The sequence below is a fragment of the Larus michahellis genome, chromosome 1, assembly GCF_964199755.1.
Source record: "Larus michahellis chromosome 1, bLarMic1.1, whole genome shotgun sequence".
NCBI lineage: Eukaryota > Metazoa > Chordata > Aves > Charadriiformes > Laridae > Larus > Larus michahellis.
This window is the reverse complement of record NC_133896.1, coordinates 123,507,104-123,577,443: the sequence shown is the minus strand read 5'-3', so window position 1 is coordinate 123,577,443 and position 70,340 is coordinate 123,507,104. Positions and strand designations below refer to the sequence as shown.

General features: G+C 42.3%; 1 protein-coding gene across 3 annotated transcripts; it reads right to left on the bottom strand.

Moving 5' to 3' along the window:
* Positions 1–14,409: 14,409 nt before the first annotated feature.
* KCNJ15 (potassium inwardly rectifying channel subfamily J member 15) lies at positions 14,410–39,557 on the bottom strand. 3 transcript variants are annotated; one of them, XM_074602150.1, is made up of 3 exons: positions 18,536–18,589; positions 17,941–18,123; positions 14,410–16,524 (listed from the first exon to the last, which is right to left on the bottom strand). In XM_074602150.1, exon 3 carries the CDS (start codon positions 16,506–16,508, stop codon positions 15,378–15,380), a length of 1,131 nt encoding a protein of 376 aa, XP_074458251.1. In that variant the 5' UTR covers positions 16,509–16,524; positions 17,941–18,123; positions 18,536–18,589; the 3' UTR covers positions 14,410–15,377. The 3 variants fall into 3 exon arrangements, with proteins under 3 accessions (XP_074458251.1, XP_074458245.1, XP_074458239.1); XM_074602144.1 differs by lacking the exons at positions 17,941–18,123; positions 18,536–18,589 and adding an exon at positions 39,096–39,557; XM_074602138.1 differs by lacking the exon at positions 18,536–18,589 and having other exon boundaries at positions 16,876–18,216.
* Positions 39,558–70,340: the final 30,783 nt, after the last annotated feature.

The following is a 70,340-nucleotide window of genomic DNA, read 5'->3' as shown; positions in this document are numbered from 1 at the left end:
CTCTTTCTTATAGTGTGTACAAGTATCTTGAGTTTGGACAGGGTCTGAAGGTGTTACTCTAATATAGACAATAAATTGTAATAAAAGTAGCCATGAAATTGCTGTTGCCAGATACGAACTAAAAAGAAGTCAAGTAAATGGCATGCAGCTGAGCTTCTATGTCAGGGGAAACTTTTCCAGTCCTCGTGGTTATCTGGAGCTCCTCTGGCAGGTCAGTGTGGCAGGTTCTTGGAATGGCACTAGAAGTCTCCCAGTATTTGAGTTTTTCTGAAAACTTCATGTCCTAGAGTCAGGTAGTTACAGTTGAGTCTCAGCTTCCACTGAGAAACGAGTTTCTCTACTTCTAGTGGTTCAGAGAAAAGCTTTAAAATATTAACGCCGGAAGGAGAGAGAGAGGTGGAGAGTGAAAGAGAAGGAGGGGAGGAGAGAAAGAGAGGGGGGAAGGAAGAAAGAGGAATGAGATAAACAGAAAGAAATAGAGAAAGAATCCATATTTTCTTGTTTTTTAAGGTCTCATGATGTTTATGCCAGTCTTAAGATCTCTAGTGGCCTGATTCGTGGTTTCTGAATGGATGTTTTTGGCAGCACAGGAATCTCATTTAAGACTTTAAACAATTATGTTCTCAGAGTCTCCAAATAAAATGCTCATACTTTAACAAACACTGGAAAAGTGAAAGGTTTGGCTTCTTTTCTTTTTGGATCAGCAATGGAATGAATGGAAAACTGGTGCTGTGTGCTGCACTGATAAAAGAGCAAACAGATTTGTTTCTAGCAGTGCTGGAGCACATCACCTAGGAGGACCTGATGCATATTTCATCTGATGCAGCTGGTCTGTGGGCAGGTCATGGTGTTCTGGCGAAAAAGTGCATTTCTTCTATAAGCTAAGAGAGATGCCACCCTCAATAGCTTTGAAGACCCCATCTTCTTTTTGAGTGTGTTGTTGGTCATAGTACTGTAAGACTGTAAGATTTACAGGCTGAGAGAGCTGGGGTTGTTCAGCCTGGAGAAGAGAAGGCTCCAGGGAGACCTTATTGCAGCTTTGCAGTATCTGAAAGGGACCTACAAGAAAACTGGAGAGGGACTTTTTACAAGGGCATGTAGTGATAGGTCGAGGGGTAATGGCTTCAAACTGGAAGAGGGTAGATTTAGATTAGATATTAGAAAAATTTCACTATGAGGGTGGTGAGGCACTGGAACAGATTGCCCAGGGAAGTCGTGGATGCCCCATCCCTGGAAGTGTTCAAGGCCAGGCTGGATGGAGCTTTGAGCAGCCTGGTCTAGTGGGAGGTGTCCCTGCCCATGGCAGGGGGGTTGGAACTAGGTGATCTTTAAGATCCCTTCCAACCTAAACCATTCTGTGATTCTATGATTTTGTGTCGGGGAAGGAGGTCTCCCAGAATTGAATAAAAAACTATAGTGATGAGCATCCTCTATTAAGCCCTGCTACTGCAGAATCAAGTTCAAAGAGTAAGCAGCAATGCTTATTTATAGTACAAATCTGCCAGCTGGCACAAGTCCCTTAGCCCAATCCCAGGGCCCTGGCCAGTGCAGCAAGCTTGCCCACCTCCATATACCATAGCAGTGGAAAAGAACTACCTCCCAGTTAGATTAAGACAAAGTCCAGTCCTAGGCATTGTTTAGACATCACAGGGAGGTTAGATGTCACAATATCTTGAGAATATCCAGGGCTTTGATCCCCACAAGCAATCATGCTTCAATGGATACTGTTCAGCATAAGAATTAGAAAATCATAAGCCTCACATACTCTGGTTTTAGAGCTTGACTGCAAGGTCTTCTGGTCATGCCATGGAAATCAGTGGATGCTGAGGGGATACTCTGTGTCCTGCTTTGCTTCATGTGTGCCCCAAATGCAAGGATAGCAGCTGTTTTGGTAAGAATCCTCATCAGATGAATCCACGAGTTTTCCACTCCTCAATTATGAATATGAACTCTAGTCCTGGGTCAGCTTTGAGCCACAAACCAAATTAAACTTAATCTGGATGCAGACCCGGCCCCTTCCCTCATTCAAAACACGCAGGAATTCCAAAGGCGAATTTTGGAATTTTCCATGGTTTGTGATAGTCTCTGTGGAGCAGCATGTGGGCAAAGCAAGCACGTAACATGACTGTTGAGGGCCAGATGAGTGGAAGCAGTTGTTTGCTTTGTGGGTAATACCTTGGAAGTCAACGAGGCTGCTCTCTAGGGAAAACATGGGAAATCAATGGCAGAATCTGGCTCTGTGTCTGTAACCTCCTGTAACTACAGGGTTCAGCAAACATGCAAGAGGCAGAGCTAGCAGGGAGCACTAGGGGGGCTGCTGCTAGGCCACTGCAGTCCTGTTTTCTCCAGGTTTGAAACCTTATGGAGGAAAAAAGAAAGAAAGTGTTAGTAATTTCTGTCTGAGATTCCCATCCTTTGGATTGTCCTCCTCTAGGAGAATTTGCCCTGTGAGCATCCACCACAGTGGAGAAAACTATTCAAAGTGGGTAAAAACTCTGTCCTGTTCAGAGAGCTTACACAAAAGGCTTACCACGGCCACCGAAGCTCAGCAAGTCCCCATACCTGAGCCCTACTAGGTGGGCTGAGTGACTGGCTAGGTGGGCATAGGACTGCCTCACAGCCCAGGAATGCCTATTATGCCATGGATTCTCTGCGGTCTTCTGCTGGCTGACATCACATGTGTGACATAAGCCCTACAAGCACATTTTAGCCTGTGTGACCTGGTGTCTAGGTGTGACTGTGGACTTTTGCTACTGATTCGTCCATTTCATAACCCAGTGATGGCATTAAACACCCAGCTTGAGCCTTTGCCTCTTCAAGCAGAATCCATTCTCTACTAGTCTAATTATTTTGCTCCAAGGGCAAGCATTACATCACGCTGACTTTGACAACAGCAGTAATCAAGTTTTGGGCTGAATGCAGTTCTCACAAGCCTTCCTAAGAGCAATTTGATCAGACTAGTGAAGTCTCATCTGCTTAAGAAGAGCCCCCCGAGCACAGAGTGGCGTTAGGAAATATTTTTCATGCCTGTGATGAGTCGGTTGGAATTTCTAATCTGCAGCTTCCCCACAGCTGCAGGCACGCCTCCAAAATGGGTCTGTCTTGGGGTATTTATAACGTGTCTGTCACCAGGGTAGCCAAGCACCACATGGAAACGCGGCACCCAGGTTTGCAGCTGATGCAGCTCGTCACCGTTTTGTCTCTCTCCCAGGTTCCCCACCCTGGCATGCTGCCTGTGGCGTTCGCTCCAGCAGAGCTTGTTACAAACCTTCGCTCCCCCAAAAGCTCCCTCGCAGGAAGGGTGGGCAAGCCTGGCACCTGCTGCCCTGCAGTGCAGCATCCCCGCTACAGAGAAGAGGCTTTTAGACAGGGCTTTCGTTTTTCCCTTCAGGAGTTTGGGCTAGCAAGCAACAGAATTCTGATGCTACAGTGGAAAGACACATGTAGCTGAATAGGGTTTACAATAGCCCTCCAGACTCTTTCCGAATTAACTTTCAGTATCTAAATCTACTGAGCTTGCCAGGCGAATACATTGCAAGGATCACAAGCCAGTGTAGAGCATTGCACTTGGTCCTACAAAACCGTGAACTATTTCACCCCCTAATCTCTTTTCTGACTGATTCTGAAGGTACTTCAACCTGAACTATCTAATAGCCTGATCAGCCATTTCCTTTTCATTTTGTCTGAAGTTTTCATCCCTTCTTTATGTTCTGCCCAATATTTACTTGTAGGAGAGTAATCTTATCTGAAAAATGAAGTTTCTGCTCTTCAAAGTAAATATGCAGCTTGGACTGCTAGTAAATTATCTGTAAAGTAGCTGATAAAGGAAAATCACTCCCAAGCAGTTCTGGTCTGATCCAGATCTGAAGCCAAGGTAAAGACCTGGGACTGCAGAAGGCAGTCAAGGAATTAGAACATTTGTGCTGTCTAACTAGAATAAGTGTCTGAAACAGTTGCTAGGCAAACTCACCCAGTGCTTCCCAAACCAGCTCCACCGCTGGGTTTTGTACACACTTGCACATCTGAAGTTTGACATTTTTGCAAAATATCTTTGGGAAAAAACACTCTAAGTGGCATTTAGGTTACAAACGCTAAGAATCCGTGGGATAATAGAGACTAAGTGTCCACCTTCAATAGCATGCTTTAAATTACATTTAGCATTCAGTACAATGCCCGAACCATCCCTACCTATTTGTTCCCATGCTTTGCCCTGCTGAAGAAGTGACCATCACACACAACCTACTTCAAGAGAGGTCGTCCATGTAGGTGCCCACCTCATGGGTGACAGAAGTGTTGACAGCACAGTTCTCCATATAGGTGAAGTGTGAGACAGATTTTATCCTGAATTATGAACCTCCCAGATCTAAAACCTTTTCAGGATAGACTGATATGACTTATCGAGTGAGCACGGTTCCAGGCAGCACAATACCCAGGACACAATCAAGGCCTCGCTCCTGCACAAACAATGGGAAGCAGAGGAAATGATGCAAAGCTACACTGGAGCATGCACCTTCCCCTTCGTGAAGACATGAATGAGAAATCGCCAGGCTGAATCATTTCTTTCTGATAAATGACTTTGTATTAATTAAACCTAATCACTTTAGCATAGCTCCTTATACCGCTCTTAAATTGCTACCAGCTTACTGATGATCATGTTTACAAAAAGTAATTGGGCCACCGTTTTACTGGCATTATCAGAGATTTCCACTCATCACTAACTTGTTCCTTCCTCCACCACAGACCCCTTAGATGTGCCAAATGCCAGATTAACTAATTATGGGGTTGCTGTCTGCCTGAAGGGGAAGAAATCCTCCAAACTGAAGAAAGGTGCAACAAGCGTTGTTAATAGGGTTTTTTTGGTCACTGGTGGTGATTATATGGACAAATGAACAAAACAGAATGAAATGGTGCAATATTCCTTTGCTTCCCTGCAAGTGCCATTTTTCTGCACTACCACAAAATTCTTCCTGCCCAGGCTGATATTAGCATAACGCTTGTAAGTGCTCTTGGGGCCCTGATTACATTCACTGCCTCCCCTTGCCAACATGTAATATATTTTTTTCATATATGTTTTACGCGTTCATAAAAAGCTATACCCCACTTGACATCTGTTATCTGGATTAAGGCTATTCATTCAGCTGGCCAAAAAGGGATGGAAATCTGTGGAGCATTTCATTTGCCACAATCCACAGATGATGGTCATTTGTCAAGTTGCTAATAGGAACAAATCCAATAAACCAAGCAATCAGTCTATGGACTTAAATGAAACAACTGAAAGGGGAAGAAATACCAAGCCCTCCTCCATAATGCTCTCCTATGTATTATTTTGTTGTAGGTTGTAGAGAGATGGGGGCTGACCTCTTCTCCCTGGTGACAAGTGATAGGACAAGGGGAAACGGGTTCAAGTTACATCAGGGGAGGTTTAGATTAGATATTAGGAAACATTTTTTCACTGAAAGGGTTATTAAACATTGGAATAGGCTGCCCAGGGAGGTGGTGGATTCACCATCCCTGGAGGTGTTTAAAAAAAGGGTAGATGGGGCACTTAGGGACATGGTTTAGAAGTGGCTCTTGTCAGGGTAGGCTAAAGGTTGGACTCGATGATCTTAAAGGTCCCTTCCAACCTCAGCAATTCTATGATTCTATGATTCTATGATTTTTGTCTGTGTGGTCTTGCGATCGTAAATGTTGCCACTTCAGTCTACATGACTTGCTTGCATGAATCACTAAGCAAGGGTTTTATCATCAAGACCCTCTAGTAATGAGAAGACAAAAATGCAATGTTTTGAAGGTCTCCTCTGAATTCAAATGCCTGAACTGAAAATGGCCAGTATTACTAGATTTACTAGAGCTAGTAATGTCCAGAGTTATTTTCGCGCTGCTCTTTTACAAGCCATGTGATTTCATTTTTCCTCTAGCAACACTCTAGAAGATGAAAACCAGACTCATAATCATACAATCAATTTTATTACATTGCCACTGTGTGAAAAAGAAGGCTTCAAAGATTAAGCCGCATTTTAGATAAAGAGAGTGAGCAAACCATGACCGCTTCAGCAACAACAACAAAGCGAGAGGAGCATTTAAATAAATGGTTGTGGAAAAGAACTATTTCATATAGTCAAAATGTAATTGGGCACATAAAATGGCTGGTATCCTGATGGCCATGAAAATTTAATTACCTTCCGAACCACTGAACGAATTATGCAGCCTCTGATCGCTGCAGAGCAAAGTTTATAGGCCAGATTCACTGTTGGCACAAGCAAACAGAGTTACATTGGCTTCCACGGAGTTGTCATCATTTGTTCCATCGGTGAGCTTGGCTCTCCATCCCTGTAGTGAGGATGCAGAGTCCTTTGAAGTCAATGGAAAGGGCCCTTGAATTCAAGGGACTTTGGATCATGTCTGGCTTACCATGTGTTTTGCCAGCGACTGAATTAGTTATACTGCAGATCACCATGTACATACACATTCAGTGTTGTGACACGTACTGACCCGGGAGAGCGACTGGAAATGAATCCCTAGCAGCAAATACTCTATTTCTGTAACTCACGGCCGCATTTGGAGCTGGTCTCTTCACATTTAGAATATTTCCATTTTAGTGCCCAGCCCCCCTCAGTTTGTTTGCAGTTTAATTCCTCCTAGCATGTTATTCCATCACCCCCTCAAATCACTCAGTAAGTGCCTGAAAATTGAAGCTATTTTAGGTGAGGCTTCATTGGAAAAGACGTGGTTATAACCTAACGTATTCTTACCCTGCACCAGCTGTCTGTTCTCTAAACCTAGCTGTGAACATAATTTTCCCAAGAAAGATCTCTAGCAGAAGTTAGGTAGGAGAAGGATGAGGAAGAGCAAGATCATGCATTTTAACCACCAGTTAGTAGCGTTAAGTTGTAGAGCTTGCTCTTGCCAAATACTGTCCAACCTGGGCAGAGAAGCTACATGTGAGCAATGCAGTGACTCCAGTCATCACATAAGTAAAGAAATGCAGAAAATGTCCAACGAAACACGAAGCACTTCATAGGTTCTGCTTCCCAATGACTTGATGAGATGCCTCAGATGGCATCTCTGGACAGGTTCAAGATGCATCACTTGGGTGGCTCTCAGTGAGACCTGTGTCCTGTCCATCCTGGGCCTGGAGATCAAGCCACAGGTCTCAGCAGTGGCAATCAACCTTTCCTATTGACAGGTGGAGGGAGTAAATGGATTTTTACTGGTCCACCTCAGCACAACAAATGTTTGTGAGAGAAGGAGACCAAGGAGAGAGGGAGACTGAGCAGATATATGGAAAAATAGCCAGAGAGGTTGTCCTAACAGGCAGGAATGGCAGCAGGGGCTGACCAAGAGAACTGAGGAGGAGAAAAAAATTGTGCCAGAAACAGCGGTGTTTTCTTGATGGACAAACGTAAGCGTGAGTTTGAACTGTCTCCTGGATGATAGGAGGATGAGATGGAAAATCTGACACATTCCACTTCTCAGGTAGCATCAAATGTATTAAAAATGTTTACATGCCTAATGTGACCTAACTGCAACCTTACTGAACTAAAACTCAGGTCTCCAGGTATCGATACCTCCAGCTTTGCCCTGCTGGGCTGCCTTTGCTGTTTTGCTATTCTGTCCTGCAGCTTCCCAGCTATGAAGAGGAATGACCATAAATCAAGTTGACTGCTTTAATAAAGCACAAAAGAACCTTCTGCTCTAAAGAGGAGCAAAAGCAAAATAGGCAGAGTTACTGTCATTTAGCAGCTGTATTCAGGTATGAGATGGATACTTGGTGATAGGATGCTGATATCAGATCACAGGTTTAAAATAGACACTTTCATAATATGAAAGTCCACAGACAAACTTGTGAAATACCAGTTCAATCACTGACCGTGGATTAGCAATGAAGTCTAAGTTCAAACTCCAGCTAGAAAGCCAAATTCATGGTTGTAAAATATAATGTTTAAACAAACCTGTATCTGACACCAACTGATCATCACAAAACAGAATTAGAGCTGGCTACATTTCTTCTGGGTTAGCATGAAACTACTGGAAGTTTAATGCTTTTTCATGTTTTGTCACAATCTTGATAATGGGCTTATTATGGGGGTTGTAAAATTTCATTACAGCACATTCATTTCTTCAACAAAATGAGGCTCATTTTTCCAGTGGAAATAGCCTGGTCTTGACGATGCTTCTCTCTGTGCCAGAGAAAAGGTTCAGCTGGCTTCTTGGATCAGCTTTACGGCCTCTTTGCAACGCCAGGCTGCTGCAGAAAGGGGAACCGTAGAGCCAAGAATTTGGCCTCTGGATTTCAGTGACATTAACACCCAGAAAGAATTCCTGGGAAGGACCACTTCCATGAGCGAAGCTGGAGCCATTCCTCGCAGTCTGGGGCTTGTCTGCACATGCGAATAAATGCATCTGGAATAAGAGAAGCTGTAAATTTAAAGTGGGAGAGTGGTAAAATGGAGTAAGTCATGTGGCAATGCGATTATTTCTTTTTTATGTCTGATGGAATCGATCATGCAAGTCAGTGAAGTTGATGCAGGGAAAGACACTCGCATTCCAGTCTCACAGCATCCACATGTACTATCGCTCCGGACTGGGGTTGTTACTTGAGGTTGTTAAATGATTGTGCTGGAATAACTCCATCTACAGACAAGCTCTCATTTTTCTGTAGTCTATCAGGGAATAAATTCAGCTTGCTTATTTCCTCTCAGAACTAAAGATTTGCCCAGGTTTGTGAGGTTAGTATAAATAACATTGCCAGGATAAAGAAATCGGTGTTTCGTTAGTAGACATTTCAAGCTGAGTAAACTTTTTTCAACATATCAGCTGGAAGACTCAACCATTTCTGTTTTTCAAACCATAAGTTTTGAGTGTCTATTCTAGCTTTCAAGCACTTCGGTTGAAGGAGAAAAGATCAGCTATCATGTTCACCCAGATATAATTAAAATATGGTTTTAGGGCAATTTTCTAGAAAAAAAAACCAACTTGCCTTATACTTAGGTGCAACTTATTTGAAGAGGAAAGCAAGTCTCAGTTCTGAAGTGCTACACACTTAGAGAAGTTATCGATCTGTTCTTTTTTTCCCTTGCCTGTCTTTCAGTAAATGTTTTCCCTATTTTTTGCCAGCCATAAGCTGTCACAATACGCACCCAGGTCTGCAGCTTTTAGAGGTGCTTCATGTTCATACAGAACTTGCAGGGATGCCCTTTGTTATTCACTGCCATTTCAGGGCACTTGGTGTACAGAACAGATCCTCTCACAACACATTCATGGAAGAGAGCAGAGGAGAGAGGGAGGGAGGAAGAAAGAAACTTGGGGATCTCATTGGGAATTATGCTTAACCTCCATTCTGACCTTCCCCAGATGCCTAATGGTACTGCACCAAGACTGAAATGAGTGATTCTGTCACACAAATATTAGTTAGGCACACTTTGGGAAATGAATAGTGCCTAAATGTTTGTTTGTCACAGGAAAGCATTTCCACATCTGCAGCTTTGCAATGAAAAAGTGTCCTGACTTACAACATCTTCCGCAGGCTACTATGGTATATACTGTTCTTTCCAAACTTTGTCTACCATTAGGGTAGCGTTTAAGATACTTTTTTTCTGAAAATAACAATCTGTTTTTTTCCAATAAATAGCAAGATTGGCCATTTTGTATGAATCACCTAATTCATTCCAGATCTTGGACTTTGATATTTATTTTGAGATATTTCTTATTTTGGAGCACAGCAAAGGGTACATTTCACAGACCATTTTACCAATTTCATTGGGTAAAGAATGAATAACAATCCCTTAACTTGAAAATTGTTGTTTAACCGCAGTTGTTAAGTGAAATCTTACTCTGATTATGATTCAAGTGTGTATCTTTGTTGTAAAGGAAAGATAAATAAATTATGATCCTAAGCAGCATTAGACAATTAGATGCTTAATATAAGCAGTAGAAACGAAGAGACGTTGAAATACGTCTATGGAAGGTGAACAATTGGTACTGCAAAACCCATTAATGAGTACTAGAGTCATCTGACCTCTGTTAAATCTTTTCCTCAGGCACCTCAGCCCTTTTTAATGTATAGCAACTCAGACTCACTGCATTTTAGTTTGAGGCTGGTGTATTCCCAAGAGAAAGCAGATATGCAGTGAAGGTAAATGAAGACAGCTTTATATTTGCTGCCCCCATCGGACATTTTCCCTCTGCATGAAAGTCATCAGGACAGAACACACGTCTTGCCCTCACAGTGCAGGATCTTAGCACCAACTTACCTCCACGACCTGGTTTTGGTTTCATCAGAGCCTGCCACATGTTTGACTCTCAGCTGGAGCCTTGGTAGTGCCAAGCAACGCTCCATTCCACTGTTGGTCCTGAGGATGCTGATCTTGGGCAAAGAAGAGGAGCAGGCAGGCAGGGCAGTAAAGTCTTTGTCCCTTGTGAAAGGTTCATGGCAATGTGTCTGTCAGGGTCATAAATCCTATGTCCTTAAACACTTTCCTCCTCTCAGTACCACTAATGTCAGTCACCATGTCATATTTTGTCTGGATAAACATTTACAGGGGATAGAAAAGAGGGAATGAATTTAACAGCCATGTGATATGGCGAGGTGCACAGTGACCATTGTGGAACTTATTGTTAAGGGGAGATGCAAAAAGCATATGTATGTTGTGCTACTTGTGGAATTACGTTGTTTTGCTGTGTGTACTGTGCGCTAACGCAGGACAGGGCAGCTCTGAACAGTCTCTGCTGAGGGAATATGCGACATCCTGGAAATGCTCCAAAAGCTCTTTCAAGCCATTTAGGTACAGGATGTTCAACCTGTACCTGTTGCATTAAAAGGGCCCTGTTCTGGTAATCTAATATTTGCAGAGAGTATCTGCTGAAGGCTGAGCAGGCGAGTCAGGGTAACATTCCTTTATTCATGTAATCCCAACAACATAAGGGTGACCAGGACATGACTTTTGCGGCCAAACAGCATATTAGCAATGAATAAGCAAGAGCTAGAGCATACACTATGCTTTTTTAAGCTTCTCTCCATCACGGATTTGCTAGAGTTATCACAGAGTCTTACCTGTTCTCTTTCAAGATCAGGCTGTCATCAGACTAACACTGAGCAAACACACCCAAAAGTCATCAGGAACCTTTGTTCAAATACAGAACTTGCATTCACTTTTCCCAGTCCTTTGAGTCATCTCAGCAAAACTGAAAGAGTTTGTTGGTTTTGTTTTTTTTTTTAACCTGGCATCCCATGAAAGTGGCAAATGTTCAGTCATATGGGTGAGTGTGAGGGTGCATGAGTGGGTTTTTCTCTCTCTGTTTTCCCATTCTGCACCGCCTCCCCCATGCCCAGTAGCTTTTAGACCTCTATTCAGAAAATTAGAGAACGACATTTTTCTGGAGACCACTATGCTCCCCTGTCAAATTCTTGGCTTTCCACAAACATTGTCATCAGTTTGGAAGATGAAGTGAAACATTTGTGAAGGATGGCGGATCTGACTCTGGCACAGTGAGCCTGCAGTCTCTGAAGGTTCATTTCTTCCTTTCCTAAGTCATTGCAAGGAAGCAACAGAAGTGAAATTATGCTTCTTCCACCACCTACCTCCACAGAAAAAAATAAAAAAAAGAGGGAAAAAAATGAACATTAAAGTCAAAGCCAAAACAAATAGTTCAGAAACAGTCCATGAGCTCAAATAAGTTCCTATTCAGCTGTGTGTTGTACAAGTCCAAATACTTAAAACGACTCTAAAAATGTTCTGTTCACTGATAACTCCTGAATAAAAGAAAGATAAATATGTCATATCCCTCAGCAAAGTTAAAAAATAGATTTTAATTTACCATGACTATTTTCTTCTGAATGATCTATTGACTGAAATGGAGGATTTACTTGACAGACATATTCATGCACCTAGTGCACATAGGGACATGGGGCTCCACCGCTTTGTTTAGTCCCTGAAATTTTGGATTCAGATTTAATTTAAATTTATTCATAAATTTAGAACATTTTAGAGACTAATATAATTATCCAACTCAGTTGTTCCCAAAGCGGTATCTTCCATTTGTGGGGCGGGGAGGGGACTGAGAAAGTGTTACTGTGGGCTGTGTAAGGATCTGACCTGCTGGTAGATGTTCTGCCCCGACACCCTCGGGACAAGCAGTTGGCGGACAAGGAGGCTCTCACACCCTCAATCACCATGTGGGCAGTACAGTCCTTACTCATGGATAAGGCAGCTTTGGGATGGTCATGGAAGCTTTGATTTCTGGTTCTCTGTCCTGTCCGTCTTCAACCAAGGTAAATCACCATAGCTGTATTTATACAACCCGAAGGTCTGACCACAAGCACTGAGAGGTTGTGGTTTGCTGGTGATTCACATCAGATGCACATGTCATGACATTTTTCCACTGTAGTGCACTACTCCGCAGCTAAGCATGCTGCATCGAGGCCGCTTCTGCTTTTCTTAACTTGCAGAGAAAGCAATGGAAGTTAAGCTTGTACCAAAGCAGGAAGGAAAAGTCCGACTTGTTGCAGTGTATGACAGTGCTCTGAAGCTGGAAAGAATGAATAGCAGTGCATTATATATTATACTAATGTATGTATATAATACTACTGTACAGTCCCTTACTGCCAGATGAAAGTTTGCTATGACTTTGACAAAGATTTCTAGCCCTTTCTCCTCTCCTCTCCTCTCCTCTCCTCTCCTCTCCTCTCCTCTCCTCTCCTCTCCTCTCCTCTCCTCTCCTCTCCTCTCCTCTCCTCTCCTCTCCTCTCCTCTCCTCTCCTCTCCTCTCCTTTCCTGTAGGACTGAAAGTTCACAGAAAATAGTGAAGATCCTAAAAAATTACTGCTAAGCAGCTGTCAAAGCCTGGAGCAGCCTGGTCGCTGGACTCCTAAATGGCTGCCACAAAAGTCCCCACACAAGCACATCGCTGCAGATGCGTACCCACAGGACTTCCTAGATCTGACACTCAAGAAATATGTGGACCCTTTGGGACTTGGCATGTGTGTCCCCTGCAGGGCTCAACACACTACAATTTCTTAAGATATAAGCAAGAAAGTGCAATAACAAACAAGTTTATTGAAATGGATGGAGCGCTCATCTGAACGATACAAATTGACATGTCTCTCTTTATTTCCAGGGATGGGAAGGGAATGGGAGGAAGGGGTTCGGTTCATTGTCAGGTATTTCTGGAGAAGAATTAGCTCACCTGTAGTTGATGAAACTGTTTTACAGTCAATACACAGCTGAGACATTGACTTTAGGAATGATTAGAGCCCTTATCCAGATAAGAAAGAATTGGAGCATATGTTTGATTATCAGCACATGGAGGCTAGGGCTTGACAGAAGAAGGATTAAGACACCTGCGCACTTTCACCTCAGCACCCCAAAGCAGTGTTCTTTGAATTGTAGGACATGGACATCAGGTCTACAAAGTGACTGAAAAAAGTCATGGAGCACACGTGCTTCCTTGCAATGAAACAAGCAAGCAGAGAAAATGGAGGAAAATTGAAAGTTAACGATCAATAATTTAAACATTAACATCCTCTATACGTGGCTGCAAATGAAAACCTCTGTGACAACACAGCATAGTACCACCTGGAAATGCTTTCCTAAATGCTAGGTGAGCCCTGCAATTACAATAGTTTGAGAAACCTCAAACTTGAGAAACCTCAAACTTGAGGTTCTCAAACAAGATTGAGAAAATAGTTTGAGTAGTGGGTAGGGAACCTTCTTGGATTAAGTAAGTTTCTCTCTTCAGGCAGGGACTTGGATCTCTGGCTTCTCTCACAGGAGAGCTAACCATTTGCATAAATGAGCAGTTTTAAGCCTGTCATGCACCCCCTTATCATTCCCATCCCCCACAGTGTGCACTCCCTTCTTGACGTTCATTCTTGGTGCCACAGGCATCTCTGTGCTCAACTTGTTGCATGCCTCTTTAGGCAACAAGCTAGATTGATTTATTGTGTAGAATATTTTATGGCAGACTGCAGGACTGCATTCCACTGGGCCACACAGTGCTGGGAAGCTAAGCACAGTAACAGTAAGTTAATGGTGCCAAAAGTCTTTTCTTCACTGCAGGCCTTGGTGGCTCTCAGTCCAAGACCTGGCCCACAGACCCAAAACTCGTACTTAATACAGCTTTTCCTTGCCAAAGCTTTAGAGGAGCAAAATCTCTAGAACTCAGAAAGCTGCCAAAGATATTGATATGAGTCAGAAATAAGTCCCATTAGAAAGTCGACTTCTGTATAATAGGCATGCTACGTGGACAGCACTGCTACCTGGTTTGCTACTCATAATCTGACCGCTTCAGTGATCTGCTGAGTCCCTGGGTTGTGTGCTGGATGCCACTGCCTGCACCAAGCACTCGGCTCTTTCAACATCTCTGAGGTACCACACCCTCTCCCCGTGCCACAAAGAGATCAGGAGCTGCTCAAATTAAATTCCTTTATTAATGGAATGGTTTTAAAAGACCAAAAATGAAATCCATGAAAGGAATGCTTGTACTTTACTGCTGCCAGAAAAAGTAAATATTGTCTACAGACATTATACAGCTTTCTTTTAACCAAAATTAAATATGGTCCATAGCAAAGCAAGCAATCTGTAGAAATGTTTTGTTATGCTGCTATTACAAACTATTTACATTGGATAGAAAACAGGTGTCTCAAAGCCAGCTGTAACCTTAGTTGATTACAGTTACAATTCTGTGTAGCTTGCCCTCATCTCCCCTTTTTGCTATTATACATAAATCAGTCATTAGCAAGGTTAAAAAAGTGAGTGGTCACAAAAGAAGCTCTGAGTGGCCGACACAGAAAGCAAGCTCCCCTCCTCACCACCCAGAGCGACTGCTCTGTCACCCTCCTTCAAGATTTAAGAAGGAGTTTATCAATTCCCTGCAGGCTGTTCCCACATCCAACCATTTGTCTCTCCAATCAACTTACTTTCAGTGCCAGGAATCCCTGTGAAGGCACCAGCTGGTACAAGAATATCCATTTTAAATATACATATTTTAAAGGAGCGTATTTTCTTCTAGCAGTACGGTGTGCTGTCTCTGTGAATGCAGGTTCACAGTAAAACCATGTCAAATAAATATGTGAAGGAATCAGCACAGTGCATCCAGTTTCACTTTCCAAACGGAAAGTGGTGTGTCTGCTTTTAGTGGTGGTATAAGGCAGAGACTTAATAAAAATCCAACTTTGCTAAGTCAAGATCATGAACAAAGAAATCCTGCCTAATTACAAAATACTTGATTAACAATTCAGCCAAACAAAGGGATAGGTTTACTCTACACCAAAGCTATTTGCTGAAAATAACTTCACTGCTGGTTTCATAGCAGACATACAGCACAGAGAGTATGTTTTTTCAGTTTGCAAAAGGGATTAATCAAAATAGTTTGTGCATTCAAACATTGCTCTGCTGTAACAACATCGTTCTCAGTTCCCTCTCTCTTTGATCCTCCTGCCTGTATTTCTCCTCTAATTTTTGTTTTTCAGAGTCCATACTATAAAAAGTAGAATCTGTGCTTCTCCTAATCTTCTCAAACTGACTGAAATCCGCAACGTACTTTCCATTTGGAGAGAGAGAAACCACAGGCACGAACTCGTAGCCCCAGTGGATCTCCTCGGGGATGTAGGAAGTCCTGCTTTGGCAGACAGCACTGGTGGACTCCACCGTGGCATTCAGAAGCACCACAAGCTCGAAGTCCTTCTCCTTGAGATTCTGAGGTGTGAGATCTCTCAAAGGGCTGCTTTCATCCAAAATATGGTAGAAGGTTAAAGGCAAAATGAGAAATGGACTCTCTGAAGAGGAGTCAACATTGAACTTGACACTGGCTTGATTCAGCAGGATCCGCTCCCCTTCTTTGGTTTCATACGTCTGAAGAAGCTTCCCAGACAGCTGACACTGTATCAGAAGGCTTTTCCTCATATTTGCTACTCTGATCACCAGGCAAAGTTCTCCATTGTGTTTTGTAATGACGGCACAGTGGCTGAATTTAATAGTCTCTGCCCTTTTTTTAGGTCTTGCAATTTTGGCCAGAAAGGTACCCGTGATGAAGATTTCAATCAAGGTGGTGATTACCAGTTGGGCCACAAGTAAGAAAATGGCATGAGGACACTCCTCTGTAATGAAACGAAATCCATAGCCAATGGTTGTCTGTGACTCCAGGGAGAAGAGGAATGCCCCAGTTAGAGAGTCTACGTTCTTGACACACGGCTCGCGCTTTGGGGTGAATTTGTTTATTTCTAAATCACCATGAAGGAATGCAATGGCATAGTAGATAACTCCAAAGAGGAACCAGGTCATAACAAAAGTAGCAGCAAATAAGGTGAGTTTGTACCTCCACTTCATGTCTATGACTGTAGTCCACAAATCTTGCAGGTAGAGTAGGTAAATGCCATCGACTTTGTCTATCCGCACATTGCTGTGACCGCTTTTGGACATCACACGGGGTTTGTGTGCCTTGAGCATGGCAGTGTCGATGCCTCCGTTAACCAGCGGTATGCGAGACATATTAATCTTTGTGGTTTCCATTCTCACTGCTTCAGTCCTAAGGAGAGAATAAAAGAAGGCTGTTACTCAATGAAATCAAAGCACATGGCTGATTCTAAAAAGCATTTGAAAATGTTGATGAAGAGAAGGCACAAACATAATCTAAACACAGCAGCAGTGAATAAAAACAGTTGGAATATAAAGTTACCATCATACAATATCTGACATTACAAATAATTTTATATTCTTTTTTTTTTCAAAAAAAAAAAATCATTCTTTGATTATGGTGACTGCCAAATATGGAGAAGTAAGTTTCTTTTTTATGATAGCCTGCAAAAGAAATTTGACCAAGCTGAAATTTTATATTAGTATTTTATTTCTGTAAAATGCATTAAATTTTTTTTCTTACGTTTCTCTAGAGAAGAGGCTCTTTTTGATTACTGAGCAGGTTTTCTTTAAAGCCCTGAAGAGAGACATCTGATCAAAATTATAGTCGCGTCAATGCTTGGTTTAGAACGGAGATCCAGCACACCACCTCTGTCTCTTCCTGCGACGGAGGCAAAATGAGCCAGACCAGCTTTCACTGTGAACAATTAACTTCCACAAGTGATTTACTCAATCGGATCTGGCTCTGGCTCTTTGTTACAAGCCTACATCTAATCTAGAGGGAAACAAAGCAGACCTGAACACATCAAAGTCGAGTTTTGGAAAGGAATATTTACACCTGAAAATGCTTCGAAGCTGTTTGCACTGTACAGCACTCCGATTTTAAGCCGCCTAAGGAAAAAAAAAAAAAAAAAAAAAAAGGAGGCAATTCATGAAGTCAGCATTCTAGCCGTGGGCCCTGACCTGCGCGAACCCAGCAATCATTGGACCACCCGACTCCTGAAGTTTGTTTACTGTGCATCAGTCCGGATGGAGAGTAAGTGTGCGGTCACTCGGGACTGAACAAAGCCCACAGAGTGGAGAACGGTGCCTGTGCCAGTTTGATGAGGCAAGTAACAAGACCCGGCTTGCAGGACCAGACAGTGATTACGTAGAGCAAGGACAGTGCATGTTATAGTCGTTTCCAACAACAAAACTTCCTGCTGACAAAAACAACAAAGAAAAAAAACATCCCATGCATCCTTTGTGCTTTGGCAGGTCATACAAAAAGCATTGTTTTGTTCCATTGTTTTCCTCAAAAAGAGCCTTAAGTAAGTGATTCGTTTTCTCGAACCACCAAAAAAAAAAAAAAAAAAAAAAAGATCGTCTTCCTTATAGCTACTTAAAAGCATTTTGCAGGAAGTACAAGATATATTTGTGGTACACACATGTGCCAGTCCAGGACATCAGCATAATTGCTCACTGAAGTACCTTTCCTGTTATGTCAATTAAGGAGCATTTTTGTTTACGACTATACCCATCACACTGTTGCAGATATTCTGGGAAAGGGTAATGAAACTTAACTCCCATTAACACCTGTAGCTCATACCAGTTTTGGTTTAATCACCAACATTCTCTTCCGCAGCTTAGGAGCCATTGCCATACACACATGTACATATATAAGAAAGGAAGGCATCAGTGATCCCAGTAGGAGATTCCTTATGTGACAGTCAAATCAACACACAGTACGCAGCATGTCCGGATAATAAACAGGAAAAAACCTTCAAGTGATCTGAAAAAGAACAACGGGAGGAAATGGGGGGGTGGGGGTGGGAAGGAGCATACATGCAACTGCTCTTTAGGCAAACTCAAAATCAAGCCCTACTGTCAGTGCACAGTAAATACATGCAACCTCTAATGGGAAACCTTTTAGGAAAATGCATACCACTTAGTGAAGAGGCTCCATTCCCCACACCAAGCCTCACCCTGGATAAGCTGTGGATATAAATGTGTGCAAAAATCTGTCCCAAAATAAGAACATCTCTTCCTCTGAAGCACAGTTTCCCTTAGCCATTACTTCCAGGCACAAACATTACATTGTCAGAACAAATTTCCCTGCCACAAATTGCTAGGTCAGGAGATAGCTGTCCTTTCCAATCCAGCGCCAGGGACACGTTCCCATCTCATCCCCCTGCTCAGCCTACCTGGACGCCTGCTCCTGGGAGCAGCTCCCCAGGGCTGCCGGCTCCTCCTCCTTCGGAGGCCACGAGGATGGAGACGGCCAAGGCTCCACCTTCCCTCCTCAGTGCTCCAGCTGGTGGGCTTGAGCTGGTGGGGCAGGGACAGGGCTTGTGGGCTCAGCAAACAGCAGACTTACCTGGTCAGGGTCAGGGGTGGCCCAAGGTGAGGGGCGCGTGGACACTCGGCACAACACGCTCACCATGGCTGTACCATGCCCAAGAAACACTGGCTTCTGCACAAGTGGTCAGCATACGTGTAGTAAATCTGGCATGTTTGGGATGCACTGGGCACGCTGTGCAGAGCAGCTCTGCCCAACATGCACTGTGACTCTGACATGTCCTTCATATGCCAGGCTTGGCATGCGTACGCTGCACCGTATGCATCTGCAGCACCTGCCAGGGACACAGTTTCAACCCACACAAGGGGTATGTACGAGTTCTGGCCCCTGCCTCTGCTCTGCCCTGAAATAATTTGTTCCCTGTCTGGGAGCCCTGACCAGACAAAATCCTGATGCTGCAGACTGCCATGTTCCCAGACCTGGTGCAGGACACCTAACATCACCAGCATAGCGAAATGCCGTAGCAGAAGAGTTCCCTGCACAAGACGGAAGGTAGGAAGATAGTTGCAAGGCACAATGTCTTCCCTGGGCTATGCCAACAGCGAGACAGCTGCAAAATTTGCCATTTCAGGCTTAACCTGAGAAATAAAGCTTCGCTGAAGCCCTAGGCAATGTCTGGCACGCTCCAGACTGTGTTTCAACTCACAACCAAAGTCGTTTCTCACTATGTCTCTCTGCTGTCCCCATGTGTAAAGTTGATCTCCACATGTGAGGTCAGCATGGCAGAGCCGTTAGTTTTGGAGTCTGCCATAGAAGAAAGAGGCTGTATCAGAGCTCCCCTGTCATCTTTTCTGTCCTCCCTTGATTTGTATTTCTGTATGTGACAAAATTACTCAGCTTTACAGTGATTTCCTGAAATGGATCCCAGCCAATTTCTGGTGCTTTTTTTGGTGGTAGGGTATTTTTTTATGTTGATTTGCTTCCTATTTTTTTTTCTCTTACATCACTTTTTCCTGTGTGATCCTGAATTCCTCTAGTGCTCTTTTCCTCTCCAGGGAAATTCATCTTGGTTTCCTTTCCCTGCAAAAATACTGATGCGGGAAGAGAGGATCTGTCATGCTGCCTCGGAGCAGTGCTGCTTCTGCTTCCCTCCCTTATCACTGGCAGCAGCCAGCAGCAGTCACTTGGGGGAAGAAACTCTGATGAAACCAACAGTGGAACAAATCTGGGCTTCAGAGGAGGGTTGTCCCCTGCCCTCCACCTCCCCACTGCTTCCTGAGTGCAGTAACCAGTACAATATCCCACAATAAATGATTTGTGGGTGTCCATATGTATAAAAGCTGTGTCATAACACCTGCATTACTACTTCCCGTCTTATACCTTATATAGGCGCCTCAGAAACTCTACCCCCGACAACCATCCTCAGCACCTCAGACAAAATGGTTTGTTTTGTTTGGTTTCTACTCCTTTCCCTTTAAATCAGAAAGCATGTCTACCACAGTAAGTTAATATAAGCAAACAAGACTGTATAATAATAGCAGTATACATTTTTAAATTAAATGAATGCCTGCTGTCCCTTAGCTAACTGATTTTACACTAATAAAGTATTTTCTATTACTGTAAAAAAAACCCTACTCAAGCCGTAGCCACAAATAAAAGGGAACTGAAGGAAACAGATACTTAAAGAGGAAGAAAATGAAATCGTCTCAGACTTGTCTAGCACTCTAATGTCCTATGAATTACCTCTTTTCCTCACCAGCCCTTTGGAACAGCCAAAGGAGACTCCCCATCAGAGCACATGCTGGTAAGGAAGTTTAGTGCAGACAAAGTCAATAAAACGTAGAGCTACATACCAAACCACCAACCATGAATACCTTGATATTAAGGTAATTCCAGCAGCCAGGGATATAACAAGCACATTAACACTGCTTCCAGAGACCACATTATCTAGAAGTCGAAGCCAGCTCGCATGCACGCAAAAATGTTCCTGTTACATGAAGCCAGATTTGCTTGTGCAAGATCTTTTTTGGCAGACACAACTGATTAAAAGTGTACAGGAGCATGACTTGTTCGAATGGCCTCGGCTGTTTGCTTTTTCTCAAATCAGATATGCTTTGCCACTTGAACAAACCCTCACGCACGCTTCACTGCCACTCTGATACAGGGGCAAAACTTGAACTGTATTTTCAACCAGCATAAGCCACTAGCAGGCTTGGCATTAAAAAAAAAAAAAAAAAAAAGCAGGGGTGAGCTAAGAAAACATTGAAAAGAACTACATAATCTTTAGATCTTTCCTAGGTCTGGTGTGGTTCAGTAGGTTATAAAAGTCCCTCCTGAATTCTCAGTGCTCTGTCTAGCATGAACACCCTCCTCCTTTTGGGCTACGCACCAGGTTATGCCGCGCAATTGTCAACCAGCAAAATCCTCTTCTGTAGCTGAGTTATGGAATACAAAAGGAGAGATCTGAGGTAGAGGGAGGGAAGTGGTGGTTGCAAAAGGATGCTTCATCTCTGCCACCAGCTGCTACCCTGGACTTCATAAAAGAGTCCTTCAGCGCTAGGACTGATCAGCGCTGAGAGTGGTGATAGGCAGGCTGGCAGGCACTCATATTGTGAAAGATGCTGCCTTTAAAAACTAAATTAACACCTTTTTATTTTCTTCCACAGAAGTACTGGGCCAAGAGAACTGTAAATACCCAATCAAGTCAAAATCAGTTCCCACAGCTGTGCCTTTAGCTCCCCCATCCTTCCCTAGAGCCACCCATCAGCACAGGGCAGCCCTGGGAATGGTGACTCTCCCCGTGCTGGGGCACCCTGGAGCAGATGACAGCAGAGGCACGGCCGAGCCTGAGGGCAGGGTGGTGCCCGGGGGCTGCGGAACTGACTGTGCCAGAGGTGGGGGCGAGGGGGGCAGTGGGGGAGCCGGCGGTGTGTTTTTCATTACTTCAGGCAGGGCCAGAGCAACCATTTACAGAGCAGAATGAAGAAAGTGAAAACCCAAATCCATCTTTGTCTCTCCCGGGCCACCTGCCTGACGTCTGGCCATGTAAGATGAATTAAAGCTGGAGAAGTCTCACAGTGCATTGTTTCTGAGGGAGATTTGTACAGGAATCTTGTTCCTTCCAAGGGCAGGGGATGTAAGGCTTCGCATTAACTACTGGTTTACATAGACGCGCCTTGGAAACTATACTGATGCAAGCAAATAGGAAAACAACCAAGCAGGCAGAGAGAAGGCAACAGATGACTCAAAGCTTATTGAGGTTAATGGGGAAGCTCCCAGTGATTTCCCAGGTCTCTGGATCAGGCCTCCAAGTGGAGAAAAAGCACCTACCACTAGCGTCTGAACTGCTAACACACTGCAAGTGGGCCATTCACCCTTCCAAAAACCCACCCTCCAGCCTTTACACTGAGCTCTGTGGATGAACAGGGGACTTGGCCGTGCAGAGCCTTCAGTCCAGGAACCTTCACCTACACTAAAGTCTTCTTTCAGAGAGAAGTAAGCTGATCAGTTTCTGAAACTCTCCTTTTTGTGTTTGGTAATACGGTTTATATAACGCTGCTGGAAAAGACAGAAAGGTTCCCCAGAAACCCGTTCTGTTCTTTTATTTTTACAAATGGCTTTCCTTCAGCAGTGCAACATTCAATACTTTTGAATGTCTCCCTTGCTGGCGTATTGTTGCTTCAAACTCTTTTTAGTTTCAAACACTTCATTAGCACAATTAAGCATTCAAAACCTGCCTCTGCTATGATGCTTTTCCCACCCACTAACCCTTTCCTTGTTCTTTCTGTGCAAACCTTAGCTGGCTCTTTCTACACAGGCAAGTCTGAACAGACTCTCGAGAGCCTGTCCTTTCTGTTTCTGGGGAGCCGGGTGCCAGAAGTATTCTCCAAGGCTGAAAGGGACATTTTTGTTGCATTGTGCTTGTCAAGCTCATACCCTGTACTTCCACTTTCATTGACATCTTTGACCTGCTGTAGGAACTTTAGTGACCCCTCACAGTAGGCCTCTGGCACAGGCAAATATCTCAGCAACACCACAGAGAAAGAACTGAGCTAAGGGAGGATGGGAGTGTTGTCCTAGCCCAATCAACACTAGCAGTCAATACTAAGGCCAGGACTAGACCTTCAGAGAGCTTAACGCCTTCTGTTATCCTGTTTTGCAGTCACTGCCACTATTTCTCCACTCTTCCCTTCTAGGATGCCTTTGAGGGTTTCAGTAGCTACATCCTGCCCTTCTTTCTCCCTATGGTATTTCTCTTTTTCATGAGGGTACCTCTCATTGTCCTGTTTTCCACCATTTTGCTTGGTATCCCATTCCTCTCCTCTTTCCCACTCTCTGTGAATCAAAAGATCCAAATTAGTTGTCTTAGGCCAACACCAGAGAAGCTTGTAGCTGTGGCAGCAGAGTTGTTTTTCACAAGACTGCACACTGGTTTATGTTCTGCGAGTATCTTACCATAGGTTCACAGCACCTATTCCTGACCTCTCCGTTATATGACCCTGTTTTCAATGGTTTCAAATTTTACAAGGCTTCAACACTTTGGGCTGAGGTTTTCCTCAAGCGAACACACTTTTTTATTAATTTGTTTACTTAATGATCAGCCAAAACAATATAGCTATTTCCAAAATCAAAGACAAGAAAATATGGTTTTGGGATGCTTCTGCATCCATGTTAAGACAGTTTTGGTGTCTTTTCCCTCAGGAAGCCAGACTGTAAACGCATAAGCAATTCTTGGTGCAGAGACTGAAGCCCAGACTCTCCATGGCCAGCTGAGCACCCTAACAGCTTGGCCATAGAGTAATGTTGATACCTTCTTGCTTTCTGGCCTTATAAATTCTCATCCATACAGTGATGCATCTTCATTAGGAAGTGCAGAGTCCCCCCTCCCCATCTCTCCACTTCCTTATCAATGAATTCCCCTGCAAGGGTGGAACTGTGGGAACAAATCACCTCAGACACTGGGAGGAGGGAGGTGGAGAAGTAGAGAAGGGGGTACGTTGGGAGATGGTTGAAGACAAGCCAAGGAATGCCTTATTTCTGGCTCTTCTTGCTTAGACACGAGATAAACTAATCCGTTTGGTATCTTATAGGGTGCTTTGCGGCATGCCCAAACGCAGAGCTGTTGGGCGTCCAACAAAATGACGGTCAGAAATGGAGACACCTGTACGTGTCGAGCCCTTCCAGCACAGAACAGAAGCTGGGGCAGGGATTTTCTGCAAAATAGTTTTTCACTTAGTCAACGAAGGCCTACCTAAGTCCTACTTAAGTACTTAATTCCTTTTTTGGGAACGGGCCCTTCTCCAACCAGCTGCTCCGGCCGCTGTGAGAGCATGCTTTCACACAGCTCCCACTGCTTTCCCTGTCCCAGTGCGAGGACAGGCCACCTCACTGGAGCACAGCTCCCAGGGCCGGGCAAAGGCACCTGGAGAGACTACACTGCTCTTTTCTCTGATTTCAAGGCCAGGGCTCAAGGTGGTTGAGTTGTTTGCCCAGAGGCATATTTTACCTCTCTTTATGCTTATTTATATACTGCCTGGTATAAATCACCTGGCTATAATGCGACCGCATGAGCTTATGTGCCAAGACAGTTTCATGCTTCTGCAACAACGGAGGGATGACTGTGTTTCTTTCTAGTATTTTAGTCACATGGGGATGGCTTTTATAATGATACAGAAAATAACGAGTCTAAACCCATCTACCTCTCAGGTTTTAAGTCCGACAAAGTTCCTTGGAACACGAGTCCCCTCCCAGGTCAGTGCAGAGCACAAATGTACCAGCCTGGGCTGCTGACTAAATTTGCTGGGCCTGTCGTTCCCTGCTCACCATAGGTTGGCTGTGTCCTTGTTTTCCCTTCTTTCACAGCAGGTAAAGGACAGCCCCTTGTTTTCAACCTCCCCAGAACTCACCCATCACTTCACAAGCTGGCAGACACCTACCCTCACACTGAATAATAGTAATAATAATAAAGTTAAACTCAGAGCACCTGTTTTGCCAATGTGCCGTTGCTTTGTAACTTGCTGCTTTTGTTTCAGACCTGAAGAATGGTTGGTGGAACAGAAAGTTTGCCTGGTTTCTTTTCTTGTTTGTTTGCTTTTTCCTCCAAATTCATTTCTTGGTCTAATAAAAATCTGGTTTCATTTAAAAACAAACAAGCGAACAACCCCAAAACCAGACACTTACTCTAGATTTTTAATTTAAATTGTCAGCAGGTGGCTGAAAATGAACAGTAAATGTGCCTAGTCATGGTTATGCAAGAGGCAGAGAGAAAAGTTAGCACTTTTCCTGATAGTTCACAAAAGCTGGCTAAAACGTCTGCAGTCTGCCTCCCCAGGGCCACTTCTTCTCCCTGTTTCTCAGCTACCATGGCTGGTGCATGAGAAATATTTGTCAGGCAGCAGGGGGATATTTCAAATCGTTTAGAGTGGGTTTTGCCTCTTCCTTTTCTCGGGCTACAAACACCCTGAGCATCAAACTCAACATTGGACACCAGATCCCAGCACCAGCCTTGTCTCAGCCTGACGAGCAGGGGCATTAACTCCTAGCTATATGTCAACTGTACAGTATGAATACATCCAGTGGCTCAGCAGCTCTCTTTTTAATTACCATTTGTGATGCCAATTCATCGCATGATGCATGCACTGTACCCCAGTCAAGTTGGGTTTCGTTTTTTAATTAGTCATTGCACAGCGGGGCTCTCATAGCTCGGTGTAGGTGTGGCCGTGAGGTGAGGCTCCCTGCAGGGTGTCAGGCTTCTGCTGTGGCACACTTTTTAATGTGCTCTCACCATATGAAAGCTGCATTTCCCGTAAACCACAACATGCCTTTAGTTAGCCCATACCACAAGACATTACGCTGGCGGAGGAATGACCTTAGTACCCCACAATTATCCCACGGCATGTACCCATTCGCAAACACTGCTGAAATAAACATGTTTATAGTTTTCCAACTCTATGAAGTCATTAAATCTCAAAACTGAAATAGCAGTCTATGGAAAGAATTTTCCACACAAAAAAAAGAAATCTGCACCTTTTAAATATGTAAAAACCTAAACAGTATTGAAAATAATGGTAGGGCTGCAAAAGGCAAGGAAACTGGCAAGGGGAAAAAGCATTTTATTTAAAGGTCTATATATTTGTAACCTTTTGTTATCTAGTGTCTAATTTAGACAGAATCAAATCTAACTGGGGAAATAGCACACCTTGACCCAGCAGTAAGATGGACCCTGTTATGGTAGTAAAGCTTTTCCTCTGTGGCAGTTTCTGGGTCACTCTTACCTTTATGGTGTAGCTGATTTGTGCTGCTTCATCTAGGCAGAGTAACAATAAATGCAGAGTAGCTGGCTAATTAAGCCAAATTTATTGCTTCTCTGCATAGCCAGGACATACCAGTGAACTTGGCCTTGTGATTTTTGCAATACTGCAAAGCACATTTCCAAGAAAGAAGGATGGGTTTGTCATGGTTTCATCTTAAAACTTGTTACAAGCTGATTTTCTCAGGAAGTTATTTGGTTATGAAGAATTGCTCTACCTGTGTGAACAAGTTCATGCTGTGAAAAATGTTTTCAAAAAGTGACTCTTCTTTCATGCTAGCAAAATGCAGCCTGTGAGACAACGTATCCACTTCCCTCAGCCAAACCTTATGATTTTTAAATTGGATGTCTTTCTCTCTTAGCCAAAACACAGTTGATGCTACTGGCGTAGCAGATACCCACACAGATTACTTACTCTTTTTTTGATAATTAATTACTTTACTGAGAATTACAGAGTAAGTGTGGCCAGTATTCTCTTTGAGGGACACAACAGCTTCAAAAATGTTCATTCCTATTGTGTTTTCTCTGCACTACAAAGGTTTCAAATTGCACCAAGCACCCATTTCCCTTGATTGTCAGGTCTGATAAACAGAAAGCAAGTCCTACTTGATCTCAAACAAATATTTGGTAGCTACTTAACAAAAACAAAACGTTAAAAATTTTAAATGCTGGAAAGAAAGTTCAATAGTGCCCAGTAAAATCAGGACATGTGATATTTCACAGGCAAACATATATATACATTTACATAGAAATCATAGGTTCATTTTTATTATTTAAAATATTACTTCATGGTTTATGTATTTTCATAAATGACGCATTCCCTACTCTGCAGTTGCAAATACAGAGTATCGATGTGGGAGATTTTGGTATGTGTAGAGTCAATTGTGAATGCATCTTCTTTTATATGTTTCCCCTTGTGACATTTTTACCCTTAATAAAATCTCTAGATCTTGACACAAAATAATTTTCTCAGATGGCAAGTCTCGGACACATCCACAGTGACCAGTAACCACAACCTGCGGCTATGGTCTTGGAGCACAGTCCTTACCCAATCAAGTCTCCCCTTGTGCTTTGCCAAAGCACTGCGCAGTCACAATACAGTCCCTGGGAGGCCACTGGTGTCACCTCGGGGCTCACACACCCTGTCCCCATCCTCATCTCCGTCCCTGGCCCCGTTCCCGTCCCAGCCCTGCTGCTGCCCCCAGCCAGGTGCTGCTTCCTCACCAGCCTCGCGGAAGGTGGCCACGGCTCCCAGCATGGACAGAAATGGCCACGGGGTTCCTATAAACCGTTAAAATGCTGCACTGGTGTATAAACCGGGGCCTTTCACCCGCCTCTTTGGAGTGGTTAGGGACAAATTAAAAATATCAGTGACACTTTCACATCGGTGTAGGGTTGCTTTTTCTCAGTACTGCCCAAGAGTTTTATTTCAGGGCAGCTTTCTCTTTTTTTTTCTTTTTTTTTTCCTGACCAATCCATGGATGTGGTTAATTTAAGGTTTAAAAGGCTTTTTCTCACACATACACACACACCCATATATGTTTTCCACTGAAGTCCGTGCTTTTTCCTAGACCCACCCAAATTCCAGTATGTAGCTCACTTGTGTGCCAAGCTTTCATACTCTCCATGCAATGAATGGAAGAATGCCCTTTTTTCCACTTCTGCACATTTTGGGGAAAGGAGGGGGAGAGTGTGTAGAAGAGAGGGAGGAAAAGCCTCCAGAAGAATTTAGTTATACCTGTTTTTTTTAGAGCAGAAACAGGAGAGAGTCCTAGTGTCGTCAGTGTGAATACTCTATTCCTGCTCACAGGTGGAAATGTATGGCGTCCGAGCCCCACTGCTTGCTTGGGACTCTAAGCTGTATTTGTGGAGCGCTAAGGAGATTTAAAAATTAATAATTATATATTAAAAGTACCATAAGCTGCTGGCTGGTGTGTGTTTCCATTCTGCTTATATGAAGCACTTTGGTAACACTCTTGAATGCATCGTTATTTTATGAGACGGATAAAAAAATAATCAAAGCTTAATGGTGAGAAACTTTGGGGAGTTTTAAATGGAAATGATAGTTTTCAGCTGTGTCGTTCTGTGCTCCCTTTGGTAGGGTATTTCAGGCCATGGGCATCTTGGTGAAAAGAGGTGGACAGAGAGCAAAGGGCCCCTCTTGTCACCTCACAGCAGGGGAGGCTGCAGGATGACCACCTTCCCACCCCTGCCCACCCCTTCCCTCCTACAATGGTTGCCGTTGCAGCTCATGGGGTGGCAGGAGCCACCAGGCCACTGGGAAGGAGCCCACAAAGCCCTGTTTCCTCCTGCTATTGCATCTCCAAGGTGAACCCCAGGGCTGTAACACCATGCAAGCTCCCTGCAAAGCCTTTTCCCTTGCACTTGCCTCCATGTGGATTGTCTGATGCCTGGTTAAGGCTGGTCCCCCTTGATTTCCTCTTCTCAGTGAAGGCATCAATAAAGTCTCTCTGACTTACAGAGCCACCTAGTTTCATAAAGCCTGTTGGAACGCAATTTCTCAAGCCTCTGTTCACCTGCCAAGTTAAGCTGAAATTAGCCTGTGGATTTAAATATGTGGGCTGTTTTGTATCCCTTCGTTGTGAGGGGATGGAAATGAAAATATGGTAGGTCAATTATTTACCCTTTCCATCAACCAAATGTTATAATTGTACAGAACCTTATTGTCACTCTTCTATTGCAAAAATTGGAATAAAAAATATAGATTTTTAAAGAAAAAGCTGTTTCCTGAGTTTCTTGACTGGAAGGTTACACAGCCCAGGATTGTATGTCTTCCAGATAAACTCCCAAGGAATCAGAGGGAAAAGAATATTTGTTTTCCTCATTGCTTTCCCAAATTACTTGATCCCTGCCAATTTCCATGACACAGACCCCTCAGTCTGCTACAAAGTCTGTGGCTTCTGAAAGGGAGGAAATAGCATGAATGTACTGGTGCACATCAATGTTTTCTAATTTTCTTGCCAAACCAAAAATATCAAAACAAACAAAAAATGAAAAAAAAAGTTTCAACTTTTCTGGCAAAATTAAAAAAAAAAAAACAGCCATTCTGGACTGAAGGTGCTCTTTGTTTAAACCAAAACTAAACCTTTCATTTTGCTTTGACATTTGTGTAGAGGTGTGTGTATGTTTGTGTTAATTTAAATTAAATCAGGTGAGGAACAAAACATTGCTTGAAGTGACAGATCGCAACATCTTGTTTCCACAAAGTCAAAATGAAATTTTTTTACTTTTCAAAATTATTTTCAGACTTTTCCAGTCTAAGCTTCTCCGTCTTGTTCACGTGAATTCATTATATCTTTCATCTGACCTAAATCTGCATTTTCAGCCCATAAGACTTTTGGCTGAAAAATCCCAGCCTTCTGTAACTGTAAAGACCACATGAGTTTCCTGGTTGGTTTGGTGACAAGTGAAGCTTGTGCGATGCTCTCTTCTGAGAACACAGCAGAAGCAATGCCTGTCCCCGTTGTTAGGATCTAGGGACATAACTGTGTGATTCACTGTTCATTTTTCTTTGTCCTGTAGTTTCTTGGGAACCTCCATAAAAGCTTCGTGGTGCTACGCTGCAACAGGCTGAAAAAATGTAGCGATAATGTGCCCAAACAAGAAAAAAAGCTCGTGCTGTTTTTCAAAGTTACTACATTTCCTTATTATCAAAGGAGGTTATTTTGCTTGTTTATTTACACATACCTTATCTTTATGAGTGTTCCTTTATGTCATCTCAAAAGCTCCGCAATCTTTTACAGTCGGGAACTTGGGAAGGTCTAGCTTTGATCACTGAAGTAATTAGACTGAATAGAACATTGTTCATGTTCTGCTCAGAATAGTTTCCAACTACATTCAGAATACCGCAAACTTATTTTTAAAATTCTACAATATTCAGCAACTTCTACCTTGTTTTTTGTAAGTTTTCCAGATGCCATGAATTTCAGAAGTCACTTTGATGTTTTCCAAGCAGCCTGATTTATGAGAACAAAAAATACCACCATTCCCCAATTACTTTCTGTCGCCTTGTTATAAGGCTTGATACATCAATGGAAATATAGTCTGGCTGAGGAGTCCAGGCATAAAGAATAACTGGGCTGTGAGGAAATCAACTACATCTCCCACAAGGGATCACTCTTTCAGTGGAAAAATCAAACTTGTTGAACTCTAACCTTCTGTAGTTTTCCTGTAATATTTAATTTAAGAAAGCCTCCATTTTCATTGAAAAACACACTTGGTGGGAAACGTGTAACTGGACCTAGTGGAGGTTTATATGTTATTTTAGTGTTATTGAACAGAATTCATATTTTTTAGACAATTGCTAAAGATAAGTGCTTGCAAAAACTAGCTGAGCAGGACTATGAATATAGCAATTTGCAGCACTGTATTTCAAATAGGGTTAAGATAATGCCATTACAGGAAAGTCCCAGAGATTGTGACTCCACCAGGCAGATGACAGCTTAATGGCAATGCAGAAAACCCCTTCATTCCCTGCGCTGGTGACACGCTGTCAAACCCAGTCTTTCCCGAAAGGACATGTCCTGTCTGAAAGCACTTCCTCTGCTCCACTTGCTGTATGGTTCAGACTTCTTGTGTGAAGGCATCTTGATGCCACAGAGTCTTCAAAATCCACCTGTTCTTCAAGTCCAGAATTTCAGTTTATAAACTAACCATTTCCCAATGGGCCTCTTGTTCACATGGTCCCATGGCCAAATCACTCAAACTTCTGGAGTAAAAATCTTATTTCCTTTCTACTATTTTGACCATAATTTTCCCCTTCATTAATGTAAACATCTCTTTCATTACTTCATACCCATAAAGCTCACAGCCTAACCTCTCCACAGCTACTGCTCTGGCCCCCATAGCTCTGCTTTCTTTTTCTCTTTGTTGGCATCTCGTTCCTCTTTCTCATAAATGCCTATTCCTTGTGAAGTTTTGCTCCCTTCATGTTTTAGACTTCTCTTATGCCATTCCTCAACAGCTTTGCATTTGACATACATGAAATTCCCCCCTTCACCAGCTTCCAACCAAATCCTGAAAATGCGCCCATTTTAAGACACATTACAACTTCAACAAACATCTGCTAGTCATTACGTTCACCTATCAAGTTCCTCCTTTGTGTTGCATGATGCCTCATTTGCTGTTAGATCTTAAATCATTTAGAGAAGATATAAAGTTTTCCTCTTCAAAAGCATGTTGAGGACCTACAGCATGGTAAGAAATAATGTGTTCTGATTATAGGCTATGTCCGGCATCAGCACTGATAACAGGTGATTTGTTTTCTTGAAAACACTCCTTTTCCAGGATGTCTCTGCCTACTACACACCTGAGATACCCAGAATGATGCTTCTTTATGTAACAGTGAGTTTTGTCTGAAAGAAATGTGGAGATATGCTTTTCTTAAAATCTGCCTGTGAATACCAGACATCTGGAAACCTCACTGTGAAGCAGTAGTTCTAACTTGGCTGCCAAGCATCTACCAAACAGAGCCGTTTCTAAAGGTACATGCACTGCAATGCCAATTGTTGGATTCTGTAGGTTGAAATTCCTCTCTGTTCACGTTAGTTCTCAAAAAGGTTTCGGTCTAGTCTGGGCTAGTCTACTAAGGCACAGAGTCAATGGAGAGAGCTGGACACCTCCACAGAGTGAGTCTGCCTCTTCTTCCTCTAAAGCCTGGAGATGCCCATCTCCTCACAGTGCCTGATGAGCTGAGACCAGATCTTTAACCTTTAGACAGTTGGGATTTTTCTTATCCTTGCACCTGTAGAGCAAGGTCAGTACTTCTGAGAGGTGCCAAGTTTATCGCTTGTATGGAAATCAACTGTTCCAGTGTATGTGAAGGTACCCCTACTCTTCCTGGAAGCACGAGGCTTACATATGTAAATTACATAGTACATTTCTGTACTTTAAATTGAAATATCCTAAATAAATACGTGTCAGTCTGACTTGCACTGATGAAGCCTTTCATGTTAAATCCCATAGAAGATGCTGTGCAGTGTGGAATCCAATGTAAAATTACACAACATAATGTACTCTTTCCATCACACTTATAGTTTAGTTACTGTAAAAGACTTTTAATTATGCACTGAAGCAGATGGACAAGGTTCTTATGTAAAAAGAAGCTATCTAGGAATCTAAAACAAGATACAGGATATGTCTGCTCTGTTTTATGTGTTCTCGCTAATGACACTCCCCACCACAGGTCAGCTTGCTTGTCTATGTCATCAACATACACACTGCCACCACATCCCTTACCAAAGTACGGATTCACCATGCTTGTGCTGCAAAGGCTTCCTCATCCATGATGTTTTTACCTATGCACCTCCAAAAAATGACATCTGGGCCTGCCTGCAAACAACCTGCATCCTGCATCTTTGTCACTACCGCTTCTTTCGAAGGTTCCCCTTTTCACAGCGCAGTTCAAATCTATCTCTGCTTTTCACCATGCCTAACCTGCCATTCAGCAAGATGGAGCTAGTAATCAGTTGAAAACGAGGAGGAGACTAAACCAGAGCCATTCAGTGGCACACATTGTCTTACACTGAGCAAAGCTGAAGATCAGAAATAATTTCTCTTAATAGCAGCTGGAGTTTTAGGAACTCAGCAAATTCTGAAACTTTGACCATTGTTTTCTTCTGAGGCCAGGGAATGAGGATCTGGTTCTCCTCCCAGCTTTTTTGCGGATTTCAATGTTAACGTTTGAGCTTATATAATATGTATTGTTAGCAACATGCTTAAAGTTTCTAGTGAGAATACAAAGGTTATTGACTTCTGTAACACTGTCAGTCTTCACGTGACAGCTTGGGTGGTTAACAAGTTTCTTAAGATCGTAGAAAGCAATCAGAAACAAAAGCTTTTCCTTGATTATGTAATCATTATTTATAAGATCTAAAGAAGTAATGTAGCCTAAGAACATGCAAAGTAATCAGAAACAAAAGGTTTCCCTTGATTATGTAATCATTATTTGTAAGATCTAAAGAAGTAACGTAGCATTTAAAGGCATGGTGCCCTCCTCTTACATTTTCAACTGCTTACAAACCTGAGATATATCTGCAAAGGCAGAACACTGCACCAAGGTACAGTAGGAGGATGTACCACTAGGATTACTCCACTGAAATGTTTTCTTGGATTTCAGCACATAAACACTAAGAAATGGTCTGAAAATAAGATTTTATGTTACCTATCACCTGAGACCTTACATAGGGGAGGGAGAATTACTACCAACAAATATTATTCTGTGTCATGATAAAGTCACAGCTTTGGTCATTTTATGCTGACAGAAAAAGAAATCAACACTAAATTTTACACATTTTTGTTCCAAATATATATATTTAAGGTTCAGTACAGAGTTTTTTTGGTTTTTTTGTTGGTTTGGTTTTTTGGGGGTTGTTTTTTTTTTTTAAAAAAAGAACTGCAACAATACAACAGAGTCGAAATGAACTTCAAATACCAGGCACTCCTCAAGACTTGGGCTGAAGCACTGATAACGTTGTTACCTGTAGTGAGGACAGGTAGTCAAGCTTGCAGCCTGAAGTGTGTTGGCATAATTACCACAAGAAGAACAAGGGTATGAAGCAAAATAAGACAGATGATTATTAGGATTCCTGCCACTATGACAGACCTTTAGACCTCTGAAAAACTCACTGATGTACCGCACAATTTTCTGAATTTTGCTTGTGGAAATCTGCTGTCGCAAATGAAACCAGACAGAACTCAATTTAGAGCTCGTGGTGTAACGCCACCAGCTGAAAAACGCCTTCTGGCTTCTGCATTTCCCATAGCAGTGTAAAAGGGCCACAGTGTGAACGTGAACCAGACCTGAAGCCTTTTGTTTTTCCATTATACATAGATAAAAATGGCATTGTTAGCTTTTCCACACTTGCCTGAATTGTGTTCATTCACCTCTAGTCTTGTGGAAGCATTTTACACTGCAGGCCATTGCAGTCTTTGATCCTTTTTTGTGCCTTGATAAGAGCTTTCAGCACCTTTTATGTAGCACATTTCACAACAGGTAACAGGCATATTGAAGGCCAGCACCCATGAAGTGACGTTTGCTATGTGAATTTATAACTCATAAACGGAGTTCCTTGTAACAATTGACTTTCTACCTAATCTTAGGGAAAGAGGAGTGATCTAAAACCAGTAAGCTGGGAACAATTAAGAGACCAACTACCAGGTACCATAGAGGCCACCAAGTGTGCCAGTTAATGAAACTCATTATGGTAATAAAATAAAATGTTGCCTTAAAAGTTTTTTTCTTTTTTTTTCATCCTAAGCTTTTGCATTGTTGCAAGAATGTTTTGTCATTTGCCTAAGAAAATGAGTCTGAATTGCAAGTGCTCTGTATCACGCAAACACCTCCTCCCATATCCTGATATACCTTTGGTGTGTAAATGAAGCCCAGGCTTGCCCAAATGCTGTGAAAGTCACAGAAAGCACATCTTTTCTTGGCTTCCCTCAGTCCTTTTATCCATTGCTGCAGTACATGGAGTTGTGGTTTGGCTGTTTATTGTGGAGAAAGGGGACTATTGATAGGTTTGGTGTTGAAGTGTTTGAGGAAGGAAACTTTCAGGAAACATTATTTATGGGTAAGGCAGCAGGAAACTGCAGCCTGTTTCCTTGGGTGAGAGGCTGAAGGGGGTTCAGAAGAGGACAGCTGGCATGGAGTAAGGGTAGGCAGCTTTGAGTGGGAGCACCACTGAGCGGAAAACAAGGGAGCGCTTATGGGGATCTTTACAGACAAGGTCGGAAAAATTCAGAAACATTTTTTTGATTGACATTTTTTGATTCCAAGTTTCCTTGGAAACTGTTGACCAAAATAAAAATCATTTAAGCAGGAAGAATTTATTTATTGGTCAAAATGTTGTGACCATTTATTTTATTATATGCTTTTTCAGGCGGTGCAATTCTAGTGAGAAAAATGGGAAATTTGGATCATAATATATTTTTCCCTTTTTTCTTTATCTGAGGGGAGACCTTATTGCTCCCTACAGCTACCTGAAAGGAGGTTGTAGAAAGGTGGGGGTCATTTCTTCTTCCAAGTTACAAGCGACAGGACGAGAGGAAATGGCCTCAAATTGTGCCAGAGAAAGTTTAAGATGGATATTAGGAAAAATTTCTGCACAGAAAGGGTTATCAAACATTGGAACAGGCTTCCCAGGGAAGTGGTGGAATCGCCGTCCCTGGAGGTATTTAAAAGACAGGTAGACGTGGTGCTTAGGGACATGGTTTAGTGGTGGTTTTGGCAGTGTCAGGTTAATGGTTGGACTCGATGATCTTTCCAACATAGACAATTCTATGATTACAGATTACGGTAATTTATTCAACAGATAAACATTTTTATCATATAGCCTCAATGTAAAAGTGCTAATTGTAGATAAGGAAAAGTTCATAATGTAAAACCAGAGAGGTATCCTGCAAGCTATGATCTAACGAAGAGTGAATTACCTCAGTTAAAGCAATGGAGATTAAATTAATCTAATCAGGCTATACTATTGTTCCAGTCAAAACTTATTTTACATTTATCACTTTCAATTTACAAAGAGAAGGTGGTTTACCTAGGCTCCCTAAGCATGGACAAATCCAGCTGACAATCTCCATGAGAAAAACAAACCAGAAAGGAGTCAAGTGAGGTTTTAAAAGGTACCAAGCTGCAGTTCCCAAGCTTTAGACCTTCCCTCCACCTTAAAATCCAGATAAAATGCAGTATGCCCTGAAGGTCAAATTGCAGGGGCTACTTTGAACCAAGTGGAAAAAAGACATTTCTTAATCAAGAAACCCTCCTGGGAGGCAACAGAAAGGCAGCTGGCTCTCATACCTCAGCAGGCACAGTGCAGGGAGGGAAGGAGCTTCGCAAGTAACAAAATGCCTAGGTGAAAATGATCAAATGCTCACCACCGACACCTGCAAAGTGAGCCAGATCTCCTCAGCAAAGAGGCCAAGGGGATTCTCAAGCCTTGGTGATTAAAAGCTCGCAAGGCTTCCCAGTATCCTGCAGGCACAAGAAAGCTGCATAACACCATGGTACTTCCCTGAGATCCATGCTGGGTCCAACCTGTGGCCCAGCAGTTTGTTTTCAACCTTTTGCCAAAGGCAGCCCACAGTTTGCCAAGGGCTCTGCTGGAAGATGAAATTTGCCAAACACCTTTCTCCCCAGTGGGTAAAAATGACTGCAGATGTGTTACTCCAAAGAATACACCTACCCGCTTTATGTCCAAATGATTATTTTGTCCAGTAAAGGATGACAATACTTAGAGCATTCATGTCGTTGCTTGCTCCCTTTCTGCCTGACCATGACCTGTAGCTTGCTGTGAACCTCAGTGTGTGCTAGTCATACGAAGACAATTTCATATGCTTAGGAGCAGGGAAAGGTACTATGGTTCTTACTTGGTACTTTTCTTCCTTCCTGCAGCCCAATTAGTAATGTATCCACTGTCTTTGGCTGCTCTCCATGTGTATTTCACAACATTCAGGCTAGATAGGTATAGAATGAGCAGGCGTTTCAATTCATGCACAGTCAACACAAGGGAGCTGCTTTTTTCAGCTGTGCCCTGTTTACTCCAAGAGTATGCACACGCTCAATGCCAAGCTGTTTACCATATTAATGATACAAACACATTAAGTTCTAAAATGATCCTCAGGCCTGTAGTAACTCATTCAAGTAAGCCATGAATGCTCTCTCATTCCAAGGTATGAGGGACTGCCTGGCAGGAATCACAGAATCACAGCATAGTAGGGGTCGGAAGGGAGCTCTGGAGATCATCTAGTCCAACCCCTCTGCCAGATCAGGGTCACCCAGAGCAGGTTGCACAGGAACGCGTCCAGGTGGGTTTTGAACGTCTCCAGAGACAGAGACTCCACCACCTCTCTGGGCAGCCTGTTCCAGTGCTCTGGCACCCTCAAAGTAAAGAAGTTCCTCCTCATGTTTAGATGGAACTTCCTGTGTTGAAGTTTGTGCCCGTTACCTCTTGTCCTGTCCCCAGGCACCACTGAAAAGAGCCTGGCCCCATCCTCCTGACATCCACCCTTTAAGTATTTATAAGCGTTGATAAGATCCTCCTCAGTCATCTTTTTTCCAGACTGAAGAGACCCAAATCCCTCAGCTTTTCTTCATAAGAGAAGTGTTCCAGTCCCCTAATCATCTTGGTAGCCCTTTTCTGCACCCTCTCCAGCAGTTCCCTGTCCTTCTTGAACCAGGGAGCCCAGAGCTGGACACAGTATGCCAGATGGGGCCTCACCAGGGTGGAATAGAGGGGGAGGATGACCTCCCTCGATCTGCTTGCCACACTCTTGCCACACAAGAAGGTAGCTTTCGAATATTTAACATTTAGTGAATTCATTTGGACTGAAAAGTTTGAGTTTAACTGTTTGATACTCCAACCAATGTTTTTTTCTAATTTTCATATACACAGTATAGCCAATAAAGTAAAGAATTTTCCCTCCATTTAAAAAAAAAAAAAAAATAGTTGTCCCGTAATCTGCTTTGTTTTTCCTGGAAGCTAAGTGAATCAAAATTTATTTCAAAATGTTCTGAGGTTCAGCATGCAAAACACTTAAGTTTCTGTTTTTCTTGGCCCCTCGCAAGAGTACCGCCTGGTACTTCACAGCTTTGGTCTCTACCTGTTCCCAAAGAATACAGCCTGTCCGTGTGAACTGTGTGTCTTAGAAGAGAGAAACAGGAGAGGAGGAGGGAACAATATTCCAGACTACCTTAATGAAAACTGAACAAACAAAAATTTCAGTTCCAATCAGGGCTGTGGGTTGATGCCTTGTTTGTTTCATCACATGAGGAGCCAGGATAAAAAAGCACTATTTGTTTTCACTTGAAATTCTATAAAAAGTAACAGGACCAAAGTATTGTATGTACGTTGGAAGACTGAAGCCCAAGTCATCTGCTGCTGTTTTTGTCTCTAGGCCATGCCTCATTTACTGGGATGAAATTCTTGGGGAAGTTTTTGGTCTCGTCTACGCTCTCTTTGCAAAAGTGATGCCAGTTTCTACTGTACAACCAGCACTACATTACATTCCAGGCTTGTTTCCCCCCTCCTATAAGCTAATTATTAGAGAGTGCAGAGAGCATAGTGACATTTTACAACCAAGGAAATAAAGAAGACATTTCTGTAATAGCAATTGGTCCCCTTTCCCCTTCAATTTTAAAAGAAGAAATCTTTTAAAGATTAAAGAAGGTAATAATATCACAGGAGAACACAGACAATAGACTTGGCAGATAGGTATGCAGGCACCATGATCAGAAAGACCCTAGAAATGCCTCTAAATACAATACAGCCAAATGCATGTGAGGAAACAAGGTTAGTTAAAAAGTAATGTAGATACTCCTGGTTCACAAAGGAAAGCCAGCTTTGTTCCTTTTTGCAACCAGCACGTCATGGAGAAAAAAGGAACTTATCTGTAAATCTGTTTAAAGCATGATCCCTATGTGAAAATAAAAAGGGAGTCAAAACCAAGCAACACTGAAGCAGAGGGAAACTTGCACCACAGGCTCGGACTGTGATTACTAAGGTTAAGCCAAACCTGTTGCAAACAAGTAATATGAAGACACATGTAAAAATTGGAAGAAAATGCATAATGTTCTCCAACTCAGACATGTTTGCATTCTTTGTACCTACCACAGAAAACTTACATAATCTTTTCTTATACAGATAGGTAACAGGGACTGTATAAAGTACTAGGTAAATTTTCCCACTGTGTCAACTAAAACTGATTTCTGCATTGAAAAAAAGAACAAGAACTGACTGAAAGGTATGCTTCTAAAAGCCTAAAAAGCACTACATATTTCTATAAGAAAAAGTCTCTGGCAGACAAACATTTACAAAGATAGGTTCAGTATCTGCCCGTCTCCCCAGCACATATAAATATCAGGAACATACATTATAAACCCCAGATTCAGTAACTTGCATCAGTGGAAAGACCAAACCATGACAGCTTTTTCTTTATCATCGCTCAACTGCCTGTATCTCAAAGTTCACAAGAAGGCATAATCTTATAAACATTTTTCTTTTACAGACAGTTTCTAAATCCTTAAATTACTAAAATAAGAAGAAAATCGGAAAAGAACGCACTCATTAGCTTTCAGTTCCACAGAGTTTCCAAAGCACTGCTAAGCATGTATGCATTTTTGACAAATACCTCTTACCTGTAAAAGAGCAACGTTCAGATTCCTTACTAGATGTTATCGTCATGACAAGTCAAACAATCTTTTTTTATAAAAGGTGGGATGTCTTTTCAATAAAGCATGTGTGGTTTAAAAACAAACAAACAAAAAAAAAGCAAACAAAAAAAACCCAAAACACAACCCTCAGAGAGTCTCCCTTCCCTTACTGTCAGTCAAAACAAGTTGGAATAAGTCTGAGTTGGAATTACCTGAATAAAGAAACTCGAGAGAGGGAGGGAGGAGAGGGAGGGAGGGAGAAAGAGAGAGAGAGAGAGAGAGAGAACTCTGAGAGGAGACTCAGTGATGTCAGCAGTATGTCTTAAGGAAATCTACAACTGAGCCTGGCAAACTTTATAACTACATAGCCCTCAACACCCAGTTACGTGGAAAGCAAATACCTGCTTAAGAGGAAACTGATGTACTTTTAAAGAACGTCAGTTAATCTTTGAAGAAACTTTAGCCAGGCTGATCAAAGTCCCTTAAAGGCCTTATTGCCTAAATAAATAAGGTTACAAGTGGTTGTATAATGCTAAGAAAAGAGTAAGAAGAATAAAAAGTCAACATTATTGATCACCCCTTTCCTGTTGGCAAAGGGGAGGCTGAAACTCATCTGAAATAAATTCATGCTATGGTTGTAACAGACTGAGCTGTAGCAGCCCCGGACGCAGCTGAAATCCCTAACCACCAAAGTTTCCAATCTGTTTAGCCACAACACTTTTTTCATTTGATGACTTATTCCGTGTTTGCTTCAGTGCCTTTCTGCTCTTGTTTCCTAGATGCAGAAAGCACAGATACTGCTGACTTGAACCAGGGAAAGTCAGGTGCCTTGAACACAGCGAGGAAGAGGTGTGGGTGTTTGCCATCTGTAAAGCCTCTACACTGCCGTTGGTACCACTCTGGTATTTGATGGGATTCCCAGAACTGAATGAGGACAGCAGCAGTGAAAGGGAAGTCACTGCAGCACTAGAAAAGCTCATGTGGATATCATTCTTGTGTCCATATTCCCAGGGATACTGCTTCCAGGATTTACATATGTCACTCAGCAAGCTTGTCCAATGCACCTGTAGCTCAGCATCACCTGCAGGGACATCCCATGGTTCAACTGATGCCAGGTTAACTTCATTCTCTTTTTCTTGGGGGAAAGAGGAGATCAACACACGGGGTGAGTGGTTTTCTAACAAAATTCTGCCCACCACAAATTCACAGAGAGCACATTAGCAAAAGCAAAATCTCTCCTTTCCTCAGCAGCGTTGGTAAACAGACATTTAAATGCCATGAACAGACATTAATAATGTCATGATATGCAGCCATAGGAAAATAGAGGCTGGAATCCTGCAGTCAAGTGGTCAAGTATGTAGGCATTCAGGCAGTGCCAGTAGGCAGCAGCTGTTTTACATTTAAAAGGACAACAGTTAGATGTGATTTTTTTTACTTTGCCAGAGACTAAAGAATTTCACACGACTTGGATTGTTCCCCAAATCCATGAACCTGTTGCACTGGTATCTCTTTCTCTATATTTACTGTGAGGGAGATGGCAACAGCTCCTATCAGTTTTCATTATATATATATATACACACATATATATATACATATATATATAAAAATGCTAGTGAATGTCTTTTTCTGCTTTCAGATCAGCTCTTTTGTTTGCAGGGCCCTCTGAAATGTCATGGGATGAAGCACCTATACTAGAAATTCTTTTTCACTGTCCAATTAAATTATGTTTAGCTGTAACTGAACTATACATTGTTAAAAATCCCTAATTACACCTTTCCTCTTCTTTCTTCTGGCAAAGTTTGGGAAAATGCCCAAATCATAAATCAATATGAATATTCTAGTGTTCTAGTCCCACACATCACCCATATCAGCATCTGTGGCAACGCAGTGCCCGTGAAATCAGCTGTAGCGTGAGGGGCTGTTGGGAGAGCATAACACGAGGATATGACAACATCGGAATGATGCAATTCACACTTCGGGCAAACACACTACAGTTCAGTTTTTAATTCCTGTGCTGTTTTGCTAATACCCTGTGAATTCCTATCCCATTCCAGAAGATAGACCAGCAAAGAGTAGAATTTAAGTTGCATGGGCATATCCCAGCTTTGCACGCTTGACTTGAAAACGTAAATACCTTTCTTTGAACACAGTTTTGCATTCATCCACTTAGCAGAGAGCCCACAGGTGGTCAGGACTCTTAGCAGGAAATGAAGAGTACAAAACTTTTCTCCCAGGAGGATATATAGAGGCTCCAAAAGATGACTGAGTTGACTGCACTGCTCTTGGCCATGCAAAGTGGTCTTCCAGTTTCTCATCCCCCATTTTACCTCTGCTTTAACTGTGCTGCTCCTTCCCCACCTTTGCAACATCCCTGATGCTTGCCCAACCACCTCAGTGAATCCCATCAGCTTGCTAAATCAGAAGGAAAGTGCCATATGTCTGCTCCTTTCTGAAGGGTTACTTTTCTGCCAATCTAGTGATCTGAGGCACCTCACCTAGAGATCACCCGAGTCTGGGAGCTCCCACAAGAGGAGCGAGAGGAGTGCGTGGCCAGCAGAGGAAGAGCAGGACATGGGTTACCACAAGTCAGCTGCCTGCCAGTAGCTGTCTGTGCTCCACTCTTTCTACTCCTTTATTACAAGAAAACTATCTTAAAGAAGTGTCGTTTTCTGGTGGTGACCACATGCTCCTCGACTGTTCCCACACTGTTGCTGAGGCGGGCTAAACAGAGGAGCTAATTTGTTAGTTCATGCCTTCCAAAATGCGTAAGCTCACATGTTGTTTCCTCAGCTTTACCTCAGTACTGAAGCTCATAAACCTGTCTCCTTACAGCAACAACAAGTAAGAGATCAAAAGTTTGGCCTAGATAAGTAGAAATACTTATCCAAACTTCTTCAATCAATAAAGCTGAGTAGGAAATCCCATGATGATAAGAGGCTTGCTTAGGGCATTTTCAGCTCTTATGTTGGCCCTGGATGGAGTTGAGTTAGGAAAAGAGACAATAAAACTAGAATCCCTGGCAGAAGAGTAAGTCATACACATCAGACCTGCACCTCCAACTTATCCTCCATCCAAAGGTCAGTTCTTCATTTACTAAAAAAGTGCTTTGGGCTTTTCATATGGAGAGTGACCCTCAGCTCATGATGGTCACTTTCATGTGTGCAGTGGGAAAAACCACCATCAAGCCTTACCTCTTTTTCTTGGGATTAAGACAATAAAAAAATTTCTGTTCCTGTGAACCCCAAATTCATGAGTTAAAAATTCATGATGTAAGGATATTACAGGATATAAGAAAATTGTAATTGTTATATAAACCAGACACAAGACTAGAAATGGACCTTGCACAAGTTCAAGATGTCCTTCGCAGGTATGTCACCTGCGAACTGCTAAAAATGTTTATACTTTTATGCACCCAAATATCTGTGTACAGCTGAGCCTTGTCTACCCTTCCCCAGATCCTTAGAAATACCCTTGCACAGCTCCCAGAGAAATCTCACTGGCCCCTAAACATTGCCGCATACGTGGTCCCTCAGGACTGAGTCTCCCTCTGTAACATTGGGATAACAGCACGGCCAAACCTTAGAAGCGTTTCAGGACAAATACAATAAAGATGGGAAGGAAAAGCACAAAAAAATTATCTCTTGCAATAGCGCATTTATTTTTAGTGCCCCCATCCAAGTCAAAACAATTAGGTAAAGCGTTCAGTTTGGCTGGCTGGAGGCCAGAACTATTCTGCTATGATTCAGGGTGCTCTGCATTCTGCAGCCATTTCAGTCCTGCAGCCCAAACACTGCTTTTATATTTCAGTACGAAACTGCTAGAACTTAATGTTTTCTGCGTGTACCAGCTGGCTTTCCACTTTAATCTATGCAAGCTATTTTTTCTATTTTTATTGTAGGCTTTTAAAAAATTGCTTCAATAATAGCAAGGCCTTCAGTTAGTAGAAGAGTTAGTGAAAAGCTGGTAGGAATGCTGCCTAAGTTGTCCATGGACTCGTTACTTCAAAACGCGCCTTTATTTGAAAGCAAGTATTATAAAACCAATGCAACAGAAACTATCCACTTCATATTAACAATAACAAAATATAACACACGATGCAGAACTGAACCCAAATACCCTTTTTTCACACATTATTTGAATTATACCTAGTCATTCAGTACAAGACACCTCCAGGATTAAAATTACATTCATTAAAAATGGTAAAAAAAACCATACTGCTGTGCACATGAAAGAACTTTATTTTAAAAATAAGAAACTAACTGAAAATTTATTTTCCTATTCATAATCTTTCTAGAAGGTCTCCTGCAGCTAAAGTTTTACTGACTTTCTCATATATACTTTCCAAACTGGAACCCTTATATACAAGACATTTAAAGTATTAAAAGAACCAAAACTGGTTCTCGTTAAACACAGAGAAACTCTCCTGTGACTTTGCACTTTCATCACTGTATGCTTTTTTCAATTGTTTTAAAATAGTCTTCTATTTTTTGTATTTGTGCCCCTGTGTGTTACAGTATTCATCTAAACTGTAAATGAAACCATTCATCTGCTTCTTATTGATGAAGTTCTTGAAAAAAAAAAAAAAGAATTGAAAGGGCTAAAATTCATTACACACATTCCCATGAGATTAAGTAAAACACTGGAGCTGAAGGTGCTGCAGGAAATGCAATTCGCCAAGCATGTGAATGCTAATGGGCACACGAATCTTCACACTCCGAAGAAATCAGAAACCATGCCCTCACTGTGTATGTGTGCTCCTAGGATGGTTGATGCACATTGTTCTGTCTTCTTTCTTTTGTCACCTCTTTGTTGATGTTGCAACAGCGGCCGCACCAAGGAATCCACATCACATTACCTAGCCTGCTACGGTTTAAAGCGGTGGTTTGTGTACAAGCCCTCCGCCATATGTTCTTCGCATTATGAGAGGTTGTGGCTGACACTGTCGTTCCTAAGGGAGATTTGCACGCATGAAAAGCATGTAATTGGAACGGGATTTTATTCCACTTGACAAGCTTCACACAGAAGGATCTGGCTGAGGAGGGCCCAGCTCTGTTCTCAATGAAGCAAGCAGTGACCTTTGTGGAAACCCTGTTACCGCAGCAGTTAGTGCTTTCAAAAGCTTCAACTTCATCCCAAGTAATTTGGATTTGAGAGACCTGCAGTTGCTGAGATGTGTCTTATCTGTTCATATTAGGGAAGGTGGTTGTTCTCCATCCAGCTGGCTCGGGTTTCCAGAGCCTCGGCAAGGCTGCTGTCCTGCTAGGGATAGAAGGACTTTGACGGCAAACCACAGCCTCCAAATTTAAGCTCCTGTCCAGTGGTGTTGCTTCTTGAGGACACAAGTACTGACATGTTACTGCCTAAGATGTCAAAAGGATTACCAGGTAGCAGAAATCTCTGGAGAAAAAAACAGCCCCCTGAGAAAAGCCGCTCATTCCCAGGCACATTTGGCTGCCTTCTCCCCAGCTGCAGAAATGAGCATCCTCTGGTTTTGGTTCTAGACCAGAGCTGGGGCAGATTCACAAGCAGGAATTCGAATCCAAGCTGACTTTCCACACTAGAGTGAAAATGACAATGGGCGTCAGATCCAAGAGGGATTTTAATTTCCCCTCCCCCGCCAATCTGGTCAAAATGTCCAAAGCAGCCAAAATTCACCTCAGATTCCTGGAACTGGGCCACATGTCTTTGCTTTCTGAAACTTTGTGGTGGGCGCATGCTTGGTTTGCCACATCATGAGCCATCAGGATGCGTAAATCTCTCTATGGGGATGATCTGCTCACATTGCTGTTATCTCCCCAGAAGGCAAAGATGCTTCCTACAGCAATTTCATGCTCATCCTTATGAGAGCAAGAGCAGACACCTCTCCAGGTCATTCAGGTCGTGGCTCTAACATAACATTGGTTTTGTTGTGATAGGATTGAATAGACAGTCATGGAGAACTATGTTCTGCAGGACTCAATCCTAAAAATTGCTGTCAGCTACAAGAAATATCTGGCCTAAGAAACGGCCCAGGGTTATGGTCCAGAAGATCTGCTTCAAGGGATGCTGGGAGAAGCAGGCCTGAAAGCAGTCAGCTGCAAGAACTGCTGACCACAAGAAAGGGAGGCAGCTTTCTCTGATCTAACATTTTCCTCCACTTGACCCATGATGGTCAGTCCTCCTGGTGTTCCTGTGGCTTCTCCTCAAGTGTGAATTTCCCTAGTTAGAGCTGCCCTGATGACCAGAAATCCTTCTGGGAAATGCTAGAAAGCCCCAGCTTCTCAGCCGTTGGATCTCTCCTTCTACTGATGTGTTTTCTGTGGCACAAAGACTATTCCTCAGTCAAAGAGAAACTTGCATATCCAATACCTCCTAGCTATATCCTGTCACATATCTTCAATAGCACACTTCGGAGGACAGCAAGGGAAAGGGAAATCTCTCCCAGTCAGATTTCAATTTATTTGCGTTGCTGAATCTGGAGAGTCCACTCTGAATTCTCACCTATGGGGCCACAATCTCGAATTCTCAAACACATTCCTTAACACTCTCCAGCAAGTAGGTTAGTTTTTTCCTCACCTTTGAAATGCAGTGATATTTTAATGGAGCTCTGCTTTGGAGTAATTTGAGAAATAATGGATTATTTTACTTGGAAAATTATTTTCATGAACAGAAATAAGAGCCCTGTGAAAATACCCGTTACGGGCTTTCTTTACTGAATTTCTTTGAGCTGTACAAGCCTGTGACTATTTGGTATAAAAATGTGACATTGCTGTTACTGGTTTCAGATGCCCAGACTAGGTGGCCTCTCAGGAAGCAGCACTAAAAAGGCAGAACACATTAAACGAGTACCTTTGTGCATTTTAAATGTTCCTTCCTGGAAAATAACTTCTGGCTTGAATGAAAGGAACTGAAGTGTGTACTTTTGCCATACTTTATCAAAGAGGATTATGAAGTGAGCCTACAGACAACTATCGAGGTTGACAGAGCATATGACACTACTGAAAGTGCACAAAAAGAGGGTAATAGAGGGAAGGGTACAAAGTTTGCAGTACAGGGTGTATGTACAAAGACTATCCCCAGGCTCACTATCACCAACATAGATCATGGCATCCCTACTACAAAAAGATTAGGAAAGTGGTCTTCCAAAAGCAAAGTGCAAACATTTGCCCAGACAGGGCTAAAAAGAGTCAGCTTTAAGATCACATTTTGTAGAAGGCAGAGTTGTCATCATTTATCTACTGAACTCAACTTTGAGAGGAAGTAAAATATAATTCATGATATTTCAGGGGAAGAGATTGTTTCATGACAAGAGGATGGCACAGGGGTGCTGCCCGCACCCATTGTCACTGTGATTGCACCATAGTTTCCATTGCAACCTCCTATTTTCATATGCCATAAGCATTGCAAAATGCTGACCTTTGGGGCTGCATATTTCCATGCTTGCTCCCTGCCCCAAAGGTGAATTCTTTCAGAAAGTCTGAGCAAAATCTTTTCAGGGACCATGGCTATTGCTTTTCGTCCGGCTTGCCTGGGGCAGATTGTACAGCAACTGCTTTGTTCCTCTGAGCTATAATAAATCCTACCATCCATCATGTGAAGTAGAAAATTAATAGCATGAAAAACAAATCAGAGCTCTCCTGATCTTAATGTTTGCAAGGATTGTTTGGGCTTGCAAATGGCAGCATGTAAAGAGACGAGACATTTAACTGGGAGATACTGAACTGAGTAAGAATCTCTTTTCATGACAATTGCTGACACTACCATAGTCAATATCAGAAACTCCTGTGTTACAGAGACAACTATTGACAAGTGGTGTTAAATATGGTCTTCAAGACATGCCAACATGACAACCCACGCAGAAGGAGACTGGGTGTGTTTTGTCCCTTTGAGTGTCTCTTAGATGGGACACTTGCTTTTCTCAAGCAGTTCACTAAGAAGTAAAAGGGTGCGCACGCATTCCCAGCCATTGCCATAAGTTAACTTGTTTCCTAAAAGGCTGGGTAAATCAGTGCCAAGTGCTCTGCTTTTTTTCAAAAGCAGGACACTTGAAGGAGCCTTAAAATATGGATATAGATGCTCAACTACAGATACCCGTGCTTGAAAATGCTCTCTTTGGGCATGAAAGACCAGAGACTATGCATTAGGACAGAGAAGATGAGCAGCACTCAAAGCCAAAAATAATCACGAAACAAAACCCCATGTCTACTATTAAGACATAGCAGCCAGGTGGCCTCATATACCCCCACACATTCCCCAGATTTTATCATTCACAGAAAATATGTCTGAAAGATACTGTACGGACAGGAAAAGCCAGTCTCCCTACGGGCCTCAATAAAAACTAGAGCTGTCCAAAGGTCTCTGGGAGGGGAAATGTATTTGTTTCAGTAGGTCTAGTCTATGAGGATGCACACCCTCCAGATTACAGCATCATTTGGTGCCGAGTTGGGGGCAGAGAAAACTTGTTTGCAACCTGATCTTTAATACTGACAAATAGTTGATTAATATTCAGTTCTAAGTTCATCTCCCATGGTTTGGTCTTAACAGGGACTTCAGTCACAGATTTTAAGGCACAAGCTGCATGAAAATCTGAGTTGGGCTTTCTAGAAATAGATAGCATTGCTTCAGTAAAGCATTGCAACCAGTGGACAGGAGACCAGAGACAAGTTACACCGAAACCTTAATTTATGCATCAAAACTTGTGCAGGCAACCGTGAATGATCTCTTTAAATGCCGTCTTTCTCTGCATCTCCTAGGCTTTCAACAGACACTGGGAACAGAGCAGCGTTGCTGCTTGTCCCTTCCCGGGGACTTGTTTCTCCACTGAGTCCAGTTTGGCTACATCCCTGCATAGGGCGCCAGCCCACTCAGCTGAACCCGTTCAGACCAGCTCCTTCAGTCTGTTTCTTGTTGAGCTGACCTTGGCTGCATTTGCATGACTATCTCTGGCATTCTGTTATCTCTTTGATTTCTGCAGTATTCCCACCATCATAATCTTTTCAGGTTCAGTCATTCCCATGCCTTGATTTCACCTCCTTCCCTCCTTCCTGTTTCCTCATTTGCCTTCAAATGACCACACTTTACATTTGCTATTGTTCCAACTTCAGCCCTCGAGTGCCTGTTGATCTACTCTCTTTGACTACATTGTTCAGTCCACAAAATCCTACTGTTCGTGCACTGTCTTGATGCATTTGTATCTGACGTTGAATATAACGCTTTAATGCAATACTTTTAATCTCAAACATAACAGAATGCCTAGCAAAGATGGAGTTTACAAGGTGCACAAAATAGTCTCCTTGTTTTATAACTTCCTTTTCCTAGCTGGAACGAATTCATCTACATGACAATTTTTATTAAATAATTCCTCCAATTTCGCATGGTCTCTCAGAATATGTCAGATATCCAGTTGCAACTGCATATGGACCTTAGCATTGGACCAACAGTGGTTTTGTTCTCTGATACATCTAGTGTTTGTAATAGCTGATTAAAAGCAAAAAGAGTGATGGTGGATTCATACTGCTTTGTCATTCACTAAGTTTTTATATGAAGCCGTTGCTTAACCCCCATAAATCCTTATGGCACTGTTGTGTAGGAGTTCAAGCATATCTTTTACCAGTGCATTTATGTGGAGCTCCCTATATTTCTTCTACTTCCCACAACATATCTCAGCTGAATGCTATGATGAATCCAGCAGAAACAGTGACAGTGGAGTCATAGTGGAGTACCTCCACTCACCACACTTTTCCATGTACTGCTGGAGTACTCACAGCTTGACCACTGCAACATACCCTGATTTGAAGTCACACTCTCTTCCCCCTACTGTGCAGCTAACTGCAGCCTGTTGACAACTGATTTCATCAGGCCAATGAACTTATATCTCTGGATTGCTTGGAATGAAAGGAACTCTTTTCCTCAGGGTTCATTCAGCTATTTTCTTTATTCAGCTACCTTGAACCTCCACTTGCTCCATTATACCTTTTCAGATTTTTTTTTCTGCTTTGGCAGAATATGTTCCTCCAACCCCTAAAAGGCCAGCTGTGCTATTTATCTCTTCTCTGCTTTTAGCTCTTTCTTGGAGCAGAGTTTTCTGATGAAGGAACTGAGCTCACTCAAGCACGTTTACTGTGTTTGCATTGCAGGGTAGACTGCAAACTTCTAAAGCTGGCTAAGGCAGGCATCAAAATATTCCCTCCGTATTTACTTCACCTTTGTAGTATGTGGTTCACCACTCTTTTTTCTCCCTAATTGTTGGTATTATTGGCCCAGCTGCGTTTCCACAGAAATTAACCTTTAGCATACTGCTCTTGTGCCTTGCTTTCTTGATCTTCCCTCAGAGCTTTCCCTGCTTGTCCGGACTCAGAGTGATTCACTCAATTTTCTGCAAGATACTTTTACTTCTTTTGTTTCCCTTCAGACTTGGCTTGTTTACATTTTCCCCATATTACCTTGTTTTATTGCTCGTCTAGACTGTCGTTAACTATGTGTACTTTCCAATAGCTTCCTTCACTTTGTTTTGTATCACTTCCTTGAATATATCCCAGCTGATCTGTAGCGAGATTTCTTCGTCCTTGCAAGTCAGCGGCCTGAAAAGTCACCAAAAGTCACCTTAGAGGACTGCCTCCAAGAGCTATCCTTTAACACAGTCCTGTACTTGGGCACAGGAGGTTTGAGGTGGTTTCCACAGGTGAACAGAAGCAGGAAAGCACTCTATCTCCACTGAAGTCATAAGGTTTCCAGTGAATAACATGCATAAGGTGCTACTGAGCCAGGTCTGGGCAGGGGGACACAGACTGCAAGCAGGCAGCTCACAGAGCTGCACAGGTGAGTCTGTCTCAGAGGACAGTCCTGCGCTTCCCACCTTGATGATGGAGACCAGCTTGCTTTGGACAGCAAGAGGGCAACATCTGGTGCTGGCCACACAGTGGGCCCCGACGTGGCTGTCCTTCCTGCTGGACAAAATAGGCTGGCCAAAAAGGCACCCACTCTGTCCAGAAGAATGCAGTGAGCTACACTGATTTTTTCTGGAGCTTGGCCATCAGGCCTAGGCCATGGAAAGGGCTCTGGATTTCCAATAAATTGAACCTCCAGGAATCTGGAGCTATCAAAACTGAGTGAGACAATTTAATTCCAGCATTGGCAAGACAGTATTTGGACACAACACATTACAAGATGTCCTGCCAGTTCTGGTTTTGGGCGCACGCTCCAAAGCAGGTGAATCCTTCCTGCTTTGTAGTTCCACAGCAAATAAAACATTTCACAGAGCTCCAGCAGGGATGAAACTAGCTGGCTGCTAGAAAGAGAGGGCTGAGAGAAGTGGTCCACCTCAAGCGAGCTACTGTACCTGTTGCCAGCAATTTCTGAAATGAAAGCCAATTAAATTAAAATAATTGTAGTGTGTATCTGTATCTGAATTGAGATAGATATTTGTGTGTAAATAAAACCTGAATTTTTATACGCACACTCGTACTACATGGCATATGTGCTTTGTGTGCATGTGTGCATACAGGACCAGAGGTGATTTCTAGAGGTGAGCTTTTCACACATTCCTTGGCAGACCAGGCGACCTTTACCTCCTGTGATCCCACATACCATGATGCTGGAGAAGGAAGGACTGTCTTTCGCTACTCCTGGGTTTCTGGAACTGCTTCACTTCAGACTCTTTCTCATTTTTATATCTCTGCTCCTGACACATTTGCCAATCAAAGTACATCTTTATCTCCCTCATTCTTTTACTGTCATGTTAAGAGTAGGCTGAGTTTTGTGGACTTTGGCAACTGAGTCCTAAAAAAATTAATCTCAAGAGCTTTGTTATAGAATAAAGAGGGCTGAGCTGGACGGAGTTGCCAAACTTGAATGCTTCTGTAAAAATGCACATTTTCCTATAGTGCTACAAAGCCCATATTTACCTAATTGACTGTTGAGAGTCCAAAGGAGCTTCTACAAAATTTCTGGTAAATTGTATTTGTTTTAAGAATTGATATGCATGCCAAAAACAATGTACTGCATTTATCAGCTTGGAACTATTACAATCTTTTCAGTAAATAATATCCTGGTTTCTGAAAAAGCCTAAAATATGTATCTAATCCAATTGTGTCACCTCTCATTTCCTTCAAAGAGGGGGAAAAAGGGAAAGCTAAGTCTGAAATTCTGTTTCGAATTAACTGCCACTTTATCTCTAAGTGACCTCTTTATGCAAAGCTATTACTGCAAATACTGTTTCTGAGATCATTCAGTCATCTCCAACCCCTGCAATGCATAACTACAAGGTAGTTAATGCTATCAGCACTACCATCTTGCATTTGTGCAGGGCTTCTCATCCAAAATGTTTTAGCTCCTTGCAGGCTGATCCTCTTGCTGGGGACCAGGCTGAACTCTTCAGAGACTGGCTCATACTGTGGGTGTTGCATTAACTACTGCAAAGGGTAGGATACCTGGGAGTAGGTGGGGGAATTATACACTTTAACTCCACTTCAATATGCCATTGTTACAGAAAATAACCCTCCCTAAGGCGAAAACCAGCAGCAAGTGCTCTGCAGTGCCACACAGCCATTCAGAGAAAGAAGTGAGGAATATTCTGGGTATTATTCTCAATTCCACTCAGTTCTTTTATATCTCTCTGGCAGTATGAAGAGAAGTAAGTGTAAGAAAAGTTCAGACCCTCTAATGGAAAATACAGGGCTAGAAAGGGTACTTAGATTTGGTTATTCAAGCTGTGATAAAATCAGGACAATCTGGTGTGGTAAAAGCTTGACTAGTTCAATTGGGATGATTAAAAGCCCAATTAACTTTCTTCATTAGAATAAAGGCAATTTAAACACTATTCCCTGTTGCCAGTCATTCCAGCCCCTCACTCTCTCCACTCAGCCATGCACCCACAAATACCTTTCCGCACCCGTCCATTTATTCCTGATCCCTCTTCCTTGCCTTCCTCAGTAGACAGGGGCTCCTCTTCTCAATGGCATCTCCAGAGCGTGTCAGCAGTCAGTTGCTGAGGACTGAGGAGATCGTTTCACCTCTCTTCTGCCCTGCTGGTTACCGAGGCTCTGTCTTTTCTTCTAGTCAGACCTGTTCCCAACTGCTCCTGCAGCTTCCTCGCTTTCAGCTGCTGGAGAAGGTTGAGGTGGTGAGACGGAGAGCTAGAGAGCAAAGAAGAAAGAAGAGAATTTATACTTTGGTATTTTGGAAGCTGTAATCCAGGGAGAAGCTTAAGAACGTGACTCGAGGCCAAAACGCTTGGCTCTCCAGTTACAGAGTGGAGTGAGGCAGGTTTATTCCTATCTCAACACTGTGGCCCATGTCTTGTCGGGAGCTGCCAGCATCAGTGGTGTGCGGTGGGCTCAGAAGAACCTCTCCTTCACTTGCCTCGTCTCTGCAGCACCGTGGGAGGAAAGGGATAACAAAAGAATTAGCAGCACTGTGAGAAACTTGTCTGAGATAGAGCGGTCTACTGTGGAGCATAATACATACCACATTACGAGATCGTGTGCCTGGGATTTATTATTGGGACATCTGGAGGTTACAATTCCTCCTGTCGCTGTCCTCCTCAACTGTCCTCCTTTCCCCTCTTTGTGGCCCTCAAACTGTTAATCTGGTCTTTCACTACTATTTCATTTATTCCAGCTGCTGACTTAAGGAAAAAAAAAATAGGCAGCATCTCACTGAAAACAGATGCTGCCTCTGTACTAAGCAGATAAATTAAATACATAAAGCATGGGTTGTGCACAAAGTTGATTCTTTGTAAAGTTTTAGGTTTTTTATCCTTGACGTTAAAATTCCAAGTACATTTTATCACTTTATTTTTGGTCTGTCTGGATTAGGGAAATATCCCATTGGCATTTCTTATGAATACTGTAAAGTAAGTGGACTAACAATTTACCACCGAAATGATAGTAAGGAAAAAAAAACCCTGAGCCTCACTTTTACTCCTGTAGAACATATGCAGTTCTTCTAGCCTGCCTTTCTCCACTGTCATTTACATTTCTATGTAATTTTTCTGTATCTCCAACATGCATAACTTTAACGTAATGGAGTAACTCCCAACACGGACCTACATACACACACGCACACTGGTATACAACTCCACGCAGAGATGCCAGACTAAAGCCGTCCCAGCACGCTGTCGTGCTCAGAGCTTGCCGGCTCCCCAGCAAACAGCGATATATTCTGCTATCTAGTTAGCAGAACGGAAACAAACACTCACCTTTGTTTTAGTACAGTGCAATAGTCGAAGCTGACCCTACAGCCTCTGAGGTAAAAAACTGATCTCTTTGTCTGAAACACAAACACCTGATCGGTGTTTACAGTTCTATGGAAATACGTCAATGTGCATAGCCCTGTAATCTTGAAAACTCAAATGAGAAATGCCTGTGATTTTCAAGTGTTGAAGTTAACCAAGGGATGATCTTTCCAACATCTTAGATCTACTGACACAGACTGCTCGTAGGAAAGACAGGCAGGGAGTTTGCAGTCTGCCAGGGCCAGCAGAATTTGGAATTTGTTAAAGTTGTTAAAGTGCCTCAAGTTAAATTAAACAGAATATGTATATGAAAGCGTATCGGTGTCTACATTGATATATGCTGATTTTCATCTCAGTAATATAGAAAAAATAAATTACAACAAAGATGGTTTGGCAGCAAAGCCACCTTGAGACATGGTTAGGGAGATGTGAGTGGAAGAAAGAGCTAGGTCAAAGTCAAAGCACGGCAACGGCAGAATTTCATGCACTACATGTTTATATAGGTTTTCATCTCCTTCTGCCTCCTTTGGCACTTGTGATGTCTCCCTCAGGCAGATACAAGCAAGATACCACAGACACCCTGGCAATCACTACATCTGGGGTTCCGGGTTAGAGTAGCAGTGGGGTATGGGGAGGGGGTGGTGGCAGATTCTCACACCACAAGGCAGCTCCAGCCACTGATCCTTGTGATCCTTTTGTTAGAACTTCTGCACAGGACTTATACGGCTCAGTCACTGTTTTGCCTGATTTCTGTGAAATCTGTCTGAATGGGCAGAGTCTCTCACACACGCAATACAAGATGGGGCAAGATTTACCGTTGCACTGGCAAGATTTACCTTTGCACCTTGGAAAACAATTGTAAAAGGGAGCAACGTGCTTGAAGCGGGTCATTTGGCTAGTTTTAATTTGCAGACAGGCGCCTGGTTTTCTGTGTATAGCCAAAACTCTGAGATCACACTTGTTAACTGATGTTAGAGGGTTTAGAAAAGCCCCCGTAAGCACACCCTTGCATGCTCTCTGGTAAAACAAGGGTAGAGCAACAGTAGAGAGTAGAACTCCTTGATCTTTTGGACTCCTCCTGAGTGAAGCACCTGAAATCCGGAAGTCTGGTGGCATCCAGATTCCTTACTGGAGTAGCACCTGAGTAGCCTCAGAAATTGCCGCAGCCCAGTTGGAGATCAGGGCTTCCCATTCTGTCCTGTGCCTTTATCCCTGGTTTACTGGACAGTGTGCAAGAGTGTGCTTATGGGGCCAACCAAAATTTAACCCTAGGGAAAGCATGCACTCAGAAGTACCCTTTTGTAGACCTCTCTGAGCACAGTCACATACTCTTTTTGTGGGAACTAGGCCAGGCTTTTGCAGTGGTTGGAGGTGGTGCCCATGGTTTATACAGCTATCGGCTGATTTATGCTCCTCCCCAAGAAGCGGGGTATCTGAATGGCTCTCCTCAGTCACAGAAAGGTCTCCTCAGGAGTAATCCCAGGTGACACAGAAGCAGGTTGAGTGATGAACCTTTGTGTTCCTCCCTCCTGTGCAAGCTGGCCGTTGAAAAGAAAACCACTATATACTAAAACGAAGCACCACAAGCGCATCCTGTGAGGGGGTCTGATTCAGTCAGGGTGTCATAAGTATCCTCAAAACCACACTGAACATTGACCTTGTGGCAGCAGAGGTAAAGAAATTGCCTAGTCCCCTGTTAGTCTAGGCAGGAACTCAGGGCTTAGGTGGTTACAGCAGGAAATTGCTCACCATGTGCAGAAACAGAGCTGTGTGTCTAATGAGTTGCTCTAAACTGATCAGAATTGCAAGTCTAGTCAAGCACATGGATCACCAAAGCAGTTTTTGCATCCCAGTCACTTCAAAAATAAGTTATCTTGTTAATGCATATACTGTGGGAGTGAAATGGATTGCCAGGAAAATGATTTCCTGAAGCTTAGTTTGTGATGGTCTGACTCGTGAGTGGTAAGCAAGGCTCAGTTGATCAATATGGGGTTTACATGTAAAGAAATTAATTCTTTTCTATTTGCATTTTAACAACTGTCATTGCTTTTTCCATAGATAATCTGGATATAAAATCAATTAATTAGTCAATTGGTTTATCAGATAAAACTTTTTATTTTCTTGTATTCTCCTTGTCGCTGTCCCTGGGCAATTATTTTCAGCCAAAACTGCATTTAATGAGACCATAGCTGTAATGTAAAGACACTCTGACAAATCCATTAACTGCAGTGGCTGTTACAAAGTCCCTTCATTCTGCTTCTCGTGAAAGCTAAAAATGAGTGCCAGTGTGACACCCTAGCAGGCAAACTCAAGAACCCAAAGGAGGCTTCACCAGACAACAGAAAATTTGTAGTATTTTTACAGATAAAGCTACACTATGTTTTGAAAAGAGCAAAAACTATGCTCATTTTTTGGAAGACATTATGCCAATGGTAAAACTTACGACTGAAAGCATAAGCCAAATCAATTCTGATATCATGAGCACCAAGATTCAGCACTTATTTGTCAGAAATCCTGCAATCTGGAAGTACAAAAGTTGTCTGAGATGCAGTGGGAACCACTGCAGTGTTAAATGTTTGGTTCAAGAACAACATCTTCCACAATGTTTAGCCCACCAGTAAGGTTCCTATTGTGTATGAACTGTATTCTGGCTACTTTTTAAGCATCCCTGATGAGGAAAATCATTAAAATGTACACCGAGTCAGTTGTTAAGTAATCACAGGATGAATTCCTACCCTTAAGTAATTGCCCTCACAGTTCCTACATCCTCCTTCAGCAATTAGAGGTCCAGAGGTTAACTGAGGATCTAACCAGCTTTTTTATAACTGCCTGCAAACAAATCCTGTTCAGTGGCTCCCTCACTGATACGCCTGCATGAACCAAGCCGTCAGGACCAGTCCATTATCACAGGGACCGAATGAATGGCCATTCAATTCAGTGGTGAGCGAGCGCCGCTATGGCAGAAGGTGCTGAATCAGGCCTTTATCTCAGAATAAGTGAGAACCAGGCAAGGGAGGTCGGGAATGCAATTGCCAGTTTAAACTGTAGTGTAATTTTTATTTAATTTGACAGCTTTCAAACTATACATCCTGTAACCTTTTGCAAAAAAAAGCAAGACCTGACTATCATTCCCGGGTCCTGGAAATGTCTCTCAAATAATACCAGAAATAATTAGAAAGTGTAAAAGTATAGTTTGCACTAAGAAAAAATAAATTAGGGTATAGTGATCAGATTTTCTCAGTGTCAACATGAAGCTCAAGGTCAGAAAACTGAGCCAAACTTCCTCAGCTATCTTTTAACACAAGAGCCTTTTTTTCCTTGTAGTGCTGCCATAGCAAAACAGATGCTAGAAATTCTCACTCCAAAACTCTTTGCTTTTCATCCAGTTTTAAAGCCGTGGTGACGTTCCAAGTTAAACTCACAAAGGAGAAAGAAATATGCTGGTGTTTTCATTGTAATATGAATTTTCCATTGAAGATGTGGTTGAATTAGCAGTTCATTTTTTAACTATTACTTTAATTTGCTCCTTGTGGTCAATCTTTTTTTTTTCTTTCTATAAAAGTCATGCCTCAGTCCTACGCCTTTTGAGACACCTCGACGTAAAACGTTTTAAAGGGAAGGGAACTGTCTAATTATATGTCTGTAAAGCGGCTAGAGAGATTCATTTGTGTGGAGTAAAACAAATAAGAGAAAATGTGGAGGAATGTGCTGCTGAATGAATGTGGACATACCCAACTTGTTCCCATACATGGGCAGTAATATTAAGGTGTTGGGAGTGATTCTGAGTCTAGACATCCATTATAGCTTTTGTATTTTCAACCCCTCTTTTAACTTGTGCCTGGAGTAACCGATGTGTTCACACACTGGGGCATTTTAAACAAAGCAGAAGGAAACTTTTTCCCCCTTTTTTCCTCTTTAGCATATGGAAAGTAGAGAGAATTTCATGTGTTTTGATTATAAACTTCCCATGCTTTATTAACCTCCCAGGAGCTGTGTTAAAGGGGTTCTCCAGTCCTGAGCAATGGTGGGCTTTCAGAGCCTGGGATGCAGAAACCCCTTAGGACATTTTAAATTGTGGACCATTTTCTAGGAGGTAACTAGTAAGAAATTCAAGGCTGGTCCTCTGGGTTCTCTTCAGCTGGGCAATCAATGCAGAGTTGTAATCTCAATGCCACTATGAGTATGTGAGAGGGACAAATGCAACTCATGACCCTTTTCTTCTAGGGAAGGTAATAGAAATTAAGAGAGAGTTAAGCCGATGGCATACTGGAGAGAGAGGAAGCTGGCAGCAGGAAACACAGAGAGGAGGCAGCCGACTGAGACCCCCATCTTGAAGCTAAATAGGAAAGCAGTGAATTTGGCTCACTGAAAATATGGAGAGGCCAGTAAGGCTGTGGACTGTGAAAAGCAGGGAGGAAGGGCGCTGGGGAGCAAAGATGACTTTTCCCTCTGTTTACAGTAATAGTTGCCTACCTCCAAAGAGGGAAGGGTTGGACAGGAGCTGTACTTCAGCTCCTTCCAACTTGTCATATCCTAGGAATATAGCTACTATATGCATATTGTATGCCAATGCAATAGGAAGAAACCTCAGGTGCCCTGTGCAGACCCTGACGAGATAAACATTTCAGCTGCATTTAATGAAGCTAAGGCTATTTTGAAACAGCAGCAGTTGTTGGAGACTCAGAGTAAAAGCACAGGCCAGCAAACCTAAAAAGAGCCCGGTGCCTTTCGCCAGGGGATGCTTTCCCCAGGCTGCGGTAACTAATGAAACAAGACTTTTTAGTGATAGCTAGATAAAGTTGCCTGGGGGTTCTGTTTTCTTGCCTAAGGCAGCACCAGAGGGAGCCCAGATAAAGTCGTCTGGGTGGTTTGACTGGGCATTTTCACAGGTTTGGGTTCTTTTCAGTTCCATTTAGAGTCTACATTTTACAGATGTTTAAAGTTTCCTGCAATCTGCCATACTGCTTCAGGAGCTTTCTTCCCTAAGTAGTAGTTGTGTACACTCAGTAAGCTTTCCTTAACTTGATTGGACTGGGGTTTTTAAAGGATTCTTAAACTCAGTTTGTGCTTGAAAGTTATTTCCCTTTCCTCAGTGTGCAATTCCTGACTGCCTTTATGCTGTGCCGGGGCACAGAAGTTAACAGACTTCTAATAATTTGCTATGTAAGCACACAACACTTTTCAGGCTCTCCTGATACACTTTTAATCTGGGAAGAAACAGGACAGTGCTCTAACAACATAGGAAAATCCCACACAATGCAATAATTCATGAAGTGAAATGTATCATTGCCAGGTTAAAAATAAACTTTGCAAGACACATCTGTTACCTCTTCTACCATCCATCCTAAGGGCTGAAGGTTTCTGTATTCATAACAGTGTATATAGATATATATGGCCCTAACGAAATACGGTTCCTTTTCCGATTCAAAACTTGATCTATCTCCCATGCTAATGTATTTTAATACTATTCAAGTCCATTACATCTTAATCTAAACCTGTCAAATACACGTGCTGTATCAAAATATGCCTTGATATAAAAAATCTCAAATAACCTAGACTCCTGAATGCCACTCAGAAGTACTTCAGTACTCAGAAGCCACTGGTTCTGCAGCCCCCTTTAAGTCTCTGTCAGTTCCTTCTTGACAGTTAAGAAGCAGATTCTCAAGAGATTTTTTCTGAAGGGAATCCCTCATTTCTGGGACTGGAGAAGTGTGTGAAGGCTAGCCATTCTTCTGGCAGCGCCTCTTCAGCTGTATTTCCCACCCAGGAATCCTCCTCTGGCCCTTGTAGTCTGTAGACTCAGCTCACAGACCTCTCCCTCCTTTATTTTTCCCCCCAAAGAAGCTGAATTTGAACCAGATTTTATTCTATTTTAGTGCAACTCTCTGTAAATGAATGATCACTTACAACTGTTACTGGTTTAACCAGAAGCAAAAGGCCTTCATGACCAGTGATTTTTATATTATTTGACTGCAATAAGCACAATTGCACTCAGGGAGCAATGAGTCATCTCACTCCAGCCAAAGGCGTTTCCTGTAGAAAGAAAGGCTCAAGGCTGAGCTGTAGATTTTCAACCAATTAAGATCCTGATTCAGCATCAAATTTGAGCAGGTACTTCATGTGCACTTAACGTATTGCCTTGTTTAATAAGGCACAGAAGCTTGCGACCCTCTCCTCTGAGACTAATTCCACAGAAGTATATGCTTAAATGCTTTGATAAATATGCGGACTTCAATATATCCTCATATGTTTATCCATATTTGGGTTTCCCAAGCTGTAGAAAACAAACAACTTTGAATATGTCAGAGGTGCATGAGGGAACTACAGAGGTAGGTAGCTGTGGTACTCAGATTCTGGTGGTAGGAAAGGAGAATAAAAGATATAGCTGGAAGGTGGCCAATGACATCTGAGAGCAGACTTTGTAGTAAAGATTTGAGATCAGCAACCTTGTCTGTGTGCTGGGTCTAAAGAGCTTGAGGCAGCTCAGCACAACCTCTGTGTGTTCTCAGTGATCCTTGTAAGCCAAAACTTTGGATTCAACAAGAGAGCTTTGGATTTAACAAGAGGGAGGCTACTGAAGCCCTTCTTCCCCTCATTTCAGCAGGTTGCTCCAATAACATTCAGAAACCCTTTATTTTCTTTGTGTTGAAAGAAACCACCACCTTGACATGTCAGCGAGCAACACACCCTGCCTTTTCCCACTGCTGTGTGAGAGAGAAGATGACCGTGTACCTACTGCCTTTGGGGAGTTTCTCCTTTCCCAGTTTTGAGCTTGAATGGTGCCGAGCACTTCTAAGAGGCCCTGAGCAAGCCTGACTCTCCCTGAACTGTAACCACGTAGTCCTGTAATACAGTATTGCCATTGCTAGTCACAGGCCATAATCTCTGTACCGAGTCTGCAAAGCCTCAGGGCTGAGGCTCTGCTCAGCCTGAACTGTGGCTTCACCTGCCTGCAGTTTTCTTTTACTTGGTTTGGCTGTGACAGTAATTTCTCTAATTGACTGGGTGTCTCTGGTTAATTTTTTCTGCGTTTGTTTATCTTTGTGGAGTACAACCACAGTTTTAGATAGATAGCAGTAACAAGCAGTTATTCTATGCATAATGAGGTATTTATGACTCCAAAATGATGATGTCCCATAAAGAAATACAAGCCTGATATGACAGCAGAGGCCTTGAGAAGTGGAGACGCAGGACAGTAAGCAACATAAAGGCGTACAGGCACGAACTGCAAGAGACGGGGCACAGGCTTGGCACTGGAGACCCCACGGCCATAAATAACTCACCAATGGTCAGTCAAAGACATGCCAGACCTGGAGCTGGACAAATAAAATCTAAGGAGTAACAAAGAAATACTATCTAACATACGTAAAAGGCCCTATATACAGTAAACTCAGATGTAATGTGGAGCTGCAGACCAAAGAGACAAAAGTGTAATAGCATGTTAGCAAACACAAAAGTGACCCCAAGTGGATGCCAGAGTGCGTAAGAAGAAACCATCACCATGAACGTCACTTTCCTCCCACAGGAGGACTCTGCACGCTGACTGCTCTCACCCCACTGCTACAGGAATGGAACTGCCGACTTCAGTACCCAGAGGAGCAGTGGAGGGGTGAGCGTAACACCAGGAAAATGCGCGGAAACTAAAAATTATATGGATATCAATTTGGGTTAAAATGTTATTATTTCTTCTTCTGTAACTATTAGATCTGGACTAGTTATGATTAGATTCTTAAGATTTCAATAAATTCATTACTTTATTGCTATATAAAGTGTGTTTTCCCTTTGTCATAAACAAGACTTTAAGAGTAGCTTTTTCAGCTTTGTAGGTCTTAGTCTTTTATTGCCAGCACAGACCCCAAGCCAAGAGGAATGAGAGCTATGGATTTCGACATATTTCAGGTTTCATGGAAACCAAGTGGACACACATATATATATATAAATACACATGTTCAGACTAGGCTTGGGGATAAGTGCTTTCCCTAGCAGAGGTCTAAATGCAGCATTAGGTTAGAGACCCGACGGTGCATGGTGTAAATAGGAGATGGGGCAGGGTTCAGCTCAAGCACCACTCAGGTCCTCTATACACTGAGCCCAGACACAGGGACTCATTTTAATTCAACTTTCCTTCCCACATTCTATCTGATTCCCTTCTTTCTCACTGTAGTTCTGTGTTCATGCAGCCGAAATTGCACCAGAGTGGGCTGTGCAAGTAGAAAGGCACAACAAGAGCAGACCAATAGCACTAAACAGTCCATGCCAGGGACCTGCCTGTCCCTGGCTATGCAGTCACTGAGTTTTACCTCGAACCATCCCTAGCCTGGGCCTGCGGAGCGAGCACCGCCAACGACTGCACGCCCAGAGCACACCTCCCAGGCAGGCGCCATGCGGAACCACTCTGGTTTGTTCACTCTGGCCCCTACAAAAGCAGGCTAAGTGGGGGTACCAGGGAGACAGCTCTCAGCAGCATGCTCCTGAGGTGGTCTAAAACGCCCATACAGGTGGCGGCACCCTCTAAGTAGTCCTTTCCCACCAGGACCATTTTTCTTAGAGAATTAGCCTTTTGAACTATTCCTGGGTAACCCTGGGCTTTCCACCTCTTGTTAGCCTTTGAGGTTGCAGTGTCATCAGTTCAGCTGCCTGCCTTCTCTAGCCTCCAACTCCTCAGCTATGTACACAAGTTCCCAAGGCAGTTATTTTGCTGTTCCAACTGTTCCACTTGAAATGGCTGAATTTTGGTGATCCCTTCTTTGTTTAGAAATGGAGAGTTAGTGGTTTGATTTATCACAAGAAATTACTTCAAAGGGTAAACAGCATTCCACTGGATATCAAGAGAATATGTGCAGCATTTTGGCAAGCTGTAAACACAAAAATCTTACATTTTGCCAAAGTTTAAAATACATCAAGCCATCTCTAAATTAAGTGATTGGAATGGTGCATGCTTTTTAAAACCCTGCATCAAGTTAATACTCTATTTTAATCTTAAAGGCTGCTTGAAGAGAAGGTTGTGTTTAAATTACAGGCAGGTTAAAATTCAGATCCTGTGTTTGATGAGAAATCAGCATCAAACTGTGTGTATAGACTGCTTACTGGTAGTTCTTACAATGAGAAATTTAAAACACAAACCAAAAGAAAAGAGACTTAGGAAGCGAGTTGAGCTTCATGAGGCGTCATTTCAGGCAGAGAAGCCTACTCTACAGAAAGGCATAAAGCCAAAACTAAGTACTTTGTTAATGTTAATAAAAAAAATCCGTCTCTACTGGTGATTTGTGATTAACTAACTGAGCACTGAGGCATACAAACTCAGCAAAAAAGATGTGGTTACAAAACAGCTATCTGTTGGCACAGTTATTTCCATTTGCACAAAGCTGCTGTACAGCAGGGATAATTATTTGCTGCACAAAGTGCTGTCTAAGCTTCAACAAGTTTCCCCTCACAGCTCCAACAGTCAGCATGGGAATAGGCAATTAATGGCTGGACAACCAAACCTGATGGAGCTCCTGGTTAGTGCCATGTCCCCTCACATGGCAGGACTGCAGAGGGTTGTGGGACTGGTCTCAGGAACTCCCAATTCCCTATCTTGTGCTAAATCTCTGTCTCGAAGGCGGGTGTGAAAGCGGCTGGCTGGGTTACCTTTTACCACACTGGAAGATGGGGCCTAGACAGCCAGCTCTCTGTCTGAAATAAATCCCTTTGCCTTGTATTTATATTTATTTCTCCGTGTGTTCTAGTCATTGCAGGAACTGAAAGCTTTCAGGTTTTACAGTTCGATGGTAACTATTAGTGGTGGTGCTAACATCACTTTGCTGAGATTCAGCACTTCGATAACTTCTCTTAGAGGCCATGCAGAAAGTTAGCTTTAAGTTTTTCCTCATGACTTTTTTTTCTTATTACTCAACATATCCTCATCCCTTTACTCAAAGGCAGAGCCAGGTGGTCCAGCTAGACAGACACTGTGGCTTTGCCTCAAATCATAGGTATTTCTTCCTCAGGTTATTTCAAACGGGCCTTCTTCAAGCTGACCCAAGTCAGTTGTACGATTGTCCGTGAGTAGAGCAAACATGGTGGTTCTTGTCCTGAAGCTGTGTGAGTCCTACCACCCTCATGTCAGAACTACTTGAATGGCTTCGTGGAGGTATTTTGCACATGTGCAATTTATCCATAGGTTTGTTGAAGGCATGATTAAGGAGAATTCTAAATTGACACTGAATTATGATGGAACTTTAATATAATAAGTCAATCAACCAACATTAGAGGAAAAAGGTTGCAAAGACAGGAGAGGGAACTGTGCTCCTCTCAGTTAACCAAGCTGCAAACACCAAAGTGAACACACAGCAATTGGTCTAAGCCAGAATGTGCCAGGGAATGTTATATTTCAGCTCAAGACTTTTTAAAGCCAGCTACATTTACATGAAAGAAACTATATGATTTGCTGGAACACGGCCATGAATTAAGTTTTATTTCATAATTATGTCTTTAACTTACTGGTATTTAGTTTTATGCTAGCTCCAAGATAATGAATTGAAGAGTCTTTTGTACACAAGAATTCTGGACAAAGCAATAAAAAAGCGAGAAGTACAAAGTAATCTCAGAATTAGAAGGATTTTTTCATTATTTGTGGTTAATTGTCTCTAAACTGCCAGGTCTATGTGATTTGGTTTCACCTTAAACTAGACTGACTCCTCTTCCATCAAGCAGTATTTTTAATTATTTGCTACAGAAAGTGCTACAGGTCATAACAAAGATTTGGGTCTAAGTGTCTTTGACACCGTGTATCAGGAGAGCTGGTTTGTAGTTTTCTACTAACGTCATATTTCTGTGAGGAACGCTTAAATTTTCCTGATGTTTTTTGATTTCCCAGCAAGCCATCACAAATGAAATGTTTCATTGTGGGTGACCTTGAGCTATTGGCTACAAAATAAGCACCTTCCTGGCAGCCAGGTTTTGGCTGGAGCCCAGTCTGAGAGGGGTGTAGTAGGAAGGCCTGTGGGATCAAGCAGATCACAGGTGAGATGAGTATGGAAACAGCCCACCTGTGAATGCCAGCAGGACTTAGCCATGGGATAAGTGCTCAGACCTGTCAAGACCGCATGAGGACCTTTAAGCACCAAGGGAGCAATTTTGTAAGAAATGTCAGCATCTCTAAGAGCGGGCTTCAATGGAGAGAATCTTTTGGGGCAATGTTGGCTGTGGGACATGTCACAGGCTATAGTATTAAGCTCTCAGTAATATACTGTCTATAATTACATTTTATGCTGAAAGCTCTTTCAGTCAGATCTTTGCATTCTGCCTCTGTATTAGTTCTGCATTGATAACAATATCAGAGGAGTCACTTGGGTTTTTTTTTTTTTTTTTACTTTTCTGACTAATGCAGACTAGAAACACTGAAAACATATACTTGTTCCATCTCCTTGTCAATGCAAAAAAGATAATAGCAGCAGACCTAGTAATATCCAATTTAATTTAATAATACCTTTTATTAACATATAATAAAACATTATTGCAATAATTCACGTTCATAACACCTTAATAACATCCAAAGAAATGGCCTTTTCTTTCAAAGCCTTTTCTGTCAGAAGCTATTGACAGGCAAGCGGGCCTCCCTACCAACGTGTTTTCTTTACAGGCAACCTACATTTTGCTTCAGGCCCTTCTGCCCCTTGCAGCCTCTCCCCACCACCTGGCTGTCCCTTGCTTTTTGTAGGCTCCAGCCTTTACAAGAGGCTCTGTCCCCTCCCTGGCACTGCCTGTAGTTCTGCAAGTCCTTGCACTTTTCCTCACAAGCTGGTTACTCTGTCCCTTCTCTCTGTGTATTGATATTTACTGGGGTAGCCCTGCTGAGAACAAGGGAAGTTATGTGAAGTTTTCCCTCTTCTTCTTTTTTTTTTTTTTTTTTTTTGTCCTGTATAATGGCATTTAAAGGCTTCCCCACGCCAGGCTTGCTACATCTATGCCATCTTCTGGATGTTCAGTGAATCATAGTTATCCCAGAGCACGTCTGGCAGTTGCATGTTCTGACTAAAGTGTAAATCTCTTTAACAAATGTTACCACTTCCTGAAATCAGTAAAGGACAGATTAATGATATTGGGAGGGGGACAAGGTTTTAGGGCCAGGGTCACAGCTTCAGATGTGCTCCCTTTTTTACTGTCTGTATACAAGAAAAAGTGATTGCTTTGTTGCTCAGTGAACTGTCACTTCTATACTAAGAATAGTTACTGAATTTAGCAAAAAAATTCCCCTTTAGTAGGGAAGCTGCTTTCACTCATTTAAGCATTTATCAAATGCTTTTTTTTATGCACTAAGCACCTGTTCAGAATTTTCTCACTTTTTTTCTGCAAAATATTTACATTATAATTTCCTTTCCAGTACTTTCTCACTTTTTATGTCTGCGTTTCATATCACTTTTCCATTAAGACCTATAGCTAGACGACTTCAACTGTTTTAGAAACAGTTGTATCTGAATGATGTACAATTTATGATTTCCCTGGATGATTAAGGAACATCCTTATTTTGATCATTCTTCTGCTATTACTTATATATTAACTGAAATTAAAATAATACTGTGGTTTTCTTTGATGAAAACTAGCTAGAATTCTTCAGTAGTCCCTCTTGTATGGAGCCCATAATTAGTGAGGACTTCAGTCAATAAACTAATTCTTTCTTACATATTTAAAGATTAGCAACATGCTTAAATGACTTGCTAAATCACAGCCTGGATAGCAGAGACTCAGGGAGATAATTTCAGCTTTAGACAGAGAGATGATGAATAATATTCATTGCTTAAGGTTTCCACTTAATCTCCTCCATTGTGTAAAGAAGTGCAAACAATTCATTGGAAAACCAGAGAAACAGTAGGCTATTTCACTATTTTAAGTGCTGCTTTTAACAAGCAGGTTATTCTAGACTGATCAGTAAGGCCATGCTGCTATATAATAATTTCTTGATTTCAAAGTAAAAAACTAAACAGACTTTTTTTAGAAATTAATATCACAGTTACTACAAAGTGAGACTTCTTATGAAAGCTGGCTATCTCAGATATTAAAAAAATAAACACATAAAGAAATCAAACTTTCATTGCGAGAAAGCAATTACAGTAACTTACTGTTGAATGGTACTTCCATAGACTGAAGATTCTTACAATCATCTGAAAAAAAAATAATTTTCACTTCATCATAGATTCAGATTATGGCCAAGAATGGAAGTGCTGAAATTCCTCAATGACAGTTATGCTTTTTCCCAGATTATTGGAAGTGGAGAGCATTGAGATGTTACATTTCCATCACTTTTTTGTAGATTAAGATATATAATTTTATTTTTTTTTTGTAGATTCAGCTATGTATCAGAAACTGTAAATTACCTAACTGCTAGGGACTTACATAGCCAGAAAAAAACTTTGAAATCTCTTTGCCTTCATGAATGGTGGTGATTGGAAAATACCAGCTTCACACACCAACACAGGGGTTGCATGGTCTCATTTGATTTCTTAAGGAACTCCTGACATTGAGATGGCAGAACCCAGGCAAAGCTCTGGGACCACTGAAATAGGGACCACTGGAATGGTCCTGGCAAGTTGTATGTGCACACCCTGGGTTATTAACTTGATTCCTCTTCTGCTTCTATGCTCATGGAGGTTTCTCCCTAAACACATGTGTTTCGGTTTCACTTGTCAAATTCCAGAAGTGAGAAAGACTCATATTCCAGCTCACATTCACCTGCAAGGCTCAGAATCCTATATGCTACTTATTCTACTCCACAGATGAAGGCAAAGACGTGGACGTAGAAATACTACTGGCCCAAGTCCTGGATTTCAATTGCAAGGGTGGACAACTCCAAGCCTCAGGACACTCAGAATGATCCTGCTGTTGTCAAGCTCGCTGAGTATCTCAAGCAAAAGCCCAAATCTTCCCTCCAAGGAGCAGTTTGACAGCAGGCTGACCTCTTAGACATTGTGCTTATTCCCTTTAATAAGGAGCTTGGCCAGGGTGAGATAAATCAGGAGTGAAAAATTGAGATATTCTGGCTGCTTCTTCCAACGTGCAGAGCTCCAGCCATGCTAAATCACTCCTCGACCAACTCCTGATTACATCTCATGGTATTAGGACTAAAACAATGTATTTTGCATGAAGTATATCACCTACAAACAAGAGAGCTTGCTAAGCTGAGGCATATAACCTAGTTAGTATACTTGCCAGCACATGGGACACCAGTTTGTAGCTAACAGGCAGGAAGATAATAGAAATCCAAAGACATGTGAGAATGAAGATGGAACTGCTTGGCTGTAGCACACATATTCAGGATTTCAAAACACTTGACAAACTCCAATATATCTGTCTGACAAGTGTAGATGGAGAGAGCAGATAGAGGTTAAGGCCAGCACTTCTAAAACGTCTGCTTCTTTTTATGGTCTCATTAGTTTTAGAGCTCACCTTTGGGTTCACATGCCAAGAACCTAGACTGAAAAGTAGAATTCAACATATTATACACCTAGTTTTCAAAGGGCCTGAGCATCAACTCTTCATTTACAGAGTGGAGCACCGTTGCCGACTATCTCTGAAAAGCAGACAGCTCCATGGACATTTTGGAAAGGTGAAGAACAGGGATGTTATCACCATCCTAGCAAAGTGCAGGCAAGGAGACCTAGAAATTTCCCCTCACAGTCCATCTTAGGACTCATCTTACCTAAAAAGCCCAATTAACTGTGTAAACTGGTGATCTTTGCCCTCTCCAGAGACAACGCAGACAAAGAACTCCAAGGGGGAATCCACTCCACCTAATTTAGACATCTACTTCAGTGGAAGTTTACCAGCCTAGCCTAGAAGCTTAACTGGTGGTTGGTAAAAAACAGGTGGAATGGGACCTACCTTGTACAAATTGCACCTAGAGATTTTAATGGTTTGCAAAGATTGAGAAAATAAAACAATACATATTGGTGCAGACCAAGAAAGTTATTACACTTATAAAGCAGTCTGGAGAATTCAAAGATAGACAAAGAAAAAGAACATCCACCTTCTCCCCTGTGAGAGAGAAATGGTGAAAGGGACAGACATAGCAGAAAATTCATAAAACCAAACTGACTATACTTTTTAAAAGAATGCTAATCCCCCTGCTCTGAATTATATAATGCCTTTACCCAAAGTGAAACAGTCCTGGTTAGCAATCAACCTTTATGATTTCTGTTCTCTAAATGTAAGAATAACCCATTTCACTAGAAAATGAGCCATAAACTTCTGGAAGGAGGACTGCAAACAGGACCGTTCAATATTCAGCCCTCTGCATTGTTCTGTAAAGAACCATCTCTAATCTAATGAGCTGGTCCAGTATATTTATGATACTGCTTCCAAATCCACTTTGTATTGCTAAGAGATTATTTCTGTTTAAGTAATGGGGCTGTCTCTTGTTTGCTGCTTATTCATTATTTCTCAAGTAATTGCTGTTAAACCCACAGACTTTGGGATGAAAGCTCTGATAGAACTGCTCTAGATTTGCAAACAAGTGTTATAATCCCCTAAATACCCTTTTATTTTCAGACTATGTGAAAAAGCTGTGCAGCTAACTCAAGTATACTCTGCAGTCGAGATCCATGTTTTTAAGGCCCATGCAGCAGGCATCAGCCTGGCCACAGCTGACTAAACACAGAGAATCAAGTGTCTCGCCCAAGTTCCCACGCTAAGGGCTTGATCCTGTGAGGAGCTAGGCATGCCTTTACATGCACCGCAGTCAAATAAAGCACGAGCTATGCTTAAGTAAAGGCTCAACCCGATTTAATCTTTCTCTTAGCTTAAAACGCCCAGAGCAATAGCGGACTATGGGAGAGAGAAAAAATTAAATATATATGAGTGAGAAGCCGAGATTCCCACTCATAGAAAGGCCTGTATTTCTATCTGCTTAACCAAAGAGATCAAAGTCACATTAAGCAGTCACTGTTCTCTAAGAAACTGAAATACATGGAGTTTCTTGCATTAACGGGAAGGGAAGGGAAGGTCTGGGCATTGTGCAGGAAGGCAGCTCCTGACTCAGGTTCCTCATTGCTCTGTTCCTCAGGGAACCATTTCTGTCAAGGCATACAGTTTGGTAGGGTCAGATGCCTGCTTTGTATCAAAATGGGCTGGATTAAACAAATGCACAAAACAGAGAAGCTGACCCAATGTTAACATCAAGCCACCTTGAATAACAAAGAAGTCTTCATCTTCATGTGTGGAGCCAAATGGCAAGTGTAGTTCTACGCAGAGCAAGTTTATTCAAGAACCGCCAATATTTGGGAGCAAATGTGGGATTTTAAATTAACAAGCACACTGCCCATATTTGCAGAAGGTGAACACATGTATATGCAAAACACTTGCTGCATGTGTGCTGATAAATTCAAAGTGCCCTGGACTGTTCTTTAGCACCAGGGCTAGAAGGCAAGAAACAGCCACATTTGTACTAACGAACTCTCAGCCTCTCTGTCAACTCAGCTACATGCAAACTATTTATTGGGTACTGCCTCTGGGACATGCTAACTCCCAAACAGGGACTAAGAGATATTTGGGACAGTCCTATCTGTCTGAGACTAAAACCATATTAGGGACTGCTCTAAAAGTTATACTGAACAGGAGACAAATTTACGGCAGCTGAGAATGTTTCCTGGAACTGTTTAATTTACTACTAGAGATGTAGCCTCTATAAAAAAACATGGTTAGTAATCTAAGTAAAGTACACCCCACAAATTTAATGTTACAGAAGGGTTTGCAGAAAGAGATAAATACATAGTAGGAGTGACACTTAAACTGGATTTGAAGGGATTGTTTTCTGCCTCTTTTTTAGCTTGAACATCTAGTGCAATTTCCTTTCAATGATTTATTCCTCACATGAAAGATGAGATTCTGGCTAGAAGCCTGTTGTAACTGGAAATGAATTTTACATGCTGCAGCACACTGAAACTCTTTGACTCTTCAGTACAGATAAAGAGAAAAAGCGATGTACCCAACTCACCTTAGCAGCTTCCCGTGTACTTCCCTCCGAGATTTGTAAACCTGGCTAG

What these genes read in the sequence shown, in the direction of transcription:
- KCNJ15 (XM_074602138.1), bottom strand. Translation starts at nt 16,943, where the DNA reads ATGTCTCTCTTCAGGGCTTTAAAGAAAACCTGCTCAGTAATCAAAAAG. An exon ending in AGCCTCTTCTCTAGAGAAAC is followed by an intron (nt 16,525 to 16,875) that starts GTAAGAAAAAAA and finishes TTCTCTCCTTAG; the next exon opens with GACTGAAGCAGTGAGAATGG.